Source organism: Apteryx mantelli, chromosome 4, assembly GCF_036417845.1.
Source record: "Apteryx mantelli isolate bAptMan1 chromosome 4, bAptMan1.hap1, whole genome shotgun sequence".
In the NCBI taxonomy this organism is placed as follows: Eukaryota; Metazoa; Chordata; class Aves; order Apterygiformes; family Apterygidae; genus Apteryx; species Apteryx mantelli.
The window spans coordinates 10,385,417-10,457,209 of NC_089981.1; the positions used below are offsets into that span (position 1 = coordinate 10,385,417).

General features: G+C 46.2%; 2 protein-coding genes across 2 annotated transcripts; one reads left to right on the plus strand and one right to left on the minus strand.

The window, feature by feature from the left end:
• Positions 1 to 19,150: 19,150 nt before the first annotated feature.
• On the minus strand, positions 19,151 to 20,074 carry LOC136991914 (olfactory receptor 4S2-like; the record flags this gene model as incomplete). The annotated part of the gene is made up of 1 exon (XM_067295409.1): positions 19,151 to 20,074. A coding segment is annotated over exon 1 (924 nt), but the record flags the coding sequence as incomplete, so codon positions are not given.
• An 11,320-nt stretch (positions 20,075 to 31,394) lies between these two features.
• LOC136991915 (olfactory receptor 4S2-like) lies at positions 31,395 to 32,288 on the plus strand (the record flags this gene model as incomplete). The annotated part of the gene is made up of 1 exon (XM_067295410.1): positions 31,395 to 32,288. A coding segment is annotated over exon 1 (894 nt), but the record flags the coding sequence as incomplete, so codon positions are not given.
• Between the last annotated feature and the right edge of the window lie 39,505 nt (positions 32,289 to 71,793).

Below are 71,793 nucleotides of genomic sequence, written 5' to 3' on the forward strand. Positions count from 1 at the left end.
GAAAAGGATCAGTAAGAACAACGTGAGGTCAGTTTCTCCCTCGTCTTACCAGGTCATGATCCTTTCTACCCCTCTTCCTTCTACTGAGCAACGACGTAGACTTCTCAACAGAATAAATGACAGGGATGAAATGAGCACACCTTTATGGCTGTGCAGTACCCAGTCCAAAAGAAATAGCTGGGCTCCATCCAAGCCAGAGCATGGCTGGAAGCATACCACAGCAATCGCAGGGCCATATTTAGGCAGTCAGAAAGGAGTGACCAAGAGAGAAATGGTCAGGGGATTCTATATGCCTGAATACAGCAGGTGGCAAATTCCTGAGCTAAAAACAAGGTGTGCATCTACAAAAGGACCGATTCACAATTCAGACAGCTCGGCTATGTATCTTGCTTGATAAGGTCCTTTCCATCACCACCAAACTGCATTTAACAAACTATCTCATCTGTCTGATCTCATCTCATCGCCTTAAGTCATGTAGGCATCTGTACCTAAGCTAGGCATATTACACCTGACCAGTCTACTTGTAGATGTGATGAATCATGTGCTGCCGGTACCCGTTTCTTACTGCTGACTCCAAGAGGATTACTAGAATGACTAATTCAGTAGAGGATTGCCACCAGTTATGGCTTATCTCTTCAAGTGCCTTTGCAGGGGTAGACCTGAGCTACATGACATAATGCAATCAGCTGCAAAATAAAATGAATCTCGTGTGTACTCTTAACATCTCAAAAAGGGTGAGAAATTGCACCATCTCCTTACTGCATGCATTCTTCCCTAAAATCTCAGGTGGTTATGGGAAACAAAAGAATAATATTGAAGCAATCTAATCTGCGGCTGTAGAACTAGCTCTGTGTATGATTCTAGCCAAAGATAACTAGAGACAGTTGATAACTTCAGTGGAAGTTCCTTTCTGTATTTTCACTTTTGTGCAAGAAGAAAGGAAAAGGAAGAGGAAAGCAAAGCAAAGCAAACAAAGCGAAGCAAAGCGAGAAGCCAGAGAAGCTGCAAAACTTACCTCGCCTGTGTTTAGAGATCTAATTTTTTGTGTAAGGGCTGTACAACTTTATCTCCTCAACTTCTGTCTTCCCTGGTATGAATGTGTTAGAGCACAGCACCTTTAAAGAACATAGAATGGCTTCTGGAAAGCTTCCAAAACTTGCTTAGGAGGTGGCTGTTAGTGTATAATCCAATCTCATCTAATTTATTACTTGCTTTTGTGTGTCACAAGTGTATCTTGATGTTTCCTGCCTGTGTGAGAAGTGGTTTAATAGGCTGTGTGGATGATGTGACCTGGGTGTGCTGAATGATGCTTTCATATCCCAGGGCTGAGAAGAAAACCATTTAAGCACCAACCTTTAACCCTCTCGCAGGAAATCTTCCACCTGAAGGGCTCTTGGGGCTGCAGGAAGGAGGGGTGGAGGCTTAGTGAAGGGAAGGCGTGAAAGAAAGGGGCAAAGGAGGAAAATGAGTTCTGTCTCAACTGAAAAGTTTAAGTAAATATATTTTAAAGAAACAGTTGTCAGTCAATGCTTTTATAATGATATCACAAAGGCATTTCAGGGTTTCTCCATAAGAAATAACAGTCAAAGGAGTAGCTGAGTATTCAACTGGACAAGCATATGCATGGAACTATCCAGTTAACGCTTCTCAGAGTTCTTCCTTACTCCAAGCTGATGGTTGTATGGATTTCCCATGTGTAAAGGGCCATTAGGTCCACTGCTCTGGCTTCCTAGCATTGTGAATGCTAAAACAGTCCATTTGTAATCTAGATATTTTCTCTCCTTTTTTAACTTCTGTGTATTCCAAAAAACATGTAAAAGAGAAATCCTCATTAAAGGAAAAAAAGAAAGAAACCTCAAGCTGTAAGAAGAGTCACCATCCTCCAGGGATGGTAAAGAATTCCTATCGCAGGAGTCTTTTAAGGAAAGGTTGGGTTCATTTCTCTCAGGAGTGGTTACGATTAAGTTTTTATAGGGACAGAAGACGTCCTGGGTGACCTCTTGATGACCCTCCAAGTCCTATCTCACCAGAAATTTCATCACTGGAAATCGAGTGAATAAAGCCTCTTTGCAAGAATTTGCATGTTTTAACAGAGGTCAGTGAATTACCAAGTCAGTCAAAAAAATCCTTCATATATGAATTGGGAAACTGGGGGAGGAAGTCACCTATTTAATGCCAATGGAAGTCAGCAAATTTAACCCTGACTTAGTCACTCTAGGCTCTTCTGCGGAAAAAAATGAATGTCTCTGGAGGCAGATGCATCTGATCTACCTCAGAACTGATTTTAGGATGCGATTAGGTGTGAAATAGACGTCTAGCTTTTAAACAAAATAACTTAGGGCGGACAACTCTCAACTGTCATGATGGGCCCCATCTTTCTTAACCTGAGCAGTTGCAGTCAAAGGTGAACCTATGAAATGAAACAAACGAAGCAAATAGACATGCTGATTTATATCAGCATATCATCTCAACCAAGGCCCAAGTCAAATTTATCATGGCTCTGAACTCTACTGTGTATTTGTAGCTTATGCCTCACGGATGTCAGGAAAGACATTGTCTCAGCTACTGTCCTTTCCTTTGTTTTGCTGAAATTTCTGGAAATGTGGAATGGCCTGATAGCAACATAGTTAATGTCTCCATCTCCTCTGCACAGAATGCCAGCGATCTCCACAGTGAAAACAGAAATCCTACAGTTAATGAGAATAAATACTGGTAAAGAAATGCCTTGGTGAAAATAGTCCCCTAACTTAAATGTCCTTTTACTGTCGCCTGGAGTCTTGGGCAGCTTAATGAGGGTTAACAGTAGTCACTACAGGAAACAAGAGTATTGGGTAAGAAGGTAAACAAAGTCTTACAGTCTTTGGGAAAGGAAGAGGAGCAACAGATAACAGAAGCCAGAGATCAGGCCAATAGCATCTGGCCTGCTAACCTAGTATGAGTCAGCCTGCCACTTTCTGTACCCAGTGGCACACATGGCAGCAACTTGGCTAGCATCACATTCATGTCCTTTTGTTTCCCTAGCCAAACGGACTACCAGAGGTGACTTAATGCACAAGTCCAAATGAAGAATTGCTGCTACCTCCTGCTGCAAAATAATTCCCCATAAGGGGTGTGCTTAGTGCCAGCAAAGGAGAAAGGTGTTTTCTCCATTTTCTTTCCACTTACCTTGGCACCTGGCTCTGGACACCACTATGGCAGCAGGTCATGCTCAGGGGAGCTGTGATTTGGACAAGGAGGGACTGTGCATGGTGAGATGAATGAGGTTTTGCAGCTGGATAGTGAATACTGGCAAGGGGGTTGTTGATAGAGCCATGGTGAATGTGTGTTGTGAATTTGATGATGGGCAGGATGGGGACAAGGCAGGGTGTGGAGGGAAGTTGTGAAACTTGAAATGGATGCTACATAGCTAGGAGCTGTCTTCATGGAGTTTGTGAAATCAGAAGTGCCTGAGGTGTGGTGAGGGACTGTGCTGAAAGATCGTATGAAGTGGCAGGTAATACTGTGGGTGCTAAGCTGTGTTGAAAGACCTTGTGACATCAGAAGCGGGCATCGTGTTTTGAAGGGTAACACTAGGAGAGGTTGCAAAATTGTGGCTGCTGAGGTGTCATAAGGCTGGCTAGAGAGTTCAAGGAGACCCTACTGTAGAACAGGTAATGTGAAGTAGTAGGGGACAATGTATGGTGACAGCTTGTGTTGGGAGAGGTTTTGAGGTCAGAAGAGGACACTCGGTAGTGATGAGTGTGCTAAGGGAGGTTCTGCAGTGACAGTGGACCCTTGGGGAATGAGAAGTTGTGTTGAGGGAGGTTGTGAAATCAGCAGCAGGCATTAGGGAAGAGGACTGACCATTTCTCAATCTGTGTGACCCTGAGCAGCAGTAGGCCATCTTCTGCAAGGTCTGTGAAACTAGAGCTGCTCATGGATGCAGCTGGGAAGCAAAGCATCAGTGCAAGAGTCAAGCTATAACTTTGGACAGACAGTTCTTGTGTTCTTTATATCGTGAGACTGTCTGAAGAAGGGAGAAGTAGTGAAAAAGCATTACCATAGCATGCCAAACATTGATAAATTCCCATTTTTGATGGTCCCTGGCTCATCTCTCTGGGACAGCAGCACCAACCCGGTCATTTACTTCCTCTTCAGGAGCAACCGTCACCACCGGCTCCATGGCTCTGGGAAAGTCACCTTCCAACAAGCGTTTGCAGAGAAAGCAACGTGCGGAGAAGGAAGCCAAGTGCCCAGAGACACTGCTGCAGAGACTGCTGTATAAATCCCTGCTGGCGAGGAGGTGTGGGAGGGTGGGGCAGCCTGCAGAGGGGACTGAGGGGAGGTGGGCAGCAGTGCTCAGCCCCCAGCGGAGCCAGGGCATCTCCACTGCGGTGGGAGCAGCTCAGCTGGTGACGTGCCCCTTCCGAGCAGGGCTGTGCTGGGGACCAGGGAGCTGGGTGAGAGCGATCCTTGTCTGCACACCCTGCCAGGGCCTCTTCTCATTACGTGGTCCCCCCTTGTGGAAGGGGACATGGTGCACAGAGCATGGCTATGCAGAGCATGCAGAGTGCGGGGAGGAAGAGTGACCCAGGATGTTGGGCATGTCTTTGGGACCCTGAACCTTACAGGGAGTCTCTTCCCTCACTTTGACTTGAGGCCAAGCCTGCAGGACTGCAGTGCATTCTGGCAGCTCCTGGGAGGCCATTCTCAGCAGGGATGAGTTTCATCCTGGCTATTTTGGGCTTGTATAGAAACATCCTTCAGGCCTGAACACCTAGGGGACCGTTCAGCTGGTGCCACGGCTGCTCTGGTCAACACACAGGGGTCCTGGAGTGATGTGTGGTGCTTCTGTGTGTGTAGAGAAGAGCACCAATTCCTCACCTACACCCTGAGCCTCTCCATCGCTGTCCCCAGAGGACATCTCAACTCATCTCTCCCAGCTTTCGCCCAAGATGGCCATCTCCAGATGAGTTAGTTGCCCTAGGCTGCCTGTACAGGCAGTGGAGAGAAAGGTGCTTGTAAGGAGCTTTTCCCTTCCCTATGTGGCTGCAGCACACAGCTCCTGCTGAGCCATCAGCCACCCTCCTGTCCCTGTGCCAAATCTCTCCCCCACCACCCTCTCGCCCCACACTGGGGATGCCTCGCTCCCCTTACGCAGTGCCATGCAAGGCCTCTCACCCTAGTGCTTCTGAGAAAGCTTTCAGCTCCCAGCCACAGCACCTTATCTCACTGTCTTCCCAGTAGCTGCTGTGAGGGTCACCTCTCTTCCTGGCACTGGCACTTGCCTGTTGCTGCAGGGCTGAAAGGGCATTTCTCTGCCTCTCCATCCAGCTCTCCAGACTTTCTATTTGTTTTTTGGTTTTTTTGGCTCCTGCCCTCAATCCTTCCCTCCTTTGTGTCTCCATTACTCTCTTTCTGGGTTGGCTGGTGCGTGGATCGAATTAACACTAAAACAGTTTGTGAGCAAGTGAAGGGCTGGATTTAAAAGGAATGTATCTAAATCTGATTTTTTGAAATTAAGTTGAAAGCAGAGAAAGAAGGGAAAATGTCTGCACCAGAACATTCAAAGAACTAACAGGGGTCAAAACTTTTCTTTTTTGTTCATTTTAATTCTATGGGGTAACAGTATTCCTGAAGCCATTCACAGAATCACAGAATGGTTGAGGTTGGAAGGGACCTCTGGAGATCATCTAGTCCAACCCCCTGCCCAAGCAGGGTCACCTAGAGCAGTTGCCCAAGATCGCGTCCAGGCGGATTTTTGAATATCTCCAGAGAAGCAGACTCCACAGCCTCTCTGGGCAACCTGTTCCAGTGCTCTGTCACCCTCATAGGGAAGAAGTTTTTCCTCATGTTCAGATGGAACTGTCTGTGTTTCAGTTTGTGCCCGTTGCCTCGTGTCATGTCACTGGGCACCACTGAAAAGAGTCTGGCTCCATCCTCTTGACACCCTCCCTTCAGATACTTGTACACGTTAATAAGATCTCCTCTCAGCCTTCTCTTCTCCAAGCTAAACAGGCCCAGCTCTCTCAGCCTTTCCTCATAAGAGAGATGCTCCAGTCCCCTAATCATCTTTGTAGCCCTTCGCTGCACTTGCTCCAGTAGTGCCACATCCCTCTTGTACTGGGGAGCCCAGAACTGGACGCAGTACTCCAGATGTGGCCTCAGCAGGGCTGAGTAGAGGGGGAGAATCACCTCCCTCCACCTGCTGGCAACACTCTTCCTGATGCACCCCAGCATACCATTGGCCTTCTTGGCCACAAGGGCACATTGCTGCCTCATGCTTAACTTGGTGTCCACCAGCACTCCCAGGTCCTTCTCCGCAGAGCTGCTTTCCAGCAGGTCAGCCCCCAACCTGTCCTGGTGCATGGGGTTATTCCTCCCTAGGTGCAGGACCCTGCACTTGCCTTTGTTGAACTTCATGAGGTTCCTCTCCACCCACCTCTCCAGCCTCTCCAGGTCTCTCTGAATGGCAGCACAGCCCTCTGGTGTATCCACCACTCCTCCCAGTTTTGTATCCTCAGCAAACTTGCTGAGGGTGCACTCTGTCCCTTCATCCAGGTCACTGATGAAGAAGTTGAACAAGACTGGACCCAGTCCTGACCCCTGGGGGACACCGCTAGCTACAGGCCTCCAACTGGACTCCGCACCGCTGATCACAACTCTCTGAGCTCTGCCATTCAGCCAGTTCTCAATCCACCTCACTGTCCACTCATCTAACCCACACTTCCTGAGCCTGTCTATGAGGATGCTATGGGAGACAGTGTCGAAAGCCTTCCTCAAGTCAAGGGAGACAACATCCACTGCTCTCCCCTCATCTACCCAGCCAGTCATTCCATCAGAGAAGGCTATCAGATTGGTTAAGCATGATTTCCCCTTGGCGAAGCCATGCTGACTACTCCTGATCACCTTCTTGTCCTCCACATGCTTGGAGATGGCCTCCAGGATGAGCTGCTCCATCACCTCTCCAGGGATGCAGGTGAGGCTGACTGGCCTGTAGTTGCCTGAGTCCTCCTTCTTGCCCTTTTTGAAAACCGGGGTGACACTGGCTTTCTTCCGGTCTTCAGGCACCTCTCCTGTTCTCCATGACCTTTCAAAGAGGATGGAGAGTGGCTTAGCAATACCATCCGCCAGCTCCCTCAGCCCTCGTGGGCGCATCCCATCGGGGCCCATGGATTTGTGGGTGTCGTTTGCTTAAATGATCTCCAACCCGATCCTCCTCCACCAAGGGAAAGTCTTCCTTTCTCTAGACTTTCTCTCTTGCCTCCAGGGTCTGGGGTTCCTGAGGGCTGGTCTGAGCAGTAAAGACCAAAGCAAAGGCGGCATTCAGTAACTCTGCCTTCTCTGCATCCTTCCTCACCAGGGCACCCTCCCCGTTCAGCAAAGGGCCCGCATTTTCCCTAGTCTTCCTCTTGCTACTGATGTCTTTGAAGAAGCCCTTCTTGTTGTCCTTGACATCTCTCGCCAGATTTAATTCCAAACGGGCCTTAGCCTTCCTCGTCGCATCCCTGCATACTCTGACAATGTTCCTGTATTCCTCCCAAGTGGCCTGTCCCCCTTTCCACTTTCTGTAGACTTCCTCCTTCTGGTTGAGTTTTGCCAGGAGCTCCTTGCTCATCCATGCAGGTCTCCTGCCCCCTTTGCTTGACTTCCTACTCATAGGGATGCACTGATCTTGAGCCTGGAGGAAGTGATGTTTGAATATTAACCAGCTCTCTTGAACACCCCTTCCTTCTAGGGCCCTAACCCATGGCATTCCTCCAAGTAGGTCCCTGAAGAGGCCACAGTTTGCTCTCCTCAAGTCCAGGGTTGCGATCCTACTCAGTGCCCTGCTGCCTCCTTGCAGGATCCTCAACTCCACCATCTCATGGTCACTGCAGCCAAGGCTGCCCCCGACCTTCACATCTTCCACCAGTCCTTCTTTGTTTGTTAGTACAAGGTCCAGCAGCACACCTCTCCTTGTTGGCTCCTCCACCACCTGTGTCAAGAAGTTGTCACCAATGCTCTGCAGGAACCTCCGGGACTGTTTGTGCCTAGCTGTGCTGTCTTTCCAGCATATCTCAGGGTAGTTGAAGTCCCCCATGAGAACCAGGGCCTGGGATCGTGAGGCTACTTCCAGCTGTCTGTAGAAGGCCTCATAAGTTTGTAGCTTTTGAAATAAGAGTTTATTTCTGGGAACAATATGGCATAAAATATCTCGCACCTTCATGCAAGGAAGGTAGGCCTATTTCTTCATTTTAGAGATCAAAAAGATCATTTTCAATCTGCAGATAGAATCATAGAATCATTTAGGTTGGGAAGGATTTCTGGAGGTCACCAAGTCCAATCTCCTCCTCAGAGCAGGTTCAGTCAGATCAGATTGCTCCGGCCCAATCCAGCTGAATTTTAAACGTCAGCACAGATGGAGATTGTACAAATTTGCACCTAATCCAGTGTTTGATCACTCACGTTGGGGCAGGAGAGGGAAATTTCCTCCTTCAGTTTCCCAAGTAGTCCATGGAAGAGAGCAACCTGTTGATAGCAAGCTCATTGAAGCCCTTTTCTGAGAATTAACTGGGCTAGTTGCTGTGCTTTAGGGCAGAAAACGTTGGGTAGGTTGGAGATAAACAACAGCCAGCTATGCAAAGATGACTCAGTGTGTAAAGGCAGTCTGGTCTTCTGTGCACCTAAGCAGGGTAAGCATTTTGCCCACTTAAACTGTGTACCTAAACATTATAGGCTGGTTTTAATCCTGCTGTCTGCTTCTTGAAATGGGCAAGTACTTCTGAAGATTTGGTTCAAGCGGGGAATAAACTGGCTTGGTATCTACAGTATCTACTCTTGCCTTTCTGGATGAAACAGGTCAGTAAGAGAATAGTTTTGTACCTATGCAATACCTTGAAGCCTATGCTAGAAACAGACCTCAGCAAGAACTGAAACCTCCATTCAGTCACCCACATGATAAGAACTCCGCTTTGAGAGCGTCAGCCAGGTTACTGCTAACCTCCAAGAGATTAACAATAATTTTTCATGTGAGGTGAAGCTGGTAGAACCTTTACAGGGATGAGCGATTCCCTTTTTGTTCAGGATTCCTTCCCTTTTAGCATGAGATTTTTCCCCCTCTAAATGGAAAGTATTTCATTTGGTGACTCTTCCCAATTTATTCCTGAGCAGAAGATGGCCACTTTTCCTTGACAACAGGGATGCAAGCAAATGGGAAATCCTTTCTCAGCCAAACCTGGAGGATCTTGTGGTATCTGCTCCTCTTTGGGAAGATGCAAAGCTGGGTTTTCCTGCTGCTGTTGCCATTTAGTGCTTGCCAGCATTTCTTTCAAGAGAGGAAACTCTTACTTTCTTCTGCCAGGATGTGGATTTGTTATTTGTATGTTTACAAGTTGCAGTCCCAAAGGTCAGGGTGGTGGAGGTCCATGTAATGAAGGCAGGTCTTAGCAAGTTGGCACAGCTGCAGCCTAACCATTATATTCCTATTTCAGCAAGGCTGAACAGGGGCTGCTTTGCCCTGTTAATGGACTTTGTGTCCCATACTGAGCTGTAACTACACTGCTACCAATGCCCAGGAGAGTTAGCTAGTAGGCAAAAAATGTATTGGTGATTGCAATACAGGAAGAATGATGTCTGAACTAGTGTCAAGACCATGTATCTTCAGGAACAAGCGGGCCATTGCCCTTGGAGTGGGCCATTTGGATGATACTGTACACCCAACCGTGGCCACGAGTGAGAAGAGAAGAGTGCTCCATAGATGTCCTCAAGAAAAGCAGACTTTTTTCCTTAAAAAAGGAGAAAGAGGGCACACGAAAACCATTGTAGTGCCAGACTAGGAGTGGTGTTTCACAGTGCTGCTGCTGCCTTTTGAATAAATTATTTTATCTTTCTGCGCTTTCTTATCTCACCTGAAAAATAGGAACAGTACTCCCTTGTATCACAAGTCATTTCAATGCGTAATTAAAGAAGTCTAGTCAGAAGCTATGATGAAAATGCTCCATACTTCCTTGTGGCTACTGAGACAATCAATTGTGTGTTGCCAGTTTCCCATTACTTCTAGGTGTTGAACCAGTTTCCTGTCGGGAGATAACATGAGTGTGCTAGCAACATGCCTGAGAGGAATCACTGTGTGGCCATTGAGTTTATCCTCTCTGGACTAACAGAAAGCCAAGAGGTGAAGGTAACCCGCTTTTTTTAAGCACATTAATAGGGAATCTTGGAATGATCATGTAGATGAAGGTTGATCCCCCGGCTTCACACACTGTGTACCTTTCCCTCAGTAACTTGGCTTCTGTGGATTTCTGTTACTCCTCAGCTATCTCCCCGAGGTTGCTGGTGAACTCTTCAGCAGTGAGGAGAGCCACTTCAGTCAGTGCCTGTGTGGCACAGCTATTCACTTGTCTCCTCATGGCTAGTGCTGTGTGTCTCCTGCTGGCAGTAAAGGCATATGACTGCATGTGGCTCTCTGTAACCCTCTCCTTTATGCAACTGTCATCTCCTCAAAAGCCTGTACACAGATGGTAATCATCTCCTCTTTCACTGGCTTTGTCCAGGCACTTGCGCAAACTATCTCCACCTTCACATTCTCTTTCTGTGACTTTGGTGTTATCGGTCATTATTTCTGTGACATCCCCCTAGGATCCAGCTTTCATGCTCTGACACCTATAGCAAAGAGATGGTACTTCACATTTTTGGTGTTTTTCGTGGCATCTTCACATCTCTGGCAATTCTCATCTGCTCTATCTACCTCATCTCCACCACCCTGAGGATCCACTCCTCCAAGGGCAGATGCAAAGCCTTCTCCACCTGTGCTTCCCATCTGAGAGCTCTCTTCTTGTTTTATGGCAGCACCGTTTTTATGTGCGGTAGCCCGATATGCAGCTACTCATTGGACTGAGATAAATGGGCCTCTCTGTTCTCTACAGTGGTGACTCCAGTGCTGAATCTTACCAGCTACAGCCTAAGGAATAAGGAGGTGAAGGATGCTCTGAGGAGAGTTTTAGGTCATATTAGAGAAACTTCAGCAGACTTGTTAGAAAGAGAACTTTGTTTGGGGAAAATTTATCAAAACCTTGGTACAAAGAGTAGGACTTCCAAGGAAGATTTGATCAGCTTCCAAGGGTGAGATTCAGAAAGGTACTTAATTGTTAGAAGGGGTTTTAGGTGGACTTTTAACTGGTTGTATCTGCAACTTCTATCTTGAAAGACTGTGTTCCTCTGCTGCTGAAAGCTGGAGGAATCCTGACTCTTAACTTGCAAGTTCCAAGCACAAACAGGACTCCTGCCTGAGGAGTGCGTGGCACAGAATTGCAGTTCTCTGTTCTTTTAGGAACGTTTGCTCATGTAGGAAAACCACCAGTACGTCAAGATGAGAAAAAGCTTTCAAAGATATTCAAGAGGAGAAAAGCAATGTGATTTGAATTTATGGCCACTTCTGCTACGTCTTCAGTATTTGAAAGGAGTAGCCTCTTCCAGTGCAACACACAGAACCTGAAGTTCTGCAAAGGAAATCTTGGAGAAGAGACACCCGTGTTTTTGCCCCCCAAACACTAGGGAAAGTAACTGTCCCTCTCCTGTTAAATCTCCCTCTTCTGCCACTCACTACTACCTCCTTTTTCCCCTTCTGCCTGGAAACATGAAAAAACTACAGAAATGCAAAAAGATTGACTTCTAATTTTGCTACCATTGTGAAGTAACAAGAACTTATTCCTGCTTTTCATCTCCACATATCAGCAATCCACTTGAGGCAACTGAGTGAACTGGCAGTTATTTTAAGGACATTGGACATAATTTGAAAGTTAATCAAGCTGCAGTGTTCTTTCACTTAAAAGAATGACGGAATAAGATGATGACTTGCCAACAACATGTCTGCCATCAATGTGATTTTGAGAATAAACGACCAATCATTTCTGGGAGATGAGAAAGTTGGGAAAGGCTTTGGAATCCTTTTATCAATTCAACTAAGCTAGCTCTAAGGATAGGTGTTCTAGCGCTAAACGATGTTTCATCCCTTCTGGCTGAGTTTACAAATGCTGTCCCTCAGTTGGCAGAAGGAGTTGAAATCTTTATTGAGCTGAAAGTGACAGAATTAATCTCAGACCGGTGAGAGGTTCCTGCCTCTGCATAAGGTTTACAGTCAAAGGGGGATGGAAAGAGGTCTTGCGGCTTCCCTTTGCATTTCACTGCAAGCCTGTTAGGGCTGTTATTTCCCCTGACTTCCTCTCCTTAAAGCTGTGCATAACTGTAGCAAAGATTGTGTCCCTGTGATCATCTATGGCACCCTAAAGAAGGATTTTACAAGTCTCAGGAAAATGTAGCCCTTTGGTCCTGCTAGTTGTCATCTTTCTGTTGCTGCAGAGCCTGAAGCTCAAGGTTTGTCTCTCGTTTCTCATTATTAAGTATCATCAGATATGTGAAGATCACAGTTTTTACACATATCAATGCTGCGCTGTCCTTATCTTGAACAGAGATGTGAGATTTTTAAACCAGATTTCTGAGGTGTTCAAAATTGTCTCTTTCAGTGGACTCCCAGCTCACAGGAAGGAAATAGCTTGGAAAGAAATCACAGGCATCATTTTATTTTCCTGTGTATGTTTACAGGTCTCTGGGAAGAGCAATGTACACTACTACTCTTCCAGAGAAAGACAGGTAGGTTGTCATCAGAGAGCTTCCCTGCACAGCAATGAGTCATGTCTGCACACCTCTCTCTGCGCTGATGTTTAAGATAGTCAAAGCCATCCAGAGCTAAGCATCAGCAGAACCGGCAGCATGTTTCAATCAAGAATCACAATCTCAAACCTAAATATGCTTTCTGACAAATATCATCAAAAAGAACAGATTTTCATAAGCCCTGCATTCACCTATGCCTTAGTCTCCACCTCGAGAAACCCAGACAAAATTAGGGAATTTAAAATGTTAAAGAGCTGCTGTCTCTTCAAATCTACAGTTTGCTTTTCTAAGAAAGCCTTCTGATCCACCATCCAGAATCCTGTTCCTCTTCTTCCCTTCCCCAAATCTCAGTTCCAGGAGGAGATTTGGGAAAATCCCTGCCTTGAATCACTTGTCATGACAGCAATGCTAAAGTAAGTCTATTTGCGGTAGAACAGCATTGCCCAGAGTCAGGAGGTCCTAGGGGCATTTGGGGGTTTCCCTGCTGCAAACAGTTGAGGAAAACTCAATGAATCAAGAACAGTACTGTTAAGAATTTTAGGGAAATTTTCAGTGTTCAGCTAGGAATTAGGTTATATTGTGTGGAGTATGGAGAGATATTGGATCCCCGTATTTCCACTGAGATACCTATCCCTTAGATTTTTTTATAGTGTAAAGCACCAGACGACTGACCAGCCTAGACCTGAGACTTACACAGCTCTAAGGTGTCTAAAGGTAAAAGCCACAATACCACCCCAAAGGCTCGGGTTTGACTGGTGACAATATGCTCACATCCTTTTGACCGACAATTTCCAAAGAAAGGTGAGAGCTACATGAAACTTTGAATTTAGTTTCAGTTCTCTTCTGAACAGCCATGCTAAAAATAGAACAGCATTCCTGAAAAGTCCCTCCTGAACACTTCTCTTTGCCTCCCCATGGTTTCTTGAGCTACAGTCATCTTACAAACACTCACCCTGTTGTTTCATGTCTCACTCCTCTTTGCTTTTCTGCTCCACAGCTTTCTCAAGGCTTTTTTCATGTCTTCATTTTGGAGGGTGTAAATCAAGGGATTGAGCATAGGCGTGATGATGGTGTAAAACACAGAGATTATCTTGTCTGCTGAGAAGATGGTGGAAGGGCGCATACAGATGAAAATGCATGGCCCAAGGAACAGAAGTGCAAGAGTGATATGGGAGGTGCAGGTAGAGAGTGCTTTGAGACACCCTTTGGAAGAGTGTGTCCTCAAAGAGACCAAAATAATGACATAGGACACAACAAGAACAAGCAAAGAGCCCGAGGAAATCAGACCACTATTGGCAACCACGATGCAACCAGCCACGTAGGTGTCAGTGCAGGCCAGCTTCAGCAAAGGTGTACATCACAGAAGCAGTGGTCGATCTCATTGGGCCCACAAAACAATAGCTGAGCGGTCAGCAGGGTCTGCACCAGGGAGTGCACACAGCCTCCCACCCATGAAGCTGCCACCAGCCGGCCACACACATGCTTGTTCATAATGCTTGCGTAATGAAGCGGCTTGCATATAGCAGTGTAACGATCATACGCCATTGCTATGAGGATGAACATCTCTGTGCAGGCAAAGAGATGGACCCCAAAGAGCTGTGCTATGCAGCCCACAAAAGAGATGGTCTTCTTTTCAGCAAGAAGGTCATAAATGAGTTTGGGAACTGTGACAGTAGAGTAACTGATATCTACAAAGGACAAGCAGCTCAGGAAGAAGTACATGGGAGAGCCCAGCTGTTGACTGTTCTGTATAGTGATGATGCTAAGCAGGTTTCCAAGAATAACAGTGGCATAGAAGACTAAGAAGAATGTGAAGCATACTTTTGCTAATGCATCATCTTGTGTGAGTCCCTGGAAGATAAACTCCATCACATTGTTCTTGTTCTTCATATACGTCACATAGACAGGACCTGAAGCACAGAATAAAGCCACCTGTGATGGCATTAGAAACACAGTGCTATCAGTACACATCCATGTCGATCACTGGTATGTTCAATATCAATGTATTCCCTTTTATGCCTTTTGGGGAAAGTTTCCTTTCAAAGTCAATGCTTCTCTCAAGGAGTGACAGTTGATATCTAACTCAGAATGCATTACTGAAGTGTGTATTAGCGAGTTCCATTTATTTGTTTGAGGGAGTTGGTGGAAATATCCTCCAGATTCATATTTCTGATCTTTGCCCCTTTTAAAAAGGAAGACTAGCTGCTAGGCTCCCTAAACATCCACTTTTGAAGTGTTGATTTGGAAATGAAGAAGTGACTGAGAAGGATAGTGCATGTTTTGATTTGAGTCTCAACACGTTAGTCATCGCCTAAGGAATTCTGCTCAAGCAGTGAACGTACCTTCTTTTTCAACCCTCTGAAGGAATTCAACAGAACTAGTCCTTCCTATTGCTCTCTGACTCTGGTAGAATGTCCATGCATTTTTGTGCAACCATCAGTATTCACCTCATGACACAAGGCAGCTAGCTAATTAACACCACTTCAACTATCAGCGTAGATCCTTCTGGGGGACGTAAAGTGGACACCTACCTCATGTCTGTTTAGCAGAGATGTGCCTTTAGGCACAAACTGTCTCTAAGGCACCCTAAGTGAAATCAGACCATGTTCAAGGGATGCCAGGAAACCTGAAGCAGGAGAGTCATTGTCCTATATGTGCTGTACTGGGCTACATCTTGTGTCGATTGGTTCCAGTTATTGCTCATGAGTTTCTGGGTTGAGACCTCAGTCTCCAAAAGAGCAGGCTTGTATTTCCTCAGACCACCTTTCCTACAGTACGTGGGTGAATACTGGAGATAATCTGCATTAACGATGTGTCAGTAAGGTTTTTGTACACCTCAGCCAAGTTCTGGACTAGGCATGGAAACCCCCATAAACACACCTGTGATGCCCCTGGGGTAAGAAATACACCGCTGCTGAATCTCCTTTACTCACCAACACCCTTGTATTCACCTTTGCTGCACTCTAGTGCAGTACGCAAGTATCACTAGTGTTCAGTTTCTACACTGAAAAGATAGACGGCAAGAGCTGCATAACAGTGTCTACAATACTGGCAAGTCCTTTGGGCTCTTAATCCTGTTCCACAATCACAGGTCAACCAGTTCTTTCTCACGAGATCTCTGCCTCTTCCACCCTCCAACTTCAGAAGCAGAGGAAATATTCTTTTGTGTCTCCATCCCTATCTCCATGCCACTCCGTGGGCAGAGGGAAAGCAGTATGGGGAAGCCCAAAGCGTGTGTGTTAAGAGCATTGTTGCCACAATGTGTACAGCTAGAGGGGACAAGTTAAGACTGAGTACATAGGCAGTGCTGCAGCTACCTGTGGACTCCTTGACTCTGTAACACCAGAATCTTCCTTTTGACAGATATTTCTGGAAATGGCATATAACTGAAAAAATAAGCAAAGACGACACCAATTAAAAGAAAGGGTAAAAAAAAAATTGAGTTCTTTCTACTTCATAAAATGCACCTCACAAAAGTCACTCGACAGCGATGCCTCTTTTCAAAGGCAGGATTTCATAGTCATGCTTGAACAAAACAAAGAAGCAAAATCAGAAAACTTACACAGTTTGTATTTGCTAGTCTCCAACAGTTTGCCTGCTATTCTCCTCTGATGACCCCTCGGACCACTTTAGGCAGGTTCATCAAAACCTCTCAGCTCCAAGCTGCTTCTTATGTGTCACGAGAGCAGTCCACATCTCTGCCAGGGCTGGAAACTACAGGGGATGAAACGGACAGCCTGAATGTCTAGCTCCATTTCTCATTCTGCAAAAACAACTTCCAAGAGCATCTGCAAGAACAACTCTCTCTCTCTCTCTCTCTCCAGATGGGGAAGTTGTGGCAGAAATATTTCAAGTAAATTGCACAGCAGAAGCACAAGCTTACCAGAAGCAATGAGATTGCAGAGGCATGTGAAGTTTTCTTTGTCAGAAAGAATCAGTGGACGGGGAGCTAAAATATATGTTTTGGACAGCTATTAGAGTAATCTCTACAGGGTGACTCTGGAGCGTGATCACCTAGACCATGTCACATTGTGGGGGGGTTTGCTTGCTATCTTGCTTGCTTTCCAGAGCTGTCTAGATAAATGGACTTCATTTAGTACTAGCTATGTGCTTCTTTTGGAAACATTTCTATTTAAAATCAATGTCATGGCTGACCATTTGCAAGAGTTTGTGTTCACATTGCCCTTGCAATCAAACATTTTTTGAGTAAAGATGACTCTTACATGTGTCAGATATTTTTTCCCTTCGAAGACAATATTTCACATATGCTTTCTTCTTTCTTATTAACTTGCTCTTACCATTGCATGTTTGCAGCAGAAATAAATATCAGAACTGTGCTATATGACTGTTGGCACTTAGACATCTGGTCTGTACACGTTTGAAACAAGAAGTAAACGAGGAAATCATTTCAAGACTTTAAAAATGTTTGTGGTCAGGCCTCACTACTTGCCAGGTATTTTTACTCAGACAATGCAAAATACAGAAGCAGCTGGTTAGTCCTCATATTAAGTCATTATAAGGATCTGGGCCAATGTGTAGAGGAATCAAATGTTGTTGTTGTTGTTGATGCCTTCCATAAACTATGGTCCCACTGTTGCCTGCTAGCATGCAGCAGCCGGAAGAGAAATCAGAAAAATCATGGTGTTATTCCCCAAAACATTAAAAAAAACCCAAACTAACAGTTTTAAAATTATAAGCCTTAGCTTGAACTGACCATGTGCCCTAACCCCTCAGCAGTTTCAGTATGAAGGGGGTCAGTGGGCCCCATCTGTCTTTCTACCTGCCCCACCCCGGGTGAGACAGACCAACCTCTGAAGGCGCCTGTCTCTCTCTGTTGACAATGGTGCTGAGCTAGACAACTGTCCTTCATTGCATGAAGAATTTAGACTGCTACAAATAGATGGGGCTGGTGCCACCTTTAGTTGTGTCCACAGAGTGTGACTGCTGGGTGAGGGACATGCTGGCCCAGGCCTGAGGGACACTATCCCTCTAAGCCTTGAGAATCAGGATTTATCCCAGTTCCGTCCTGCTGGCTGCCATCCACATAACCCACCACGGTGAGGAGAAGACACTGAGACGTCCGCAGTGTACTGGTGCATGCCTGTGAAACGGGAACCCACTCTGCCACCCCCTGCATAGAGCAGAGGACATTCGGGGAACCAGAGCATTTGCGACATTGTCCCACGGTTTGGTCTGTAGATGTGCCGCTCTCCTGTGCAGGGAACACCTTCTTATCTTGAATCACACTTAAGCCATGTTACGGTGCAACACAAGTGCAAGCAAGTGTTTATAGGGAACGTGAAGTGAAGGAAGAAAAAAGAAAGTGCTTTAGTTACTTTCAGAGTGCATTACACAGATGTCTTTCTCCCTCATACAGCTGATTTGCTCTTTTCCTCCTGGCAAGGTAGGAGTCAGGGTCCCGTGGCTCCTCGTGGCTCCTTCGTCCTTGTGGAGAACCTTAGCTGCTAGAACTAACCTCCCTGTGGCAGCTGTGACTGGCTCTGAGATGATTTAATCTTCCATCTTCACATTTCTTCTCTTCCCTCCTGCAGGAGTAGCTGCTCCAGCTATTCCCTTGGAATACATGTTTCTTCCTTTGCCTGGGCCTGTAGATGTGCCCTGTTGTGCTAGGAGTTATCCTGCGTACAGGAATTATTCCCAAACAACTCTTTTTTTTTCACTGACACATAAAATTGTGCCCCCCAATGCTTTCTTTGGTGGCGACAATTTCCTACGGTGAGCAATTTATCTTTCACTTGGATCTTTGATTCTCTATTAGTCTAAACATTAAAATGCAAAAGCTGAGGCAGAGATGAAGGGCAGAGGGGATGGCTAGGAAGGAGGGCATTAGTGACAGGTGAACTACTGCAGAAAGGCAGAGAGTTGCTGCACTGGAATGGGAAGGGGAGAAGCTTCTCCTCATATCACCTGCATCAGCAAATGACCCAGCCAGCATCTAATATCAGCAGTTTAATTGCTAACCCATGGATTCAGCATATGACAATGCAGTACTCCTAAGAAGGCATTTACTCCAAAGTAAAGGGGAAGGAAGCCTTTGGTACAATTGCTTCCAGCAGCAGGTGACCAACAGCCTTGCAGACACCTTGGGCCATTGTTTCCTATCTGAGTAGATTACAGAGTAGATGGAGTTTGTCTGACGGAAAGTTTACACCTGGGAGAGCTCGGACTAATGGGATGCTCTGCCTGGAACACATTTTAATATTTTTGATAGCATTCATTTATTTATTTGCTGGTGTCTCAGCAGTGCTTGGAAGCCCCAGTCCTGGGCCTGTGCCATTCAAAAAGAGAACATAAAGGGAAGCCCTGCTAGTCACAGAGTTTACAATGCCATTCCAATCAAAACATGAACTTTCAGTGTCTTCCTAATTACTGCAATAGCTAAAACCAAGCTTTTCTTCAAAAGGGAGTTTTCAGTCAATTTTCCAAAATGGAATTATAGTGAGAGAGACTTGATTTTCTCAGCTCCTGAGAAAATGTTACCACAGTTCTACACCTCACCCTTTTCACGCCAAACTTTTCTATTCCACAGTTTTCTCATGGCACTTTTTACCTCCTCATTTCTCAGCGTGTAGATGAGTGGGTTCAGCATGGACGTGATGACAGTGTAAAACACAGCTACGCTCTTGTCCTCCGAGAGATTGCTGGATGGGCGTACGTAGGTGAATATGCATGGCCCAAAGAAGAGAATCACCACAGTAATGTGGGACCCACAGGTGGAGAGGGCTTTGTTCCTCCCTTCGGACGTTCGCCTTTTCAAGGATAACAAAATGATAATGTAGGACGTGACCAGGATGACGAAAGAGACCAAAGTAATCATTCCGCTACTGGCAACGACAATGATGCCCACAACATAGGTGTCTGTACAGGCCAGTTGTAGTAGGGGATTGACTTCACAGAAGTAGTGGTCAATTTTGTTGGGGCCGCAAAAAGGGAGGCTAACGGTTATGAGGGTCTGCACCAGGGAGTGCACAAAGCCCCCCACCCATGAACCCATCACCATCCAGCCACACACACGCCTGGTCATGAGGGTGGTGTAGTGCAGGGGTCTGCATATGGCAAAGTAGCGATCATAGGCCATCATCGTGAGGATGAAGATCTCAGCGCCGCCGAAGAAATGTAACCCGAATAGCTGTGCCATGCAGCCCACAAAGGAAATGGTTTTCTTTTCAACAAGGAAGTCAGCAATCATTTTGGGAGCTGTGACAGAAGAGAGGCAAAGATCTGCAATGGACAGGTGGCAGAGAAAGAAATACATGGGGGAGTTCAGACGTTGACTGCTAACTACAGTGACAACGATGAGCAGATTTCCTGCCACAACAACAATATAGAAGAACAAAAACACCACAAAACACATTTTCTGCACCCCTTGGTTCTTTGAAAGGCCCAGAAGAATGAATTCCTTCACATTGCTTACATTCTCCATGTTGATCAGTCGGGTGGCAATATGCAATATACAGCTTATACACCTGGGAAAATAAAGACAGACACATGATTCATCAGCATTTTTTCATTATTAATAATGAATTCTATATCAGAAGTGGATACAAACCAAGAAAGATATAGCATTAGTATTAAGCTTATGAAGTGTTTAGTTTCTGTCATGTATTTTTTTTTAACGGCTATTTAATTCTCCAAAGTACAAAACTTCTACCATGGCTTTGGTGGCACAGAGATAGGTGCACTCTGTGATATTTTCCTTAATCCTGGTCCTCCAGGATTTTGAAGGACTGGCTCCACGGCTGATAGACTTCCATGGACTAAGGACAAGGCCAGAGTGTTCACCTTGGGCACTACAAGGCAGATAATGCAGCATGTTTGCCCTCAGGGGAGACAAAGTCCCTCACAGCAATCTTTGTAAAATGGGTGTCTTTTAGAATACCTGGAAATATTGCTCAGAATGATGATTTGCTTTATAAGTACACATGATCTTTGAATTCTTGTTTAGAAGGGAAATGTACCCACATGCAGAGAAAAGAACTCTCTTGTGTTTATACATTTGGAAACGTAAATATGAAATGTCACAGGCTGAAAAATGAGTTCTGGGAAGGTTATCTATCATGGAGGGGAAAAAAATTGCACATATGACTTAGTGTAGTATTTCACATTGTTCTAACTCTCAGCATTGTTTCTATCAGAGGAAGGAAGAATGAAAGACTCTTGTGAGATCTTCTGTCCCAGCACTGTACTGATTTTACCTAGTATGATTTTTGATACACTCTGCGTGATGCTTTCAAGGGTTAACTTAGCTTAATGAAGCTAATCTAACTAAACTCCTTCAACAGCCAGTATAAGTCTGATTCATAGGCTGATTCAGAATGACTAAATTAGGGTCCTTTGCAGAACCCTTTTTTCCTCCATTCACTATGAGGAGCTTAAGCAAATTAGCACCACCAGGTTAGAATGACCTTTGGAGAATAATCCCTTTTGGTCCCTGAAAGCAGCTCAGAGCTTTTTGTAATGCCATCCACCTTTTTCAGGTTATGGCTGAGCTCCTTGTCCCTAGGCATTTCTACATCCATACAGTTTCTCATTCGAGACAAGGTCACATTCCAGCATAAACATGGGACTTCTTTGGTTCACCCTGTATTCCAGCTACAACCCATCGAGCATTACGTGTCACTAATAAATGAGTAGCCTACATCTTTAGAAAGAGTGTAACATCTCTAGCTTGCCATTATGCACCCAGACCACCAGAGTTCCTTTGGCAAAGAAGTCTGGGAACCACCAGTTGAAACTCTTCACAGAGAGTTTAAGGTCAGCCAAAAGCAGGCACTCTTTTAATAAAAATATCCACTGTGTGGGCTTCCTTCTAGGATCAAAACATTCCCCGTCAGCTGGTGTTAAAATGCACCATTTTAAGTCCTGCAGAATTACATCACAACCAGGTCTTCTCATTTGTGTTGGTGATCTGTGAGCAAATCTGCGGAATGATTCTGTTAAGCCAAGTTATCTACCAACTACTTCAATCTGCAGCATAATCAGAAATTCTCGTGCAGGCACAAAGTGATGAAGCATCCACAGGAAACACTGAAACTGAGAAAAGCCAAGATTATTTTCAAACCCACAAAGTGAAGCCGAGAGAGGAAGTGGGCAAAGTTAGGGACTTTTCCTATGCTTACAGTTGTACTTACACTAGATGAAAGTTTTTCAAGCAGAACGGTAAAATTTACATGGATGGTTCCCCTTCAGATATTTCTACAAGGAAAAGGATCAGTAAGAACAACGTGAGGTCAGTTTCTCCCTCGTCTTACCAGGTCATGATCCGTTCTACCCCTCTTCCTTCTACTGAGCAACGACGTAGACTTCTCAACAGAATAAATGACAGGGATGAAATGAGCACACCTTTATGGCTGTGCAGTACCCAGTCCAAAAGAAATAGCTGGGCTCCATCCAAGCCAGAGCATGGCTGGAAGCATACCACAGCAATCGCAGGGCCATATTTAGGCAGTCAGAAAGGAGTGACCAAGAGAGAAATGGTCAGGGGAAACTATATGCCTGAATACCAGCAGATGGCAAACTCCTGAGCTAAAAACACGGTGTGCATCTACAAAAGGACCGATTCACAATTCAGACAGCTTGACTATGTATCTTGCTTGATAAGGTCCTTTCCATCACCACCAAACTGCATTTAACAAACTACCCATCTCTCTGATCTCATCTCATCGACTTAAGTCATGTAGGCACCTGTACCTAAGCTAGGCAGATTACACCTGACCAGTCTACTTGTAGATGTGATGAATCATGAGCTGCAGGTACCCGTTTCTTACTGTTGACTCCAAGAGGATTACTAGAATGACTAATTCAGTAGAGGATTGCCACCAGTTATGGCTTATCTCTTCAAGTGCCTTTGCAGGGGTAGACCTGAGCTATATGACATAATGCAATCAGCTGCAAAATAAAATGAATCTCGTGTGTACTCTTAACATCTCAAAAAGGGTGAGAAATTGCACCATCTCCTTACTGCATGCATTCTTCCCTAAAATCTCAGGTGGTTATGGGAAACAAAAGAATAATATTGAAGCAATCTAATCTGCGGCTGTAGAACTAGCTCTGTGTATGATTCTAGCCAAAGATAACTAGAGACAGTTGATAACTTCAGTGGAAGTTCCTTTCTGTATTTTCACATTTGTTCAAGAAGAAAGGAAAAGGAAGAGGAAAGCAAAGCAAAGCAAACAAAGCGAAGCAAAGCGAGAAGCCAGAGAAGCTGCAAAACTTACCTCGCCTGTGTTTAGAGATCTAATATTTTGTGTAAGGGCTGTACAACTTTATCTCCTCAACTTCTGTCTTCCCTGGTATGAATGTGTTAGAGCACAGCACCTTTAAAGAACATAGAATGGCTTCTGGAAAGCTTCCAAAACTTGCTTAGGAGGTGGCTGTTAGTGTATAATCCAACCCCATCTAATTTATTACTTGCTTTCATGTGTCACAAGTGTATCTTGATGTTTCCTGCCTGTGTGAGAAGTGGTTTAATAGGCTGTGTGGATGATGTGACCTGGGTGTGCTGAATGATGTGTTCATACCCCAGCAGCTGCACAAAGGGCTGAGAAGAAAACCGTTTAAGTACCAACCTTTAACCCTCTCGCAGGAAATCTTCCACCTGAAGGGCTCTTGGGGCTGCAGGAGGGAGGGGTGGAGGCTTAGTGAAGGGAAGGCGTGAAAGAAAGGGGCAAAGGAGGAAAATGAGTTCTGTCTCAACTGAAAAGTTTAAGTAAATATATTTTAAAGAAACAGTTGTCAGTCAATGCTTTTATAATGATATCACAAAGGCATTTCAGGGTTTCTCCATAAGAAATAACAGTCAAAGGAGTAGCTGAGTATTCAGCTGGACAAGCATATGCATGGAACTATCCAGTTAACGCTTCTCAGAGTTCTTCCTTACTCCAAGCTGATGGTTGTATGGATTTCCCATGTGTAAAGGGCCATTAGGTCCACTGCTCTGGCTTCCTAGCATTGTGAATGCTAAAACAGTCCATTTGTAATCTAGATATTTTCTCTCCTTTTTTAACTTCTGTGTATTCCAAAAAACATGTAAAAGAGAAATCCTCATTAAAGAAAAAAAGAAAGAAACCTCAAGCTGTAGGAAGAGTCACCATCCTCCAGGGATGGTAAAGAATTCCTATCGCAGGAGTCTTTTAAGGACAGGTTGGGCTCATTTCTCTCAGGAGTGGTTACGATTAAGTTTTGATAGGGACAGAAGATGTCCTGGGTGACCTCTTGATGACCCTCCAAGTCCTATCTCACCAGAAATTTCATCACTGGAAATCCAGTGAATAAAGCCTCTTTGCAAGATTTTGCATGTTCTAACAGAGGTCAGTGAATTACCAAGTCAGTCAAAAAATCCTTCATTTACGAATTGGGAAACTGAGGGAGGAAGTCACCTATTTAATGCCAATGGAAGTCAGCGAATTTAACCCTGACTTAGTCACTCTAGGCTCTTCTGCGGAAAAAAATGAATGTCTCTGGAGGCAGATGCATCTGATCTACCTCAGAACTGATTTTAGGATGCGATTAGGTGTGAAATAGACGTCTAGCTTTTAAACAAAATAACTTAGGGCGGACAACTCTCAACTGTCATGATGGGCCCCATCTTTCTTAACCTGAGCAGTTGCAGTCAAAGGTGAACCTATGAAATGAAACAAACGAAGCAAATAGACATGCTGATTTATATCAGCATATCATCTCAACCAAGGCCCAAGTCAAATTTATCATGGCTCTGAACTCTACTGTGTATTTGTAGCTTATGCCTCACGGATGTCAGGAAAGACATTGTCTCAGCTACTGTCCTTTCCTTTGTTTTGCTGAAATTTCTGGAAATGTGGAATGGCCTGATAGCAACATAGTTAATGTCTCCATCTCCTCTGCACAGAATGCCAGCGATCTCCACAGTGAAAACAGAAATCCTACAGTTAATGAGAATAAATACTGGTAAAGAAATGCCTTGGTGAAAATAGTCCCCTAACTTAAATGTCCTTTTACTGCTGCCTGGAGCCTTGGGCAGCTTAATGAGGGTTAACAGTAGTCACTACAGGAAACAAGAGTATTGGGTAAGAAGGTAAACAAAGTCTTACAGTCTTTGGGAAAGGAAGAGGAGCAACAGATGACAGAAGCCAGAGATCAGGCCAATAGCATCTGGCCTGCTAACCTAGTATGAGTCAGCCTGCCACTTTCTGCACCCAGTGGCACACATGGCAGCAACTTGGCTAGCATCACATTCATGTCCTTTTGTTTCCCTAGCCAAATGGACTACCAGAGGTGACTTAATGCACAAGTCCAAATGAAGAATTGCTGCTACCTCCTGCTGCAAAATAATTCCCCATAAGGGGTGTGCTTAGTGCCAGCAAAGGAGAAAGGTGTTTTCTCCATTTTCTTTCCACTTACCTCGGCACCTGGCTCTGGACACCACTATGGCAGCAGGTCATGCTCAGGGGAGCTGTGATTTGGACAAGGAGGGACTGTGCATGGTGAGATGAATGAGGTTTTGCAGCTGGATAGTGAATACTGGCAAGGGGGTTGTTGATAGAGCCATGGTGAATGTGTGTTGTGAATTTGATGATGGGCAGGATGGGGACAAGGCAGGGTGTGGAGGGAAGTTGTGAAACTTGAAATGGATGCTACATAGCTAGGAGCTGTCTTCATGGAGTTTGTGAAATCAGAAGTGCCTGAGGTGTGGTGAGGGACTGTGCTGAAAGATCGTATGAAGTGGCAGGTAATACTGTGGGTGCTAAGCTGTGTTGAAAGACCTTGTGACATCAGAAGCGGGCATCGTGTTTTGAAGGGTAACACTAGGAGAGGTTGCAAAAATTGTGGCTGCTGAGGTGTCATAAGGCTGGCTAGAGAGTTCAAGGAGACCCTACTGTAGAACAGGTAATGTGAAGTAGTAGGGGACAATGTATGGTGACAGCTTGTGTTGGGAGAGGTTTTGAGGTCAGAAGAGGACACTCGGTAGTGATGAGTGTGCTAAGGGAGGTTCTGCAGTGACAGTGGACCCTTGGGGAATGAGAAGTTGTGTTGAGGGAGGTTGTGAAATCAGCAGCAGGCATTAGGGAAGAGGACTGACCATTTCTCAATCTGTGTGACCCTGAGCAGCAGTAGGCCATCTTCTGCAAGGTCTGTGAAACTAGAGCTGCTCATGGATGCAGCTGGGAAGCAAAGCATCAGTGCAAGAGTCAAGCTATAACTTTGGACAGACAGTTCTTGTGTTCTTTATATCGTGAGACTGTCTGAAGAAGGGAGAAGTAGTGAAAAAGCATTACCATAGCATGCCAAACATTGATAAATTCCCATTTTTGATGGTCCCTGGCTCATCTCTCTGGGACAGCAGCACCAACCCGGTCATTTACTTCCTCTTCAGGAGCAACCGTCACCACCGGCTCCATGGCTCTGGGAAAGTCACCTTCCAACAAGCGTTTGCAGAGAAAGCAACGTGCGGAGAAGGAAGCCAAGTGCCCAGAGACACTGCTGCAGAGACTGCTGTATAAATCCCTGCTGGCGAGGAGGTGTGGGAGGGTGGGGCAGCCTGCAGAGGGGACTGAGGGGAGGTGGGCAGCAGTGCTCAGCCCCCAGCGGAGCCAGGGCATCTCCACTGCGGTGGGAGCAGCTCAGCTGGTGACGTGCCCCTTCCGAGCAGGGCTGTGCTGGGGACCAGGGAGCTGGGTGAGAGCGATCCTTGTCTGCACACCCTGCCAGGGCCTCTTCTCATTACGTGGTCCCCCCTTGTGGAAGGGGACATGGTGCACAGAGCATGGCTATGCAGAGCATGCAGAGCGCGGGGAGGAAGAGTGACCCAGGATGCTGGGCATGTCTTTGGGACCCTGAACCTTACAGGGAGTCTCTTCCCTCACTTTGACTTGAGGCCAAGCCTGCAGGACTGCAGTGCATTCTGGCAGCTCCTGGGAGGCCATTCTCAGCAGGGATGAGTTTCATCCTGGCTATTTTGGGCTTGTATAGAAACATCCTTCAGGCCTGAACACCTAGGGGACCGTTCAGCTGGTGCCACGGCTGCTCTGGTCAACACACAGGGGTCCTGGAGTGATGCGTGGTGCTTCTGTGTGTGTAGAGAAGAGCACCAATTCCTCACCTACACCCTGAGCCTCTCCATCGCTGTCCCCAGAGGACATCTCAACTCATCTCTCCCAGCTTTCGCCCAAGATGGCCATCTCCAGATGAGTTAGTTGCCCTAGGCTGCCTGTACAGGCAGTGGAGAGAAAGGTGCTTGTAAGGAGCTTTTCCCTTCCCTATGTGGCTGCAGCACACAGCTCCTGCTGAGCCATCAGCCACCCTCCTGTCCCTGTGCCAAATCTCTCCCCCACCACCCTCTCGCCCCACACTGGGGATGCCTCGCTCCCCTTACGCAGTGCCATGCAAGGCCTCTCACCCTAGTGCTTCTGAGAAAGCTTTCAGCTCCCAGCCACAGCACCTTATCTCACTGTCTTCCCAGTAGCTGCTGGGAGGGTCACCTCTCTTCCAGGCACTGGCACTTGCCTGTTGCTGCAGGGCTGAAAGGGCATTTCTCTGCCTCTCCATCCAGCTCTCCAGACTTTCTATTTTTTTTTTTTTATTTTTGGCTCCTGCCCTCAATCCTTCCCTCCTTTGTGTCTCCATTACTCTCTTTCTGGGTTGGCTGGTGCGTGGATCGAATTAACACTAAAACAGTTTGTGAGCAAGTGAAGGGCTGGATTTAAAAGGAATGGATCTAAATCTGATTTTTTGAAATTAAGTTGAGGGCAGAGAAAGAAGGGAAAATGTCTGCACCAGAACATTCAAAGAACTAACAGGGGTCAAAACTTTTCTTTTTTGTTTGTTTTAATTCTACGGGGTAACAGTATGCCTGAAGCCATTTCATGTCAGTTAACAAGGTTTGGAGAAGCCCTTTAATGGTTGATTACAATATTGCTTTAGCAGAGATTTCACTAGAAACCATGAGACCTCTCTGCTGTCCTCCTTCGTTGGTTTCATTTCATAAGTTCACCTTTGACTGCAGCTGCTCAGGTTAAGAAAGATGGGGCCCATCGTGACAGTGAGATTTGTCCGCCCTAAGTTATTTTGTTTAAAAGCTAGATGTCTATTTCACACCTAATCGCATCCTAAAATCAGTTCTGAGGTAGATCAGATGCATCTGCCTCCAGAGACATTCATTTTTTTCCGCAGAAGAGCCTAGAGCGACTAAGTCAGGGTTAAATTTGCTGACTTCCACTGGCATTAAATAGGTGACTTCCTCCCTCAGTTTCCCAATTTGTAAATGAAGGATTTTTTTGACTGACTTTGTAATTCACTGACCTCTGTTAGAACATGCAAATTCTTGCAAAGAGGCTTTATTCACTCGATTTCCAGTGATGAAATTTCTGGTGAGATAGGACTTGGAGGGTCATCAAGAGGTCACCCAGGACATCTTCTGTCCCTATAAAAGCTTAATTTTACCACTCCTGAGAGAAATGAGCCCAACCTGTCCTTAAAAGACTCCTGAGACAGGAATTCTTTACCATCCCTGGAGGATGGTGACTCTTCCTACAGCTTGAAGTTTCTTTCTGTTTTTCTTTAATGAAGGTATCTCTTTGACATGTTTTTTGGAATACACAGAAGTTAAAAAAGGAGAGAAAATATCTAGATTACAAATGGACAGTTTTAGCATTCACAGTGCTAGGAAGCCAGAGCAGTGGACCTAATGGCCCTTTACACAGGGGAAATCCATACAACTATCAGCTTGGAGTAAGGAAGAACTCCGAGAAGTGTTAACTGCATAGGTCCATGCATATGCTTGTCCAGCTGAATACTCAGCTACTCCTTTGACTGTTATTTCTTATGGAGAAACCCTGAAATGCCTTTGTGATATCATTATAAAAGCATTGACTGACAACTGTTTCTTTAAAATATATTTACTTAAACTTTTCAGTCAAGACAGAACTCATTCTCCTCCTTTGCCCCTTTCTTTCACGCCTTCCCTTCACGAAGCCTCCACCCCTCCCTTCTCCAGCCCCAAGAGCCCTTCAGGTGGAAGATTTCCTGCGAGAGGGTTAAAGGTTGGTACTTAAACGGTTTTCTTCTCAGCCCTTTTTGCAGCTGCTGGGATATGAAAGCATCATTCAGCACACCCAGGTCGCATCATCCACACAGCCTATTAAACCACTTCTCACACAGGCAGGAAACATCAAGATACACTTGTGACACATGAAAGCAAGTAATAAATTAGATGGGGTTGGATTATACACTAACAGCCACCTCCTAAGCAAGTTTTGGAAGCTTTCCAGAAGCCATTCTATGTTCTTTAAAGGTGCTGTGCTCTAACACATTCATACCAGGGAAGACAGAAGTTGAGGAGATAAAGTTGTACAGCCCTTACACAAAATATTAGATCTCTAAACACAGGCGAGGTAAGTTTTGCAGCTTCTCTGCCTTCTCGCTTTGCTTCGCTTTGCTTTGCTTTGCTTTGCTTTCCTCTTCCCTTTCCTTTCTTCTTGAACAAATGTGAAAATACAGAAAAGAACTTCCACTGAAGTTATCAACTGTCTCTAGTTATCTTTGGCTAGAATCATACACAGAGCTAGTTCTACAGCGGCAGATTAGATTGCTTCGATATTATTCTTTTGTTTCCCATAACCACCTGAGATTTTAGGGAAGAATGCATGCAGTAAGGAGATGGTGCAATTTCTCACCCTTTTTGAGATGTTAAGAGTACACATGAGATTCATTTTATTTTGCAGCTGATTGCATTATGTCATATAGCTCAGGTCTACCCCTGCAAAGGCACTTGAAGAGATAAGCCATAACTGGTGGCAGTCCTCTACTGTATTAGTCATTCTAGTAATCCTCTTGGAGTCAACAGTAAGAAACGGGTACCGGCAGCACATGATTCATCACATCTACAAGTAGACTGGTCAGGTGTAATATGCCTAGCTTAGGTACAGGTGCCTACATGACTTAAGTCGATGAGATGAGATCACACAGATGGGTAGTTTGTTAAATGCAGTTTGGTGGTGATGGAAAGGACCTTATCAAGCAAGATACATAGTCAAGCTGTCTGAATTGTGAATCGGTCCTTTTGTAGATGCACACCTTGTTTTTAGCTCAGGAATTTGCCATCTGCTGGTATTCAGGCATATAGTTTCCCCTGACCATTTCTCTCTTGGTCACTCCTTTCTGACTGCCTAAATATGGCCCTGCGATTGCTGTGGTATGCTTCCAGTCATGCTCTGGCTTGGATGGAGCCAGATAGGATAGATAACTTGGCTTAACTGAATCATTCCACAGATTTGCTCACAGATCACCAAGACAAATGAGAAGAACTGGTTGTGGTGTAATTCTGCAGGACTTAAAATGGTGCATTTTAACACCAGCTGATGGGGAATGTTTTGATCCTAGAAGGAAGCCCATACAGTGGATATTTTTATTAAAAGAGTGCCTGCTTTGGCTGACCTTAAACTCTCTGTGAAGAGTTTAATCTGGTGGTTCCCAGACTTCTTTGACCAAAGGAACTCTGGTGGTCTGGGTGCATAAAGGCAAGCTAGAGACGTTACACTCTTTCTAAAGATGTAGGCTACTCATTTATTAGTGACACGTAATGCTCGATGGGTTGTAGCTGGAATACAGGGTGAACCAAAGAAGTCCCATGTTTATGCTGGAATGTGACCTTGTCTCGAATGAGAAACTGTATGGATGTAGAAATGCCTAGGGACAAGGAGCTCAGCCATAACCTAAAACAGGTGGATGGCATTAAAAAAAAATCTCTGAGCTACTTTCAGGGACCAAAAGGGATTATTCTCTGAGGGTCATTCTAACCTGGTGGTGCTAATTTGCTTAAGCTCCTCACAGTGAATGGAGGAAAAAAGGGTTCTGCAAAGGACCCTAATTTAGTCATTCTGAATCAGCCTATGAATCAGACTTATACTGGCTGTTGAAGGAGTTTAGTTAGATTAGCTTCATTAAGCTAAGTTAACCCTTGAAAGCATCACGCAGAGCATATCAAAAATCACACTAGGTAAAATCAGTACAGTGCTGGGACAGAAGATCTCACAAGAGTCTTTCATTCTTCCTTCCTCTGATAGAAACAATGCTGAGATTTAGAACAATGTGAAATACTACACTAAGTCATATGTGCAATTTTTTTCCCCTCCATGATAGATAACCTTCCCAGAACTCATTTTTCAGCCTGTGACATTTCATATTTACGTTTCCAAATGTATGAACACAAGAGAGTTCTTTTCTCTGCATGTGGGTACATTTCCCTTCTAAACAAGAATTCAAAGATCATGTGTACTTATAAAGCAAATCATCATTCTGAGCAATATTTCCAGGTATTCTTAAAGACACCCATTTTACAAAGATTGCTGTGAGGGACTTTGTCTCCCCTGAGGGCAAACATGCTGCATTATCTGCCTTGTAGTGCCCAAGGTGAACACTCTGGCCTTGTCCTTAGTGCATGGAAGGCTATCAGCCATGGAGCCAGTCCTTCAAAATCCTGGAGGACCAGGATTAAGGAAAATATCACAGAGTGCACCTATCTCTGTGCCACCAAAGCCATGGTAGAAGTTTTGTACTTTGGAGAATTAAATAGCCGTTAAAAAAAAATACATGACAGAAACTAAACACTTCAAAAGCTTAATACTAATGCTATATCTTTCTTGGTTTGTATCCACTTCTGATATAGAACTCATCATTAATAATGATAAAATGCTGATGAATCATGTGTCTGTCTTTATTTTCCCAGGGGTATAAGCTGTATATTGCATATTGGCACCCGACTGACCAACATGGAGAATGTAAGCAGTGTGAAGGAATTCATTCTTCTGGGCCTTTCAAAGAACCAAGGGGTGCAGAAAATGTGTTTTGTGGTGTTTTTGTTCTTCTATATTGTTACTGTGGCAGGAAATCTGCTCATCGTTGTCACTGTAGTTAGCAGTCAAAGTCTGAACTCCCCCATGTATTTCTTTCTCTGCCACCTGTCCATTGCAGATATTTGCTACTCTTCTGCCACAGCTCCCAAAATGATTGCTGACTTCCTTGTTGAGAAGAAAACCATTTCCTTTGGGGGTTGCATGGCACAGCTGTTCGGGTTACATATCTCCGGCGGTGCTGAGGTCTTCATCCTCACAGCGATGGCCTATGATCGCTACTTTGCCATATGCAGACCCCTGCACTACACCACCCTCATGACCAGGCGTGTGTGTGGCTGGATGGTGATGGGTTCATGGGTGGGGGCCTTTGTGCACTCCCTGGTGCAGACCCTCGTAACCGTTAGCCTCCCTTTTTGTGGTCCCAACAAAATTGACCACTACTGTTGTGAGGTCCATCCCCTACTACAACTGGCCTGTACCGACACCTATGTTGTGGGCATCATTGTCGTTGCCAATAGTGGAATGATTTGTTTGGTCTCTTTCACAATCCTGGTCACGTCCTACATTGTCATTTTGTTATCCTTGAAAAGGCAAACGTCCGAAGGGCGGTACAAAGCCCTCTCCACCTGTGGGTCCCACATTACTGTGGTGATTCTCTTCTTTGGGCCATGCACATTCACCTACATACGCCCATCCAGCAGTCTCTCGGAGGAGAAGAGGATAGCTGTGTTTTACACTGTCATCACGCCCATGCTGAACCCACTCATCTACACACTGAGAAATGAGGAGATGAAAAGTGCCATGAGAAAACTGTGGAATAGAAAAGTCTGGAGTGAAAAGGGTGAGGTGTAGAACTGTGGTAACATTTTCTCAGGAGCTGAGAAAATCAAGTCTCTCTCACTATAATTCCATTTTGGAAAATTGACTGAAAACTCCCTTTTGAAGAAAAGCTTGGTTTTAGCTGTTGCAGTAATTAGGAAGACCCTGAAAGTTCATGTTTTGATTGGAATGGCATTGTAAACTCTGTGACTAGCAGGGCTTCCCTTTATGTTCTCTTTTTGAATAGCACAGGCCCAGGACTGGGGCTTCCAAGCACTGCTGAGACACCAGCAAATAAATAAATGAATGCTATCAAAAATATTAAAATGTGTTGCAGGCAGAGCATCCCATTAGTCCGAGCTCTCCCGGGTGTAAACTTTCCGTCAGACAAACTCCATCTACTCTGTAATCTACTCAGCTAGGAGACGATGGCCCAAGATGTCTGCAAGGCTGTTGGTCACCTGCTGCTGGAAGCAATTGTACCAAAGGCTTCCTTCCCCTTTACTTTGGAGTAAATGCCTTCTTAGGAGTACTGCATTGTCATATGCTGAATCCATGGGTTAGCAATTAAACTGCTGATATTAGATGCTGGCTGGGTCATTTGCTGATGCAGGTGATATGAGGAGAAGCTTCTCCCCTTCCCATTCCAGTGCAGCAACTCTCTGCCTTTCTGCAGTAGTTCACCTGTCACTAATGCCCTCCTTCCTAGCCATCCCCTCTGCCCTTCATCTCTGCCTCAGCTTTTGCATTTTAATGTTTAGACTAATAGAGAATCAAAGATCCAAGTGAAAGATAAATTGCTCACCGTAGGAAATTGTCGCCACCAAAGAAAGCATTGGGGGGCACAATTTTATGTGTCAGTGAAAAAAAAAGAGTTGTTTGGGAATAATTCCTGTACGCAGGATAACTCCTAGCACAACAGGGCACATCTACAGGCCCAGGCAAAGGAAGAAACATGTATTCCAAGGGAATAGCTGGAGCAGCTACTCCTGCAGGAGGGAAGAGAAGAAATGTGAAGATGGAAGATTAAATCATCTCAGAGCCAGTCACAGCTGCCACAGGGAGGTTAGTTCTAGCAGCTAAGGTTCTCCACAAGGACGAAGGAGCCACGAGGAGCCACGGGACCCTGACTCCTACCTTGCCAGGAGGAAAAGAGCAAATCAGCTGTATGAGGGAGAAAGACATCTGTGTAATGCACTCTGAAAGTAACTAAAGCACTTTCTTTTTTCTTCCTTCACTTCACGTTCCCTATAAATACTGGCTTGCACTTGTGTTGCACCGTAACATGGCTTAAGTGTGATTCAAGATAAGAAGGTGTTCCCTGCACAGGAGAGCGGCACATCTACAGACCAAACCGTGGGACAATGTCGCAAATGCTCTGGTTCCCCGAATGTCCTCTGCTCTATGCAGGGGGTGGCAGAGTGGGTTCCCGTTTCACAGGCATGCACCAGTACACTGCGGACGTCTCAGTGTCTTCTCCTCACCGTGGTGGGTTATGTGGATGGCAGCCAGCAGGACGGAACTGGGATAAATCCTGATTCTCAAGGCTTACAGGGATAGTGTCCCTCAGGCCTGGGCCAGCATGTCCCTCACCCAGCATTCACACTCTGTGGACACAGCTAAAGGTGGCACCAGCCCCACCTATTTGTAGCAGTCTAAATTCTTCATGCAATGAAGGACAGTTGTCTAGCTCAGCACCATTGTCAACAGAGAGAGACAGGCGCCTTCAGAGGTTGGTCTGTCTCACCCGGGGTGGGGCAGGTAGAAAGACAGATGGGGCCCACTGACCCCCTTCATACTGAAACTGCTGAGGGGTTAGGGCACATGGTCAGTTCAAGCTAAGGCTTATAATTTTAAAACTGTTAGTTTGGGTTTTTTTAATGTTTTGGGGAATAACACCATGATTTTTCTGATTTCTCTTCCAGCTGGCGGGTGCTAGCAGGCAACAGTGGGACCATAGTTTATGGAAGGCATCAACAACAACAACAACATTTGATTCCTCTACACATTGGCCCAGATCCTTATAATGACTTAATATGAGGACTAACCAGCTGCTTCTGTATTTTGCATTGTCTGAGTAAAAATACCTGGCAAGTAGTGAGGCCTGACCACAAACATTTTTAAAGTCTTGAAATAATTTCCTCGTTTACTTCTTGTTTCAAATGTGTACAGACCAGATGTCTAAGTGCCAACAGTCATATAGCACAGTTCTGATATTTATTTCTGCTGCAAACATGCAATGGTAAGAGCAAGTTAATAAGAAAGAAGAAAGCATATGTGAAATATTGTCTTCGAAGGGAAAAAATATCTGACACATGTAAGAGTCATCTTTACTCAAAAAATGTTTGATTGCAAGGGTAATGTGAACACAAACTCTTGCAAATGGTCAGCCATGACATTGATTTTAAATAGAAATGTTTCCAAAAGAAGCACATAGATAATACTAAATGAAGTCCATTTATCTAGACAGCTCTGGAAAGCAAGCAAGATAGCAAGCAAACCCCCCCACAATGTGACATGGTCTAGGTGATCACACTCCAGAGTCACCCTGTAGAGATTACTCTAATAGCTGTCCAAAACATATATTTTAGCTCCCCGTCCACTGATTCTTTCTGACAAAGAAAACTTCACATGCCTCTGCGATCTCATTGCTTCTGGTAAGCTTGTGCTTCTGCTGTGCAATTTACTTGAAATATTTCTGCCACAACTTCCCCATCTGGAGAGAGAAAGAGAGTTGTTCTTGCAGATGCTCTTGGAAGATGTTTTTGCAGAATGAGAAATGGAGCTAGACATTCAGGCTGTCCATTTCATCCCCTGTAGTTTTCAGCCCTGGCAGAGATGTGGACTGCTCTTGTGACACATAAGAAGCAGCTTGGAGCTGAGAGGTTTTGATGAACCTGCCTAAAGTGGTCCTAGAAGGTCATCAGAGAATAGCAGGCAAACTGTTGGAGACTAGCAAATATAAACTGTGCAAGTTTTCTGATCTTGCTTCTTTGTTTTGTTCAAGCATGACTATGAAATCCTGCCTTTGAAAAGAGGCATTACTGTTGAGTGACTTTTGTGAGGTGCATTTTATGAATTAGAAAGAACTCAATTTTTTTTTTACCCTTTCTTTTAATTGGTGTCATCTTTGCTTATTTTTTCAGTTATATGCCATTTCCAGAAATATCTGTCAAAAGGAAGTTTCTGGTGTTACAGAGTCAAGGAGTCAATAGGTAGCTGCAGCACTTCCTATGTACTCAATCTTAAGTTTGGGATTAAGATCCCAGAGGACTTGCCAGTATTGTGGACATTGTTATGCAGTTCTTGCTGTCTATCTTTTCAATGTAGAAACTGAACACTAGTGATACTTGTGTACTGTACAGAGTGCAGCAAAGGTGAATACAAGATGTAGCCCAGTACAGCACATATAGGACAATGACTCTCCTGCTTCAGGTTTCCTGGCATCCCTTGAACATGGTCTGATTTCACTTAGGGCGCCTTAAAGACAGTTTGTGCCTAAAGGCACATCTCTGCTAAACAGACATGAGGTAGGTGTCCACTTTACCTCCTCCAGAAGGATCTACGCTGATAGTTGAAGTGGTGTTAATTAGCCAGCTGCCTTGTGTCATGATGTGAATATTGATGGCTGCACAGAAATGCATGGACATTCTACCAGAGTCAGAGAGCACTAGTAAGGACTAGTTCTGTTGAATTCCTTCAGAGGGTTGAAAAAGAAGGTACGTTCACTGCCTGAGCAGAATTCCTTAGGGGATGACTAATGTGTTGAGACTCAAATCAAAACATGCACTACCCTTCTCAGTCAGTTTTTCGTTTCCAAATCAACACTTCAAAAGTGGATGTTTAGGGAACCTAGTGACTAGTCTTCCTTTTTAAAAGGGGCAAAGATCAGAAATATGAATCTGGAGGATATTTCCACCAACTCCCTCAAACAAATAAACGGAGGTCGCTGTTACACACTTCAGTAATACATTCTGAGTCAGATATCAACTGTCACTCCTTGAGAGAAGCATTGACTTTGAAAGGAAACTTTCCCCAAAAGGCATAAAAGGGAATACATTGATATTGAACATACCAGTGATCAATATGGATGTGTACTGATAACACTGTGTTTCTAATGCCATCACAGGTGGCTTTATTCTGTGCTTCAGGTCCTGTCTACGTGACGTATATGAAGAACAAAAACAATGTGACGGAGTTTGTCCTCCAGGGACTCACACAAGATGATGCATTAGCAAAAGTATGCTTCACATTCTTCTTAGTCTTCTATGCCACTGTTATTCTTGGAAAGCTGCTTAGCATCATCACTATACAGAACAGTCAACAGCTGGACTCTCCCATGTACTTCTTCCTGAGCTGCTTGTCCTTTGTAGATATCAGTTACTCTACTGTCACAGTTCCCAAACTCATTTATGACCTTCTTGCTGAAAAGAAGACCATCTCTTTTGTGGGCTGCATAGCACAGCTCTTTGGGGTCCATCTCAGCCACGGGGAGGCAAAGAGAAGTGTTCAGGAGGGACTTTTCAGGAATGTTGTTCTATTTTTAGCATGGCTGTTCAGAGTAGAACTGAAACTAAATTCAAGGTTTCATGTAGCTCTCATCTTTCTTTGGAAACTGTCAGTCAAAAGGATGTGAGGATATTGTCACCAGTCAAACCCGAGCCTTTGGGGTGGTATTGTGGCTTTTACCTTTAGACACCTTAGAGCTGTCTCAGCCTCAGGTCTAGGCTTCTCCTGGCATTAAGAGGAATAAGAGGAGTGAGATGATGTCCTTGACAGGTCGATCCTGAGACTTACTTTAGCATTGCTGTCATGACAAGTCATCCAAGGCAGGGATTTTCCCAAATCTCCTCCTGGAACTGAGATTTGGGGAAGGGAAGAAGAGGAACAGGATTCTGGATGTTGGATCAGAAGGCTTTCTTAGAAAAGCAAACTGTAGATTGGAAGAGACAGCAGCTCTTTAACATTTTAAATTCCCTAATTTTGTCTGGGTTTCTCGAGGTGGAGACTAAGGCATAGGTGAATGCAGGACTTAGATGAATGTGGGGCTTATGAAAATCTGTTCTTTTTGATGCTATTTGTCAGAAAGCATATTTAGGTTTGAGATTGTGATTCTTGATTGAAACATGCTGCCGGTTCTGCTGATGCTTAGCTCTTGATGGCTTTGACTATCTTAAACATCAGCGCAGAGAGAGGTGTGCAGACATGACTCATTGCTGTGCAGGGAAGCTCTTTGATGACAACCTACCTGTCTTTCTCTGGAAGAGTAGTAGTGTACATTGCTCTTCCCAGAGACCTGTAAACATACACAGTAAAGTAAAATGATGCCTGTGGTTTCTTCTCAAGCTATTTCCTTCCTGTGAGCTGGGAGTCCACTGAAAGAGACAATTTTGGACAACTCAGAAATCTGGTTTAAAAAGCTCACATCTCTGTCCAAGATAAGGACAGCGCAGCATTGATATGTGTAAAAACTGTGAACTTCACATATCTGATGATACTTAATAATCAGAAACAAGAGATAAACCTTGAGCTTCAGGCTCTGCAGCAACAGAAAGATGACAACTAGCAGCACCAAAAGGCTACATTTTCACATTCTTTTTCCTGCATTTTGGGACCGTCAGGCCAGTGGGATAATAGTGCATATAGTCCAAATGCTTTTACTACCCCGTGCATATTCTAATTTTGGCGTTACTGAGATAAATGTCTTCTGAGATAGTGATGGCCTTTAATCATCACTACTTGATCAAAATTCAGACTATAACATACTGAAGATCAGTTTTCTCCCCAGCCGTGTGTCTTTGGGCAGAAATAATGATGTTTCGCAGTCATATCAGCTCTCTGTAAAATATGCTGGCAGCAGTTTGAAAGAAAGAGACTTGTAAAATCCTTCTTTAGGGTGCCATAGATGATCACAGGGACACAATCTTTGCTATAGTTATGCACAGCTTTAAGGAGAGGAAGTCAGGGGAAATAACAGCCCTAACAGGCTTGCAGTGAAATGCAAAGGGAAGCCGCAAGACCTCTTTCCATCCCCCTTTGACTGTAAACCTTATGCAGAGGCAGGAACCTCTCACCGGTCTGAGATTAATTCTGTCACTTTCAGCTCAATAAAGATTTCAACTCCTTCTGCCAACTGAGGGACAGCATTTGTAAACTCAGCCAGAAGCGATGAAACATCTATTAGCGCTAGAACACCTATCCTTAGAGCTAGCTTAGTTGAATTGATAAAAGGATTCCAAAGCCTTTCCCAACTTTCTCATCTCCCAGAAATGATTGGTCGTTTATTCTCAAAATCACATTGATGACAGACATGTTGTTGGTAAGTCACCATCTTATTTCGGCATTCTTTTAAGTGAAAGAACACTGCAGCTTGATTAACTTTCAAATTATGTCCAATGTCCTTAAAATAACTACCAGTTCACTCAGTTGCCTCAAGTGGATTGCTGATATGTGGAGATGAAAAGCAGGAATAAGTTCTTGTTACTTCACAATGGTAGCAAAATTAGAAGTCAATCTTTTCTGCATTTCTGTAGTTTTTTCATGTTTCCAGGCAGAAGGGGAAAAAGGAGGTAGTAGTGAGTGGCAGAAGAGGGAGATTTAACAGAAGAGGGACAGTTACTTTCCCTAGTGTTGGGGGGCAAAAACACGGGTGTGTGTTCTCCAAGATTTCCTTTCCAGAACTTCAGGTTCTGTGTGTTGCACTGGAAGAGGCTACTCCTTTCAAATAATGAAGACATAGCAGAAAAGGCCATAAATTCAAATCACATTTCTTTTCTCCTCTTGAATATCTCTGAAAGCTTTTTCTCATCTTGACGGACTGGTGGTTTTCCTACATGAGCAAACGTTCCTAATAGAACAGAGAACTGCAATTCTGTGCCACCCACTCCTCAGGCCGGAGTCCTGTTTGTGCTTGGAACTTGCAAGTTAAAAGTCAGGATTCCTCCAGCTTTCAGCAGCAGAGGAACACAGTCTTTCAAGATAGAAGTTGCAGATACAACCAGTTAAAAGTCCACCTAAAACCCCTTCTAACAATTAAGTACCTTTCTGAATCTCACCCTTGGAAGCTGATCAAATCTTCCTTGGAAGTCCTACTCTTTGTACCAAGGTTTTGATAAATTTTCCCCAAACAAAGTTCTCTTTCTAACAAGTCTGCTGAAGTTTCTCTAATATGACCTAAAACTCTCCTCAGAGCATCCTTCACCTCCTTATTCCTTAGGCTGTAGCTGGTAAGATTCAGCACTGGAGTCACCACTGTAGAGAACAGAGAGGCCCATTTATCTCAGTCCAATGAGTAGCTGCATATCGGGCTACCGCACATAAAAACGGTGCTGCCATAAAACAAGAAGAGAGCTCTCAGATGGGAAGCACAGGTGGAGAAGGCTTTGCATCTGCCCTTGGAGGAGTGGATCCTCAGAGTGGTGGAGATGAGGTAGATAGAGCAGATGAGAATTGCCAGAGATGTGAAGATGCCACGAAACACACCAAAAATGTGAAGTACCATCTCTTTGCTATAGGTGTCAGAGCATGAAAGCTGGATCCTAGGGGGATGTCACAGAAATAATGACCGATAACACCAAAGTCACAGAAAGAGAATGTGAAGGTGGAGATAGTTTGCGCAAGTGCGTGGACAAAGCCAGTGAAAGAGGAGATGATTACCATCTGTGTACAGGCTTTTGAGGACATGACAGTTGCATAAAGGAGAGGGTTACAGAGAGCCACATGCAGTCATATGCCATTACTGCCAGCAGGAGACACACAGCACTAGCCATGAGGAGACAAGTGAATAGCTGTGCCACACAGGCACTGACTGAAGTGGCTCTCCTCACTGCTGAAGAGTTCACCAGCAACCTCGGGGAGATAGCTGAGGAGTAACAGAAATCCACAGAAGCCAAGTTACTGAGGGAAAGGTACACAGTGCGTGAAGCCGGGGGATCAACCTTCATCTACATGATCCTTCCAAGATTCCCTATTAATGTGCTTAAAAAAAGCGGGTTACCTTCACCTCTTGGCTTTCTGTTAGTCCAGAGAGGATAAACTCAATGGCCACACAGTGATTCCTCTCAGGCATGTTGCTAGCACACTCATGTTATCTCCCGACAAGAAACTGGTTCAACACCTAGAAGTAATGGGAAACTGGCAACACACAATGGATTGTCTCAGTAGCCACAAGGAAGTACAGAGCATTTTCATCATAGCTTCTGACTAGACTTCTTTAATTACGCATTGAAATGACTTGTGATACAAGGGAGTACTGTTGCTATTTTTCAGGTGAGATAAGAAAGCGCAGAAAGATAAAATAATTTATTCAAAAGGCAGCAGCAGCACTGTGAAACACCACTCCTAGTCTGGCACTACAATGGTTTTCATGTGCCCTCTTTTAGTGTGCCTTTTTTAAGGAAAAAAGTCTGCTTTTCTTGAGGACATCTATGGAGCACTCTTCTCCCCTCACTCGTGGCCACGGTTGGGTGTACAGTATCATCCAAATGGCCCACTCCAAGGGCAATGGCTCGCTTGTTCCTGAAGATACATGGTCTTGACACTAGTTCAGACATCATTCTTCCTGTATTGCAATCAGCAATACATTTTTTGCCTACTAGCTAACTCCCCCGGGCATTGGTAGTAGGGTAGTTAGAGCTCAGTATGGGCCACAAAGTCCATTAATGGGACAAAGCAGCCCCCGTTCAGCCTTGCTGAAATAGGAATATAATGGTTAGGCTGCAGCTGTGCCAACTTGCTAAGACCTGCCTTCATTACATGGACCTCCACCACCCTGACCTTTGGGACTGCAACTCGTAAACATACAAATAACAAATCCACATCCTGGCAGAAGAAAGTAAGAGTTTCCTCTCTTGAAAGAAATGGCGGCAAACACTAAATGGCAACAGCAGCAGGAAAACCCAGCTTTGCATCTTCCCAAAGAGGAGCAGATACCACAAGATCCTCCAGGTTTGGCTGAGAAAGGATTTCCCATTTGCTTGCACCCCTGTTGTCAAGGAAAAGTGGCCATCTTCTGCTCAGGAATAAATTGGGAAGAGTCACCAAATGAAATACTTTCCATTTAGAGGGTGAAAAATCTCATGCTAAAAGGGAAGGAATCCTGAACAAGAAGGGAATCAGTCATCCCTGTAAAGGTTCTACCAGCTTCACCTCACATGAAAAATTATTGTTAATCTATTGGAGGTTAGCAGTAACCTGGCTGACGCTCTCAAAGCGGAGTTCTTATCATGTGGGTGACTGAATGGAGGTTTCAGTTCTTGCTGAGGTCTGTTTCTAGCATAGGCTTCAAGGTATTGCATAGGTACAAAACTATTCTCTTACTGACCTGTTTCATCCAGAAAGGCAAGAGTAGATACTGTAGCTACCAAGCCAGTTTATTCCCCCCCTTGAGCCAAATCTTCAGAAGTACTTGCCCATTTCAAGAAGCAGACAGCAGGATTAAAACCAGCCTATAATGGTTAGGTACACAGTTTAAGTGAGGAAAATGCTTACCCTGCTTAGATGCACAAAAGACCGGACTGCCTTTAGACACTGAGTTATCTTTGCATAGCTGGCTGTTGTTTATCTCCAACCTACCCAACCTTTTCTGCCCTAAAGCACAGCAACTAGCCCAGTTAATTCTCAGAAAAGGGCTTCAATGAGCTTGCTATCAACAGGTTGCTCTCTTCCATGGACTACTTGGGAAACTGAAGGAGGAAATTTCCCTCTCCTGCCCCAACGTGAGTGATCAAACACTGGATTAGGTGCAAATTTGTACAATCTCCATCTGTGCTGACGTTTAAAATTCAGCTGGATTGGGCTGGAGCAATCTGATCTGACTGAACCTGCTCTGAGGAGGAGGTTGGACTTGATGACCTCCAGAAATCCTTCCCAACCTAAATGATTCTATGATTCTATCTGCAGATTGAAAATGATCTTTTTGATCACTGAAATGAAGAAATAGGCCTACCTTCCTTGCATGAAGGTGCGAGATATTTTAGGCAGTATTGTTCCCAGAAATAAACTCTTATTTCAAAAGCTACAAACATTTCATGTACCTTCGTAAGAGTGAGTAGCTTCCTTCTTCACTTCAAAGACATCTTACTGAAACAAATCAGAAGATTTATCTAAATAGAAAAACTTTAGGGCTTCAAACTTGCAATACAGCCCCTCCCTGCTCCAGATAAATGCCCAGATAAATGTTCTTTGCTTTGATGTTTGCAGAACTATGCATTTCAGTACTGCCTTTGGAGCAACAGCTCATTCTTTTCCCTATATGTTGCAGCTGACCTGCAGCCTGGGCGTTGTGAAACATTAGTGGAGTGACACGCTGAGAAACAACTTCAATATGAAATGTGATATTCTAACACTCAGCTTGCCGCTTTGGAATTCTTTCTTCAGAAAAATGGTGTTACTGAAGTACTTGGTGTATTTATGACTCTCGATGCAGTTTAATGTCTGTAAATTAGATCTCCTGCAAGACACCAGGCCTTAATTAGGAGTCTCAGCAGGTGCACTGTAATGAAGAATCTTTCTGTGAATTAATTTCCCCTACTCTTGGTTAGGGGTCTAGTCAACATCTATTCTGGGCTCCCCCTATAGGCAAAGGAAGCAATATCACCTTCAAAGGACAATTCATCCCATCTTAAGATAAGTGTGATAAGCAGAAGGAATCATCCCCTAAGGGTGTCTTTGTTGTCATTGATTACAGGACATGCCCGTCTCATTCCCTGCCCTTACTACTTTTTACTAGTGAAACTGATGACATAAGTGTCCTAGCAAATTCAGTGAACCCTCGTCATGTCTGTCCCTATCAACTCACAAACAAAGCTTAACAAAGCTTTAGACTGCAAACTTTAATACAAATTCTTTTAATAATAACAAGACCATATTCACGTAAATAGCAGTACAGTGTAAGATATCAGAGGAATCAGTTCTGCTTATCTGACTCTGAAGAGCTGCAGCGCAACTCCGTGGAGTTTAAGCATTAGGAATGCCATCTGAGTGTGAATCCACCTCTGTTATTAATTATGATCAAACTTGATAATTCTTCCTCTCATTAAAATGCACAGTCCTGATACACAGTTAGCTGGTTTTTCCACAGAAGACTCCTGTTGTCTCTAATAACACATCTACCCTTGGACTCGTGCCCTTTGTTAGATAACCTCTTTGGCTCATGGACCATCTAGTTTCAGGCAGCCTGCTCATCTGTGGAGCAGATATTTTGCTGTGATAACCTGTTCATCTGTGGACCATACAGGCTCAGATTATGTGTCCATCCATCGGTGTAGATTTTTCTTCAAATGCAGGTAGAAAATTCTTCAAGTAGGTAATCACTGGTGATTTGCTTAGAGTTCTGGTGCCTCTGCCTTAACACTGCCTTTGCACTTTCACCCAATCCCACATATAATTTTCTTCTAAGGTCCTTGAATAATTAACTCTTTTGAAGAAAAGAAAAATAATGGTCTATTGGAAGATGTTGACATAGATATCATGCTTTAGTAAACAGTTTGCCATTAACCTCTCTCTGTTCTTGCAATATCACTGGACACTTATTGAAATTACTTTACGATAAGGTGATGAAGACAGCTGTTCTGGGAAGCTGAGGAGCCTTTGAGACATACGAACAAAGACCCTTCCCCTGATTCTGGCAGGAGTTTAAGGACATCTCTACCTGCCAGAAAAGCTAGCTTACTTGTGCTACTTCAAGGGCTTAGAGGTTGTTTGACAAACTGTTGGCCTTCAGAGCAGAGAGCTGAATTGGGTTACTCAGCTGAAGAGTGATCTGCTCTGACTGTCCCTAGCAGCGAAAGTCATCAGTGGGGCTTAGGCAGGCAGAAATGTCCCAGGTAACGCAGCCTTAGTTAGACTGTGCTTACAGTGGCTGCTCGTGTTGTGGAGTGGCGGCGACTCCTGGGACAATGAATGTGCAGTGCCATGTGTAAGATGATGAGTGAGGGAAGCTCGTCTGTCTGGGCTGCACCATGAGGTCTGCAATGTATTTGCATTGGACTGAGTCCTCTTCCAGACTGCTTTAGACTGGCAATGTAATGGCTTCCGGAGTTCTCATCTAGACTACATGAAAGCCGTGGTGTTCAGGAGATAGCTGGGTTAAAAGTGGATCAACAGGTATTGCTTGTCTGGGTTATTTATCTTTCTTTGCTGTAGTCCTCTCTCACAGTTTAGTCAGGAATATCTGCAACCTCCATGGTATTCTAGGAAGCATGAAAATGTTTGCTTGCAGAAAATTTGTACTTCTAGATGCTGCCAGAGTTGCTCTGGGAACTGACTGGTTATTGCTTAATGACACCTGTCAGTCTTAATGATAAAGCTGTGGATATGGAAGAGTGGAACATATTTCTTCCTCAGACACTACGTTTACACATTAAGGGGTCTAAGTGGTTCAGGACGTGCAGAATGGGTTGCTCTGAGTGATGACCCCCAGTGAGAGGGAGTGTAGCTTTTTATGGGACCTTTACTTGCAGTCCTTCCTAAGGATAGGGAAAAATGGTCTTACACCCATTTGTCTAATAACTCTGTGTGTTGAGGCAGTGTTATAGCAGGTTCTGTTTCCTTCTCTGTGCTACTTCCATGGCCAAAGCAGCTGAGACTGAAGTCTTTCCCTACTGAAGCCAGTGGCTTTTTGTTCTCTGAGAGCCAGCTCCCTGAGTCAGATGGAATGTGATCCAAAACCAGAACTCAGGGCAGCATTAAGCTGCATTAACGTGGACTTGAAATAATTCCATAAACCTGAGCTGGTCACTCTACACTCTTCCTGTAATTCATAGATATAAATATAGACCTTTCAAGGGAGACAGAGACAGGTGTGATCAATCTCTCTTCCAAAACTATGGAGGCAAACAGACTTTTATTTGCCTTCATGAGCTATAGAAAGAGCCTACAAGTTTGGTTTGTGCTTTGGCAGCTCATTAACAGAAGTCTAAACTTAGGTAAGATGAATCCCAGCCTCAGCATTTGTAAAAAATTCTTCTGTGTGCACATTTTTAGCCTGCGATGAATGTGAATTGGTTCAAGGATATTCACCCACAACAAAAGAGGGTAGGCTGTCCCTCAGGACCACCTGCTGTGTGGTAACTTTGTTCTTGCATGGAAGACTCGAGTCGCCCACATCACTAATACTGTAAACAGTCTAAGGTGCCTGATGAATGTGACCCACTTTTGCTGAAAGGTTAATGATCACCTTCAGACTGTGAGTCAGGAAAAAAAAGACTACAAGGATGTATGAGGTAAGGGAATGGAAACAGAACATGGAAGCGATACTGCTGAACTGGTACTAGTTAGCAACAGTCGAAAACAAAGCTGGGATGTCTTCAAGGCATCAAACTTGAAAGTAAAAACTTAGGTGAAACTAATCGCCTTCAAAAGTGTCACAATCGTTCTTTCTCACAGTAAAGCTGTAGCTCTTGCTATTACAGAAAAGTTTTTAATATTTAATATTTATTTTTAATATTTAATATTTAATATTACTACTGTTTTCAGGGTCTGAGGGCACTAACAGGCCTTAATGGGCCTGATCATCCTCGCCTGAGGCAGCTACTTGCACCTCCTGCCCATGGGCCCAGGAGCCCCATTTAAGCTCAACCCTGGGCCTTCAGTTTCTGTCTGAGCTACCGTAGAGGAGCACTGATCTCCAGCTCAGCTCAGCTCAGCGTGCAGACTCCATTGCTGTGGACCCTGCCCTGTGGACTGACTTCCCAGCTTGACCCTGCACCTATCTTGTCACTTTGGGCCTGCCCAGTAGGCACTGGACTCTCTCTGCCCCTGGTTACCCTCACCAGGCCTGATCCTGACTCTGACCCGCAGGCTGACTTCTCAGCTTGACCTCATACCTGCTTCATCACCAGGAACTCTCCTGGTCATCTGGACTCTTGGTTGAACTCGGCTACCATCTCCAGGTCTTCTCTGCCCACCTGGCTCGGGGCCAGAGGGACAGGCCCTGGCTGCAGCCTCCTGAACTTACCATTCTACACATCCTGAATAGGGAAAAGGAAGGAAAAATGGGCACTTCTATGGCATAACTCATCTCATCATGTAGCAGATGTCTAAGATACTTAAATGAAGCATTCTGTAAAAATACCTGTTACTTTTTTTTCCTCCCCCTCCCTATTGAGAAGAAACTGAGATGGAAGACAGAAACGAAGGCATGCTTAAAGGTATATCTCTAGGTGAGATGAATTCCATAAGCAGGCATATGCATGTAGAGCTACTCCAGATTTATTACAAATAAACCAACTATTCCTTCATTGCTGTATTTATAACTGTGATACTAATATTTTTTTTGTATTCAGAAAAAGATATTAAAGTCCGCTGGTTGGATTCCAACTGTTTCCAGTCAACTTGATGGCATTCTACTAGACAAATGTCTGACAGAAAACACTCTTTGATTAATTCTGCTCGTTCCTGCACCAAACCAAGCTCCATTCACTCTCATAACAAACTGACTGTCTGACTAGTAGGTACATGGACATATGAATTCATGAGCTGACTTTTGAAGGTGTGCAGGATATACAGAGTTACCTGTGAAGACAGAAATGGATGGTCAGCATCTCTGGGGAAAATAAGGTTTCACATGCATTTGTCTGCATGGGATTACAATGATATTCCAGAGTAGATGTCAACTGCACTTAAACTCCACGACTATGAAAAGAGTTAAATTCATATCCATTTTCACTTATCATGTCTTTATTAAACCAAAGGTAAGTAACTGCAATTTGTTTGCACAGAAGAATACATCACTACAGTCTGCTGCTGCTGTACCAATTCTATCAATAAATTGGACCTACAAGCCACAAAGAACACGTGTGAAAATGAGGCTATTCTAGGATTCCTAGACTGTAACCTTCTAGTTCCACATTGTCCTGAAATGATGTTTTGCTAAATTTCAGTCTACTTTTAAATAGAAACAGACTTTATCTCTGTTATTTCTGTTTTGTATAACAGAGATGGTCTCTTTCCAAAATGTTGAGAAGATTTGGATTTATTCCACTCTTGGTAATACCCAGCACTCTGAAAAAGAAGGAGATCTGAACAGGCTTTCATCTATCTGGTTAACGATGGAGCTTCTATATGTATGTACAGACATCTGGAGATCAAGGGTCTATAAGCAAATCTGGTAAATAATCCAGTCCTTATTGGGGGAAAAAAAAAAAAAAAAAGCTTGCAAGCAATTACATAGCAACTTATGCCTGGATCATACAAGAACTTCCAAAGTGAACACAGATGTTACTTCCCAGCTGAGAAAGCAAGCAACTCCACCTGTGTTGAAATCCAGTGTTGTAGCAGGCAGGATTAAGCAGTGGGTGTAAGAAAATGAATGGCCATCCTTCATAGCAAAGAAACTGGAGATGGGAAATAGATGTTTCAGCTACTAATTTCTAAGGCCAGGAAAACGCAAATTTCATACTATCCAGTGCAACTAGTAAATCCTCTCCTACACAATGTAAGAGTTAGAAAAAAGAAAAAGAGAAGTACTTTTTTTTTAATTTGATCTTAGCATGTAATATGGCTCAGATATCTTTCTCAGCTCCAATATTTCAGGATACATGAGAAAGTAACCGGGTTCTAATTACACTCAGTGACTTGGATTCCCCAGTCTGAAGGACAAGATGTGAGGTTTTTGCTGTCTGCGCTTTGGCTGTCTATGATGTAAGAGATATGATCTCAGAAGTAATCGCCTTCACCTAAGCTGTTCATCTCGTGTTCTTCATAGTTTACGAAGAACATTCATGGATCCCGGGGTATGAAGACGTCTCTTCTAAGAAAAGATGAACAGTGCCCAAGAAGTGCCCTTTTTTTTTACACCTTAAAGGAAGATTAGATTGGTGAGCTCAGATGGACTCAAATCTGCTGCAGAGGTTTAAATTTGGGTAAGATCAATCAGTGTGCTCAGCTCTAACTGGAATAAGCTGGGACAGCCTTTTGCTCAAGCCTATGACTAGATGCATAGTCAACTATCTGAAAAGAGCATGTCGGATATTTTTGTGCCACAACACTCAGATATGATGCAATGCAATGTTGGTCAGTACAATATAATTACAAGATAATACATTAAAACAAGTAGCAGCAGTAAACAATAAGTATCACCTATTTACAAAATAGAAGCTCTCCAAATGATGTGTATATATAACTGATGGTATTATCAACAAACGTTGAAAAACAGAAACTTTCTCAACAATCATCTTACTTATTTCAAATTCTCATTTTCAAACAAATAGATAGGGTCCAAAAACTTTCTCAGCTCTGTGGACACGCTATGATCGTGCTTTGCCACCAGATGGCGAAGGCACAAACCTGAGTGTACATAAATGTGTATACACTGGTGCTGATGTTTTCCGGTAAGTTGAAGATGGCTATTTTATTTGTTGGATTTTCTTTAGCCATAGTAGGGCGCTATATTTTAAAAAACTTTTCTGAAAATTGTCATAATTCTCCTGCACAAGTTAATTATGAAAAGTCATACAAGGGGACATCCATAGGTAAAGGAGGAAGTGACACAATCCAGTATCACATCTGGGGAGGCTGCACAAGTATTTGGGGAAGCAGAGTAAAGGGAAGACAACAGGATTTTCTTCTGTGAGGTGAATTGAATAACTGTGAAACTTCCACCTTGCAGGAATTAAGTTACTGTGCTCCTTCAGCAAATTATCCATTATGAACATATTAATTATGTCACCAAATACATCAAAAATTCAACATCTGCCAACAAGATAAATACAGGGAGTTACATTATCTGTTTGTGTTAGACTAACTGACTCTTAGGATTCAGTTCTTCTCACCTAAATTCAGGCATCCTACTGAAGGACCTCATGCTGGTGCCTGGGTGGTTGGAGATCTCTCGGTAGAGATAAAAGGGAGAAATTCGGGAGGGTTGTGGGTGAAAACACTCATGTCATCTACCAGGAAGCACCTAAAAGCTTTGTCTGAATCTAATCTAGTCATCTAAACCCCCTCTGGACTCAACAGAGAGAGACAGGCAGTTCCTGGAGATGATTCAACTTGTCCTAAGGAACAAGCGCTCTGTGAAGATGCTAACTTCTTTCTCTCTGATGAACACAGAGGAAGCCTGATTAGCTTTAAATAGGTCACTTGCATACAGCTAAAGCTCAGCAAGGAAGTCTTCCTGTATGTTTTCCCCAAGTGTTTCACACCTATGAGCATTTGAAAGAGTAATCATGGAGCCTGGCCTCCTGCATTGCTGTGGTATGGAAATACGGTGTGATGGCATGGCACAGAACTGCAGGCTTGGGAGGGTAAGGCTGGTGGATTTCCAGGGCAGGATTTTTTTGTTTGTTTTTTTACACATGCACGTGCAATTTCACACATGCTTTCTCCATGTCATGTTGATTAGGCTCCATGCATCCCAGATTTTGGGATGTGCATAGTTTACTGTGTACATAAAGACAGTCAGAACAGCACACGGTGCAGCTCAGTGTGACATTTCAGAGAATGTGAAATGCATCTCCTGGACAGAGCTGTGCAGTAGATCCAGACCCATCATGGATCTTGAGCACATGCCACATGTCTATACAGCAGTACAGCAGATGGGATTCATCTCCCTGCAGTTAAGCTATTTAAAAGTTAGGTGACTGAATCTAATCTAGTTGTCTAAGGCGCCTTTGTAGTAAAGGAAGGAGACAGGCCATTCAAGAAGATAATTCATCATTTATCTCTGGCAAACTCATCTTACAGGGACGGGGGACATTTTCCATTTCCACTCATTTCCTGCTGGTATTTTAAATGCTATCTTAAATTTGCCCTCACTCCCACACCTGCAGAAAGGGAAGGAAGGTCAGAAGCAGTGGGGGAGTCACTGATATTCCTGGTGGAGGCTGCTCTCCAAGGATCTCCCATCTTTGGCAAACAGTGTTTCTCTTCAATGGTGAATTCCTACTTCTCTAATCTTCCTTTTGCATGACAGAGCAATGTTGAAACACTAAAACGTCTTCTGGGTCAATTATGCTAAATTTCAATTGAGAAAAATCAAAATGCTTCACTTTGATCATTTTGAATCATTTAATTTCAATAAAGAAATTATTAGATATTTCAGAATGTATATCATAGACATTGCAATACAGTCATATAGTATGTAATAACAGAGTGTGTTTTGAATTAAATGAAGCTAGACAAGAAAGTAGGTATGAAAAAATGCTTTGGAAACTGGAAGTGCTGCTCCATCTCAAATGTAACAATGGATCAAAGTCAAACTATACCAGCTGACTAGCTGGGCAGTTGGTTTAAAAGGAAGTGCTAAAAACATGGGAATAGCAGCACTTACAGAGATGATTTATTTATTTATTTATTTATTTATTTATTTATTTTTCCTTGGGAGATGTTGTGCTGGAAGCAGGAAGGGGACCTGTGGGAAGATGGAGGCACTGTGGGATGCGTGGAGGAATACCGGGGCTATTAAGGTAGTGGTAATTCTGCATTGCGTCCATTGCATGCATCTCTAAGCACACGAGGTTTATCAACTGGAAACAACTGAGTATGTAATTACCTCACAGGAACAGCTTTTGGGAAAGAGGTCTTCAGATATGCATGGGGGTGAGGGCAGACTGAAATAGCAGCAGGTGGCTATGGCCCAGAAGTGAAGGGGCTCAGCTGGACTTCAGGGAGAAATAACAGAATGGTGGAAAGAGTGAATTTAGGAGCAGAGTTAGCCAGCTACAACGAGGGACATGTCTGCAGAGGATGCGCAAATGACGTTTTTGCAATTTCTGATCGCCTCACAGCCTGTCATTGCTTGAAACAAGGTAAACCCTGGCCTCAGCTCAGTTCTGCCATTACGAGCATTCACAGTCTGTGTCGTTACCTGTGGAGGCTAGGTTGAGTGCCAGTCTGGACTTCCAGCTGCTTGAGCTTATCTAGGTAATGCCCTAAACTGTGCTTCTCACACTCGCTTCTGTCACTTGCTCCAATTACTCATTTCTTCTCCTCCTGCTAGGCTGAGCCATGTCTCCCTTTAGTCCTCTCCTCCCTTCCTTTGCCTGCCCTCCATCCAGAGTCAGCGTCCTCATGCACAACCTAACCAGGCCACCACAGCGGGACCATTCTTTCCCCAAACAGCCCCTGGAGTCTTCCTCAGCTGAGTCCCTTGCTCCAGGAGTTCAGCCAGGCCTTGGCACTTCCTTCACAGACCCCCTCGGTGTTGGCTGTAGCCTGTCCAGCCACCAACACATCCAGGTTCCCCCACCCCCTGGACTCTACCTTCTTCAGCCATGGCCTTGCAACAGCAGCCAGCTTATCCTCAGTTGCTGAGTTCTTCAGTTTGAAAGGCATTGCACTACAATAAGGTTAGAGCTCATGATCACGGGTGGGGGCAAGTGGTATGTCTGCATGGTCTGACATTGTGTGAAAATAGTCTGGGATGCCAAAGGTCTTTGCAGGACAGGGGACTGAACTCTCTATTTCCAAGTCTGTAGGTAGCAGCCCTCACTTGGGTCTGTGAGTTGACACATATGGCAGAGGTGGGCTCGAGGTATTCTTGATCTTTGATCTCGTAGGGAACATGGCAGTGGAAAATAGGATTTGGGATCCTTAATGGAACTATGGGGTGCTTGTCGGGTAGGGTTTAGGATAAGAGTTGCACTGGTAGACTTGAAGGGCTGGCTGACAGGCTTCTTGGCAGTTGAATTTTGTTGCCAAACCCAAAAGGAGGCCACAGAGTTGTGCAGGGACAGCCCTGAAGAGCTGGAATTCACTACCCGCTGCTAAGGACACAGAAAAAAACAAGGACACAATTGCCAGTTTGGGGAGGGGGCTGTTCTTCCTTCCCTGCCCCACTCCTTCAGTGACCACCTCCATTTATGCCCCACTGAAATTTTCCAGCATTCTGCTCTGTTGGGGTCTTGGCAATTTTGCTGCCATTACTTAGAAACCCAGTTTTTCAGTTAATTTTAGAATAAAGAACATTCTGAGGGAGCCTAGCAGGGAGGATGGAGCCCACCTGCAATGTGAGCTGCAGGGAGGGATTATTCCCTTGCAACAGAACTACCTCAGAGCATCTTGTCTCTATGTCTGAAACACAAATGGCCATGAAAGAAAAAAGGATCGTTCTCAGCCCCATGTCTAAAGGCAGCAGTTAAGTCTGTAAATGGCCTGGGCTCATAACGAGCATCCTTAGTTGGACAGCTCAAGACCTGACAAAGCTCATTAATCCCACTATTAGTCAAAATCAGATTGCTTTGATCGCATTACTCCAGGAACATAGTCCTGGTGTGGAGGCCAGAGTGCATGATGCTCGCAATCTGCCACAGTCACTGCCCCTGTGGGCACCTGCTGTGGAGGTTCGAGCTGGGGCCATGGGGCAGGAGGTCTCTGTGTTGGGCTCTGTGGGGCACCGGGACAGAGCTGGGGCCTTGGGGCAGTGAGTGGCAGCTGGGGCCATGGGGCAGGAGGTCTCTGTGCTGGGCTCTGTGGGGCACCGGGACAGAGCTGGGGCCTTGGGGCAGTGAGTGGCAGCTGGGGCCATGGGGCAGGAGGTCTGGGCTGGGGCTGTGGGGCAGGGGGAAAGAGCTGGCCCCCGGGGCTCCACGGGGGCAGGGGCCGCGTCTCCCCGGGCTGAGCCGTGGTGCCCCATAGCAGCCCTGCTCCCAGCATGCCGTGGGCATGCCCCAAGGCATGCTGGGAGTGTGGCTGCCGCCAGCCCAGCCCTGGTGTGGCAGAGCCGAGGTGCTGGCACCCTGAGGGCGCTGCCTTCCTGCCAGCTTAAAGCCATGGGCTCTATGCAGCCAGTGCATCGCTGTCTGCTTTCCGGGGGTGTGCAGTCGTGTGCCTTGCAACCACCTCGATCGCCTCCTTGGCACACTCCAGGCTCCTTTGTGCGACCTTAGACCCCTTCTCCATGCATGTGCTGATGCTCTGGTCCCCTCACACCTGCTAAAGTCTCCTCCAGTCCTCTCCCTGCATCCTCAGGTTCCTTCTGTTTCCCTCCATGAGCATCTCAGCCCCCTGCTTTCCCTGCCCTCAGCACTCTCCTCCCTTCCATTTCCCCCAAGGCTTCCTCTGATCCCCTCCGTTGCTCGCCACGCTCACCCTCAGCCCCTCCATTCCCTTCCCTCTGTGCTCCCGTCCCCTCCATTCACCTCCCGGCACGCTCGCATCCCCTCCCTTTCCCCCACTCACGCTCACTTCCCCTCTACAGCTTCTCTCTTCTGCAGGCAGTGCTGCTGCCGAAGGCACCGTGCCCCTTCCACAGACCTCTGCAGCTGTACAGTTGGGGCGCGGGGGTCAGTAGGAACTCAGCTCTGCTCCCACTGTCTCGCTCACTCCATTGCTTCCTTTGAGGCTCCCTCAGATTTGCAGGGCGGAAAATAATGTGCAGGGGATGCCTTTCAGGCACTCGGTGTAAAGCCACTCTGCTGCCATGCAGCCATCTCAGCTATCTGTTCTGCTTCTGCAAGGGGTCTCTCAGCCTGCAGTGCTTACCAAGCAGGTGAGAAAGCAAAGACCTCAGGCATAGTTTCCTTCCGAAGAGGCCAGAGGGCCGGCCGCTCCTCAGACCACCCTCAGGGCAGACTGAGAAGTAACCAGAGAGGGTCACCAGAATATACTGCGTGCAGGCATTATTCCCGTGCCTCGTTCGGGTGTGTGATACTGCGTTGTCACGCTGTAGATGGGAAGCTGCTCTCAGTCTCCTCCACTGGGAACCCAAGCGGTGGGATGGCACTGCGAGTGTTGCAGGCTCCATCTGAGCATCACATTTTTCTTCTGCAAAACGAGTGACTTTAGAATGGATATGGGCTTTGGGCACTCCAGTGATAATCTCCACCTGGCACCACCCTTCTTTTGGTTTTGCCCTGTTAGGATCACATCTTCAAAACCCCCCCAATTAGAACCCACCCCAAGACCAGGATTCCCAGACGTCATCTCTAACGCAGAGAGAATTTAGTGCCGAGGGAAAGAAATGACCTTTCCGATAAGCGCTTTTTTTTTTCTTGATTTTCCCAGGCTTTGACACCGTTTGGAGGCATTCATGGTGGATTTGCCTTAATACAGTTTTCAGGGTGAGAGAGCAAACCCCTCTGCTCCTTCGCTAGGCCATGCCATCTCCATGCCTGTGGCCTAGGGAAGCAACAGCTAGGACTTGGCCCTTCCTCTCCAGAGGCTGAGAGAGTGCAGTCACAGTCTTCCTCTTCATTCATCCACTTGCTCATTTAGGCCTTCCTTCCTGAGCAGAGCCTCTCCTTGCCAGCAGTTGTAGCCCCGCAACCCTGATCTGGGGACACTGCTGGAGTGGCATGCCTGAGGTGAGTCCCAGCCTGGGGGACCCCTCCTGTGGCTCCCCGTGCCCCCTGCTGTCCTTGGGGAGTGGGCAGTGAGGTGCGGGCAGCTCCCTAAAGTGCCCCAGGCAGCTCCCCTTGCCCTTGCAGGGCCCACCTTGGCAGCACCTGGGGGGTCAAGGGGTCCCTGAAGCCCCTCTGTGACATGGCCTGGGGCATCACGCAGTGCATCGCAGCAACAGCTGCGCCCTCCCCATATGGCCCTGGCAGCCTGAGCTGAGCCCAGGTGCTTGGGGCTGCTCTCGCCACAACTCTGCCCTGCCCTGCTCTGCTCTGCTCTGGAGCAGCTGCTGTGCAGCGAGCGGGAGAAGGCGAGAGGAGGTGGTGGGACAGTGTGAGACGCTATTTGGTGACCTTCCCAACAGGTCGTTGGAGAGGAGCATTTCTTCCTGCCACAAGAGCTCTTTGGACTAACTCGGTAGGCTGGGAATTCCCTCTGTGCCCCTAGGGAAGTCCTCGGTGCTGCTGGGAATTGCTGCCTGCGGGAGCCCTCCATAATATGGCACTGTCAGGGCTGCAGAACTTGCACGTTTAGAATCTTTGCTCCCCAGCAGCGCATCCACCCCCGTGTTACTAGTCCCTTGTCAGCTGCGGTCATAGGACCTTTGGTCCTCGCTCCAATAACTCTTTCCTCCTTTGCCGCTGTCACCCCTGTGGTCCTTGGCACTGTGGAGCCAACCTGGTTTGACAGGAGTGTTTTGGAGGTGGGCAGTCATGGCTACTGGAGTCTTTGAGCACTGGGAAGGTGCATGAGAGGAGCACTTGTAAAAGTGCTTCATGTCTGAAGAATTTGCAGACGGCTCCTGTGTATTTCCCTGTTGCTGCTGTCTTCGGTTTTGGATCATCTTTCCAACCAGACCTTCCAACTTCTGCCCCTCATGTCTGTGGGCTCAGTAATTTACGTATTCTCTTGTGAACCAAACGCTTGCTTCACTCACAGGAGATTTACCTTGTCCTCTTCAGCAATTTTCTTTGCCTGAGAAACTTCTGCAAAAGTAAAGAGCTTTACTTCCGTGCTTACAAAAGTTCATTTGTGGTTCATATGCTCTTTGAGTTCAGGTTCTGAGGAAGAATGGACCTCAGGCAGACTGAGCGAGTCCTTGCAGAAGTCAAAATGACTTTACCTTACTCCTTTTCGGTAAGTAATGGATTTCACACAGCACAGTGATGCCAGTGCACTTTTCGCTCAGCTGAGAAGAACTTCCTCCAAAGTGTACCACAGTCTAAAAGAACCTGTATCTTTGCTCCCTATAGGCACGCTATAGCGTGAGAGAAAGGAAGCCTGTTGTATGCTATCAAGCTCCACTGGAAAGTAGGTTATAGGCACAGCTTCTCGGAAGGGCTAATCTCTCGTGTAGAAGGGGGATAGAAGATGTTAAACGAAAATGTAGCTACGCACAGCGCAATCAGAAACTATGTCTAGGTTCTGTAATTGATGGTGTCGGTGGTCTCTCTCACCACATTTCAGCCTTAAAGGAGATGGTGCTGTTCCCACTGCTTTACCCAGAATTCTTTCAGAGATTCCAAATCCGACCCCCCAGGTAACGGGCAGTGCATTCGAACTACAGAGCTAACTGCTGCAATATGCTTTTCAACATGAAAAGTATTCTCCTTTTGTTTTCCTTCTTTTTTTTTTTTTTTTTTGGAGGGGCAATATCTCAAGACGTAATGGTTAGCTTTATATATTCTTGGCCAACAAAGCTTGACTCACTGGATGTTGAAATATGACTTGAAATCCTTCCCTTTCCATATCTTTAAAAGTGTGCAAATCTTCAGATGCTTTGCTGCTTTGTTCACAGGGATTCCCTTTTCTGGCTGATGTTTTAAGTAGGGTGTGGAAACACAGAAGACCTTTTTTGGCCTCCCAGCTGAAGGCTTCCTCCCCAGTGCTTCCAACAAATTCTGGCAGGCACAGTCCAAGAGACTCCAACTGTGGCAGGGAGAAAGACAGGCTTTGCTCTCAAATCTGTCTAAGACGGGAAGTGTTTTGGTTAGGAGGGAAGGCCGCTTTGCTTTCACAACGGGGGCTGTCATGGGCACTTTTCCATGTTTTTGTTGTAGCTACGTTAATCTCTTTTTTTCATGTTGCAGAGGCTGTCTGTTCTACGGCCCACCAGGCACTGGAAAGACACTGGTGGCTCGAGCGCTCGCAAATGAATGTAGGCAGGGAGACAAGAGAATAGCATTCTTCATGAGAAAAGGTGCCGACTGCCTCAGCCAATGGGTGGGAGAATCCGAGCGACAGCTGCGCTCATTATTTCGGCAGGTAAGGAGGAAATGCGCAGTAGGTTGGGTCAGAGTTGGACCTCTACTTTTCCGGGGTGGACGTCTTCCAGGAGGACTTGGCCTCTTGGGCAGTTTGGCAGTGTCTCCTGTTGAGAAGGGAACATCAGGGTTTCCTTTTCCCGTGCCGTGCTGCTTTGCCTGAGGGGCTGGAAATCTTGCAGATGTTGGGTCCAGCACAGTGCCAGTGCCTTTGCAGCCATAATGTTTATCCTGCATGTGCTCGCTGCGTGGTGCTCTGCTTCACATACGTCAGTATGCCTGTATCTGTACTTCCCTTCCAGGCCTATGAGATGCGGCCTTCGATTATTTTCTTTGATGAGATCGACGGTCTCGCTCCTGTGCGCTCCAGTCGCCAAGACCAGATTCACAGGTACTTCCTTTCGCTTCCACTTCCATGTCATCTGCTTCATCTCTAGGAAAAGAAGACCCACCTGCTTCCCTTTATAGGACACACCCCCACACACCCACACTCTGAACTCCTCGAGTACAATGACACAGAGCTTCATAGCAGTTTAAAGGCAGCAGTTGAAATCAGGTCACTAAGCTTGGTGTCCGGACAAGGTCTCTCTCGAGACCTTGCCTCGCTTTTTCTGTCTTACCATGAGTCCTTTCGCTAACAACAGCTCATCCAGAAAAGCTTCTCCTTTCTGAGCGACGTGACTTTGGAGAAAGTCATGCCAAAGGTAACAACAGCTACTAACCCAGGGAATCCAAACAACATTTTTTTGGTAGTTCTATTGTCACAACGCTCCTGACGCTTATGGATGGCTTAGACAGCAGAGGAGAGATCGTGGTCATTGGAGCCACCAACAGGCCAGACTCCCTGGATCCTGCTTTACGAAGGCCTGGACGCTTTGACAGGGAGTTCCTTTTAACCTTGCCAAACAAAGAGGTAAGGCTGTTTCATCAACCTTCCTGCTACTGGCACAAAGCCTTGCTCGACAAGAAAACTGGCTTACCCCACAGCATCTCCGAGAGCGAGCAAGGAAACAAGTGGCATACGTGCTGCACACCTCCCGGTTCCCCACACAGAACTGGCAGGAAGGCTGCAAACAGGAGTTTCACTCCGCCTGGAGCACATGGACATTCTTCCTTGCCCAAGGGCTTGCTCTTTGCTTAGTTAGTGAGTCCACCTAGGCTCTTGCCTTCTGAGGTTGCCGCCTTGTTCTCAGTTCTCCAGTTGGGAAAGCCTTGGGGGAAAACTTGGGATTGAGTGTGGCCGGGCTGGGAATCCTCGGAGCCACCCATAAGCATTTAGGGAGCTGACATTGTTACTGGTATTAGCAGGGAGCTCGGGCTCTTTTTCTTTTTCTTTTTCTCTTTTTTTTTTCTGGCTACCCCAGATTCTTTTGTCTTTAGTTCGCATTTTGCGGGGAAAAGGACAAAAAGGTTATTGGATTGAAGGCTAGGAAAAATGCACAACACGCTATACTGGACAGAAACAGGAAACACTTCACTGAAGCTCTGGCAAAGAGCAGCGATGAACATAGGCACAGCTTGACATTTGCTCGTTCAAGGACAGCAGCTGGAGTCAGAATCCTTGCTCCTACTACTCTACTTACTCTTCCTATCTACTTGAAAAGTACTGAGCTTTGAAAAGCAGGCAGTGTGTTACTAGAATGTAAACATTTCTTAATTTTAGCAGAGGAAGACAAGCAATTATGGGAATGTGACGGGGGGAGGGGGACTGCGCATTGCTTATTTTCTTTTTGAGAAAGAGGCTTAAGACAAACCACAGTGTGGCCACCACGTTTGTAGGCTCAAAAAAAGATTTTCAAGATCCACACCAGAGACTGGAGCCCTAAGGCCCTGGACGCACTGCTTGAGGAGCTTGCTGAAAAATGCGTCAGTAAGATGAAAAAACGCACCGAGTTCCTGCCTGTGCCTGGCTCCTGACAGCGTCTGAGCTTGTGCCAGGCAGTACCCAAGCTGCTTCTGTCTCCTTGCCTTCCCTTGCCTCTGAGAACATGGAAGGCTCTGGGGGGCGTCTTCCTCAGGAGCTAAGGTTGGCTCAGAGGCCTACTTCCGAAGCACAGGCTGTAGGGTGCTGGGCCTCCCATAATGCAAGCTCCCCATCAGGGCACTGCTCTGCAGTGCAGGAACTCTTTTGCCATTGCCCATGAAACTCTTCCCCTTTGGGCCACATGCAAAGACTTTGAGAGTGTCCCTCAGCAAAGCCTGTGCTTGACTGCTTTCTGCTGCCTGAGACTGACATCCCTTTGGATTCTGCTCTTGTTGCTCAGGATACTGTGGGGCCGATATTCAAGCCCTCCGCGCTGAAGCTGCCCTCTGTGCTTTGCATCGACACTATCTGCAGATCTACACAAGCAGTCACAAGCTGCACATCGATGTTGCTGCCATTGAAATCACAGCAACAGATTTCCTTGTGGCTATGCAGAAGACTGCACCAGCTTCACAGAGGGCTGTGGCTTCCCCTGGACAACCACTGCCACCCCTTTCCAAGCCACTGCTTCAGAACACGCTACAGAGACTCCTAAAAGGCGTGCAGAGGGTATTTCGCCACCCAGCACTTGCACTCCAGCAGGACCAACAGCCAGGTAGGGCTTCACTGCCTTCACCGCCGTAAAACTCTCCCAAAGCAAACACTGCTTGCTAGTTTGTGCAAGCAACAGAAACAAACCTTTCAGTCAGGATGAGGTGAAACTGAAGGGTAGAGAGGGCAGAGCCGGGAACTCCTCCCACTTCACAGTACAGAACTCTATGTTCTCCACTCAAGCATCCAGTTTCCGAAGGCTGTCAGCATCATCTGTCCCGTTTGCAAGGACAAAAGGAGCTTTCACCGCTAGCAAAACATAGCTTGCGCAAATCCAGACACTTAGGAGAGCTCTGTAGAGACTGAAGGCTTTGGAAAATGGCATTCAGCGTATGCCCCTCAGACGAAGAAATACAAGGCCCCGGGTTTCAGCTCACATTTAGAAGCTGTCTTAGCACAAGAGAAGGTTGCAGACTCTTCGGGAAAGTTAACAAGCTTCTTTTGCCTTCTCATGGTACCACTCATTTCTTAGAAAATGACTGCATGGACTGTGATGAGGAGTCACCTTCTGGTCCTGAAGATGAGCCGTTTCCTCCAAGGCCTGGCCAGCAAAAGCAAACCTTCCTTAACTGTAACAGGTAACTGCCCGTGTCCTTTCATTGAAATTCTTCCGATTGCTGGGGCTTTCCAAGCTGTTGTGGCCGTTGCAAGTGGGAGGGGCGTTAGATGAGGGAGGGCAGAAGAGTTAGTCCAGGGTGCTTTGGTATCAAAAACTGCAAGCAGGAAGCACGGAGATATAACTAGGTGCTACAGTTGTAGGAAAGCAAGTAGCTCCAGCCGATCATCCGGAAGGAGCCAGCCTCCTTTTCCTCCACCAAAGACATCCACAGACAATCAGGGCATGCTGATTTCATGCATGCTGTTCTTCTAGGATTCAAGGCCAAAGAAACGTGTTGTCTCTCCTCTTAGCTAAAGAAATGCAATGTGGGTTTGTGGAGTCACCTAGCTTCCCAGATTGGGAATGCAGGAGTGACTCAAGAAAATTGAGGAATGGCCAGCTAAAAGAGCATAATAAAAACCCTGCAAAAAAGGGCTTCATTTGTGATCTTTAAGCCACTATGCTTACATTCATATTTTGATATTGCAATGTGAAAGTAATTCAATCCCACAGTGGAGAAGTTAGCTTATGGGGTCCCAGCTGCATCAGTAATTTTTCTCACTCTCTCTTACTGTGCTGCTCAGGAAGGCTTCTGACCCACAGAACTTGGTCCAGTCTCTAGGCTCCTTGGCCTGAGCCAGAAAAGGTCCTGCAGTACTGGGAGGGCAAAAAAAGATTTAAAAAAAGGTGCTATTCACAGATGTATTCCATGATAACAGAGCAAAAACCACGAGAAAGTTGTATCTGTAGTCTAGGAGAGAGCTCACAAGGGAAGATGAAACCATCTGAATGAAGGAATCTAATAAATATCCTCCAGTTCCATGGACTCACAGGAATGTTTTGCACTTTGTTAGATACAGCTAAGGCCTTTCAGAGCCCACGGCATTTCTTTTCCCACAAGGTTCTTCTGCTCCTTCCTGACCACCTTCTCCATTTCCAGTGGATCCCTTGCACCTAAACTTGACCAAGGCAGAGGCCTCAAAGCTGCTCAGTCAAGACATACTGAACATAAGTGCCTCACGGCCGGGGGGAAGAGATCCAGACCAGTGTGTGCTGGACAAAGAACGACACCTTGAACATCTGTGTCTTGACTGATCACTTCCTTTGCAAACTTCATGTTTTGCAGTTACGCTCCTAGCAATGCTTGTTGCCAGCCAGCACGTCACAGGCCCAGGTTCTTAATCGCTGGAGAGCCCGGGTACGGGCAAAGTTCCCACTTGGCGGAGGGGGGAAGAAAAGGGTTTCTCTTCTCTCGTCATACCGCAGGGAAGAGGCAAGAACACACTTGCTGGATTCGAGCGGTGTAGCAGTGGCCCCACGCTGATGTGGACCCTGCTGAAGGGCTGGGCCTGTTTTTTCAAGCACACTACCACTCGCACCGGGCGTGAGGCTCTGGGCGAATTACCTGACATCTAAGCAGTTTGGAAATCAGGCAGAGATTCAGGCCTGCCTCTCGCTGTGGAGAGGCTGAAGGAACTGGGTCCAAGCAGCAGTGTTACCTTATTCTTGGTGGCTTGTTTGGACGCTTTGTCTTTGTGCACTCCCGTTTTGCAGGCAATTTTGATTGATCCATTGTTGTTCAGCAGCAGCCTCTGCTACCCGCTTCAACAGTCTTCTCCAAACTTCCTTTTGACTAGTTGATCCGAGAAGCCCAGAGGACAGCACCGAGCATCCTTTCTATTCCACATATCCATGCCTGGTGGGAGGCTGCTGGACTCACCTTGACAGCTACGCTCACAACATTACTAGAGGGCATTCCAGCATATTCTCCAGTGCTGTTGCTTGCTACATTGGATGCTTGCCATGCAGATCTCCCGCCAGAGGTATTTCTCTCACTGCCTTCCCGGCTTCTTTCAGTCTCATGTTAATTTATCACTCCATTAAGCACCCAAATACTGTGCTCTCCTAAGCCATTCAACACCGGCATTACTAGGGCACCCTGCTGGCATCTCTTCCCTCTGCAGTTGCCACAAGGCTTCAACCTGAAGGGCAGCAAGGCAACTAAATCCAAAACAGGCAACCTAGGAGATGCTCAGTGTCCTCCCTTGGAGCACTGGAACCTCGGGTCGCTTCACAGAGCTTTAATCCTAGAGGTGTTCCTTAAACAAGATGCCCTAAATTGCCCTGCCGACCCACTGCAATCTCGCCTTTAAGGCCAAGAAGCAAACTTGTTCTAGTCTCTCCCTTATTCAAAGCATTCCTCAGCTTCACTGGAAAAGGAATTCATCTTTGTGGAGCAGAACACAAATTTGGGGGGGGGGGGGGCTTACGGCTGCGCTGTCTTTTCTCCTCCCACCTCAGGTACGAGCTTTATTTTCTGAGCTTTACGGAGAAGTTTTCAATGTCCAGTCACCTAGCGAGGAGGAAGGGAGAAAGTTTTTCGAGGACTTGCTTGTCCAGCAAGCTGCTAAGCCTGCTGCACCACAAAAGAAAGCAGGTGAGCCTATTCTACAAACACAGCGTTGCTATCTCTAGCTTAGCAGCCATTCGGCATTTGCTTTGGTAATAGATTTCCTGGCACGAAGGTTTACTCTGCTTGTGTCTGAGTATCATCACTTGGCTAACCTTTTCTGGTTGACTGAAGCTTGTCAGGCACGGGAAGTCCTCCTGCCTGTGGCATCACCACCTGAGCCTCGACTGCTGACAGAGGAGGAAGAGAGGCAGCTCGAGGAGCAAGGGGACGAGACATGGCCAGCGGTGCCTGCAGAGTCCAGTACACCCCTCTCTACTGGCAAGTCCTTTCTTCCTTTTTTCTTTTTTTCTTTTTTCCTTTTTTGGATAAGGTGCCAATGACATTGATATCTTCCCTCTTGTCATGGCATACCTGCTTTTGCTGATGCCGGTGGCTTTATGCCAAAGGCATTCCATTTCCAAATTAGGTGCAGCACGTGAGGTCAGTCCCCAGGACAGTCACTCAACATGCTTATGAAATAAAGCCCAGCCACAGAGCTTGGCTCACACTGTAAAACACTGGCCTCGATGGCCCCGCAAGGGCTAACTCCTCAAATGTAACATGTTGTTTAGAGCAGTTGCTGAACACTCCACAAGTTCGTATGGTAATAGGAAACAGTGAGGATCTTTCCTTTGCTTTTGCTTCCTTTTTCTCTTCCTCTCCCTCTTGCCTTCCTGCCCGCCACCCCCGCACCAAGTCATTGCCGTCTGTCTGTGAGGCTTAGGCAACCTCTGCTTTTGGAAGACAGGGGAAGGAGAGCTTGTCTCCAAAGACTTTTCTGCTTCTCACCTCTTTTACTTCCTGTGATGAGAGACGAAGCCACCTGAGCTTATGACCTTGCTTTGTGCTCATGCCTTCGGTCTACAGTCTGCTCTGTGCACAAAATCTTCAAGGGCATTCTTTTATGCATGATATAGTCTATTAGTTCTTGCGCTTTTTAATTCTAATAACTATTGGACCCCCTTCGCTTGCTGCCCTCTCTCCCTCAACACATGCATGTAGTGAGCCAGCACAATGGTACTTCAGTCCCTCTCACCATTTCCCTTGTGCACCAAGTAAGACGACGGTGCTAGATTTTGCAGACAGAACTGCTTAGCTAATGCTTTGGCTTGCTTTTTCTCCTATCTCTGTGCAGCTGCCTGCAGACAAAAGCGAAGGAGGAACGCATCGGCCTCAGAGAGCCTAGCAGAGAAGAGGAGGAAATGCTCACCCCCTGCTGAGAAGGAAACCAGCATCTCTCTCAGGGTAGGTTGGAGCTCACTGATCCACCTTTGCTTCCCGCTCTGCTGACGACCCTTGAGCTATCCATTCTGCCAGCAGAGCTGCAGGCATGGGCAACATTCAGCTAACGGTGAGACAGAAGCACCTGAGGAGGCTCCCACTGCCAGCTGGCAGCCCTCTTTCTGGAGGCTCTGTGGCCTCTCTTCAAAAGATGCATTTCGCAGGGCCCTGCATTGCAGCCACAGAAGCTCATCCAAGGCAAGAGGGCCTTTGCTGTGGTAGCCACTCTCCTTTACTACAAAACGGGCCATGGCAGTTCCCGCTGTTCTCAGAGAAGTTCACTTGCAGTTAGGATCGTGGAGGTGATTGATAGCCTGAGGAGCAACACAATGTTACTACTCTGCCATTCTTTTTCATTATTTGCTGTTTAGTCCTCAGTGCACAATTCAGTGAAGAGAGCCTGTAGTTATCATATAAAGACATCTGTTTGTATATATATCCAAATATAGCGAGGCTATACCAATAAAGCTCATATCAATCCTTTTAAGCTTTCTTACTGGCTGTTTGTTGCTGTTGGTGTTCCATACCTATTGTGTATACATACATGATCTGTTGACATCGAGGTGTTTGGCCTTCCTTTCGCATGTGCATTGCCTGAAAGTCTCGTGCCTGGCATTTTTAGGAGACCAATGGTCGTCAGTGCCTTTGACCTACACACATCTGGACGTCTTCCAAGTAATCTCAGTGCCTCTCTCAAAAGAAAGCAACGGAAAACTCGACCATCTTTGCCCAAACGGTGACAGGCGGTTTTTCTGGCGTCGCCTGGGCTACTGCCTATGCCGTTGTCTATTAGGCAAGGTTGCAAGGCAGCGCAGAGGTCGCTCTTCTTCGGACCTGCTCGTGCCCCCAGGGCTTCTCAGAGAAGGAAAACAAACCTGCAGCAAGCGTCGGGGAGGAAAACTCTTCCCCAGGCAGCGGCACTTTGCTGTGCTCGGGGCGCCCCGCGCCCGGGCACGTCTCAGCCCGCAGCGCTGCCTGCTGCCCGCCGCCCCCCCCCCCCCCCAGCAGCTCTCCTCCGCCCGCTCGGCGGCAAGCGGCGCTCGCGCTCTCTCGGCCCCTCGCCTCGGCCCCGGCCCCCTTCTCGGCCCGCCAGCGCCCCCGGCAGCCACTCCGCCGCCGGGCACGGCTCTCCCGGCACAGCTCTCCGCCCGGGCGGCCGAGCCGCGCCGAGCCGCGCCGAGCCGCGCCAGCCCCCGGCTCCCCCGGCGCCCACCCCCGCCCGCAGCGCCCGCCCGGCCCCCACCCGCCACGACCCGCCGCCACCCCCAGCTCCGCCCGCAGCCGCGCTCCGCGCCGGGAGCCGCCCTCGCGGCGGGAAGCGCCCCCGAGCCCCGCCGAGGCTGCGAGCCTGCCCGGGGCTGCAGCGCCCACGGCGCCGGCTGCCCCCGCACCCTCGCCCCCGCCGCGCCTGTCGCGCTCTCGGCTCCGCGCAGCGGCCCCGCGCCCCGACGCCTCGCCGCCCGGCGCCCGCGCTCTGCCCCGCCGCTGCCCCGGCCCGCCTCGCCCGGCCGCAGCCTGTGCTAGCGCGCCCCGCAGCCGCGGCGCTCCAGCCCAGGGCGCTGCTCTTCCCCAGCGCTCTCCTGCTCGCCCCGCCGAGGCTCAGCGCCTTCGCCACAGATGCGAGCAGCGTGTTCATTGCACTGCTTTAAAGGCTTGCGTCTGGCATTGTAACACAAGAAATCGGCTTGGGGCAATGGTAACTCCCTTGCCAGGCTTGCTTGCCTGGATCGGCAGCGGTAATGGGCCTTCTTCCCAACGGAGAGCTGCCAGAGGCTGGTCACAGCCTGCCCTTCTGAGCGCAGATCCAAAAGCTGCCCTGACAGATGGCCGTTGGCAGACGTCCATCGCAGAGCAAGCGGTCATGGGAGCATCGTCTTTCTTTTCCTGCTTCTGCCCGCTGCAAACAGAAATCAAGCAAACAGCAGGCAAGAAAATCAGGAGGAGAGAGCACTCCTGCCCTTCCCCTTTGTGCAGTGCAGTGCTGTGCGATGCAGCAGGAAGAACCGAGAGCGAACAGCTGAAGGCACCACACACACTTTACCCCAGACTTTGGAGAAACTCCAAGGCAGCTAAGCGCTTACGAAGGAAACAACCACCCGAGCTTTAAAACTGTGAGCATCCCTCAAGGGACACGACCTTTGCTGATGTGGTTTTACATTTGACTCACTGTGTCCCCTCAGAGAGGGCTGCTGCCCAGGTGCTCCTGCTCCTCCACCTCTTCTACCCTTTCACTTGAAAAGCCCTCCCTCCTGCTCTCTCTCCTTGCTGCTAGCACTGGTGTCGAATGGTAGTGCTCTGAGTGGGGCTGCTGCTTGCCTAGGTGCTTGCCCAGCACTCCCTGGCAGGGCAGCACTACCCAATGCAGTGCACTTGCCCCGGACGACGGGAGCATCAGTGCAGCCCTCTGTGGCTTCAAGAGGTTCAGAAACCTCTTAGCCTGGGATTTGCACCTGCATCTTAGGGAGGAGAGTGTGCTGGGAACTGACAAGTATCGACTCTCTGGTGTGGCTGTGTGTTTCCTTCCCCTTCGGAACGAGCAGAAGAAGAGGGCGGTGAGCATAATCAGGGTGAAGAGCCTGCCTGTTTGGAGGTGCTGGGAGCTGCACTTGCCTTTGAGGAAGAGGGTGAGGCTGAATACCAGCATGAGGGGTGTGCAGAAGAGGAAGTCCAGGACTCCAATGGTGATGAGGAGTATGTGGCAGTTGCTAGAGGGGCGAACAGTGCAAGAAACGTACCCCAGCATGTTCAGCTGCAGCGAGAGGCTCCAGAGCAGGCCAGAGATGATGCCAGACAAGTGCTTTGGGTGATGGCTTCGGCACCAGATGGGACAGAGGACAGACAGGCACCTCTCAATGCTGATGGCTGTCAGGAGATACAAGCCAGTCCTGTACATGAAAAGATCCAGGAAGAGGAATATCCCAAACTGCACTCCCACATTGAACTCCATCAGGCACTGAACTGTTTTGATGGCGATGCAGAGCAGGTAGCCAAAGTCAGCGGCAGCCAGCTTCAGGATGTAGACAGTGAAGCGGTTCCTCTGGATGCGGAAGCCGAGGTACCACAGGACCATGCCATTTCCCACCATGCCAGAGGCAGAGCTGATGAGGCAGAAGCTCTCCATGAACTTGAGGAGAGCATATGACGGCCCTGCCTTTTGCACAGTCCCACTGTAATTAGTCCCTTCAGCCAGGCTTGAACTGCTTTGAAAGGAGAGCATTATGAACTGATCAGTCACTATGAAATAACCAAAATGGAGAAAGTTTCTTCTTCTCTCTGTTTCTGCAAGAGACAGAGGGGAATTTAGTGACTGATACACTGCTTTTATACTTACAGCCTTGTGGCCTGGGACAGCTATCGCTCACGGAGTATGCATGGCTGATGTCTGGGAAGGTAACAGCAAGGTGCTACATACTGAGGAGAAGGCAAAATCATGCAGAAATTTGGAGAGGTTGAAGCAGGAAGACAGGGTGAGGCAGTTCAACAGAGTAAAAAAAAGAAGCAGAAGAAAACATTGCTGCTTGTAGAGAGGGAGGAGCAGGAGATGGGGAGGGGGTAACTCTACGCAGTGATCGTGTGTGTGTGTGTGGATGTCTGTGAGAGAGGGCATGAAGATGGAACAGCAGAGACAGAGAACATCCCAAAGCATTAATGATGGCAAGGAAATGCTGAACCTATCCCAGAAATGCTTACCTTCCTGCCCCAGTGCATCGGAATTGACTGCTCAGAGAAGCTGGGACCTGGCATCAGCTCTAGTGTCTTTCTCTTGGTTTCTGATTCATCCCATGGATCTTCTGGGAAACAGTTTCTGTGAAAAAGACAAGGAAGTTCTTTCAGCCTGCAGATTCAGTTTCTGTCTCCTGTGGCGTAATGAAGCAGGTGTTGTCAGGAAGGAGTGTTTTCACTGTACTGAGGAGGCTGGGATGAAGTCAGCGGCAGATGAGAATGGGGCTCTCTCATGTTGTGAGGCAGTTTCCTATTTCTGCTCTACTTCTCTGGTTGCTTTTACAGTAGGTGGGGAGAAAATTACCTGCCAGGGATTCCATTCCCAGGGATGCTGTGGGATTTTGCATGCATCTGTGAAAGGCTCTTGGTGCGTTCGTACTCTGGCCAAATGCTGTTATAAAGGAGATGTACAAATGAGCAGTCGGTAGAGATTGCGGGAAGTTTTCAGAGTAACTGTATTCTGTTTTGTTTTTTCTTTCTTGGAATATGAGAGTCAGCTGGAATGGGATTATTCCAGAGGAGGATGTCCCTTCTTCCAATGTTTCCTTCAAAAATCCCTTCCTGTGCAATGTCTCGCCCCAAATCCTGCCAAGACCCCCAAAAGAGAAAGGGCTTGCCTGCTGTGCGTGGGGTGGGAAAGGGAGATCAGACATTGAGGCCTTCACAGCCTGGGTGCTAGGCATCAATAATCCTCTTTGGGCATTATCAGCCTTTGCCTGCCTCCCCTGAATGCTTCTGGGCCTCCCTTTGACAACATGTGTAAAAAGGTGCCTATTTCTTTCTCCTGCAGATAGGAGGAGTCTCCCCAAACTGCACAGGGCTCTAACAGCATTTGATGACTCGTTGTTCACCTCTGGCCCCAGAGAATTAAAGTATTTTAGCAGCTTGACCTGAAACGGACTTTAGAAAAAGAGTAAACACAGCGATTTATTCGCAGTAATGCAACAGAAACCCTGCAGGCAAGAAGTGTGCTTGTTGTGTGCCACTTACTTACAAAATGAAGAGGAAGAAAAGAGTTTTAACAGTGTGATTGTGCAAGCTTCAAAATGGGTAGGTGTTGGCTCCAGAGGGACAAATCTCACTCAGACTTTGGGTATCACGTGGTGAAGAAGCAAAGGTCTCTCTCTCTGCCTCTCCAGTCAGGAATTGTCTTTGATTAGACAAATTAGACCTATTTTGTGATATTGTGACTTTTGTTTGCTACTTTTGTTTGATGTTTGAGGTAGGCTGAGGTGAGGGAGAGAAGAGGGTTGGCTGCAGTAGGAGCTCTTGGAGTTGAGAAGGGGGTAGCTGTGGGAAAGGAAGGGTGGAGATAACGACTGAGGGCAGAGGCTTGGGAAAGGGAAGCAAATCAAGTCTTTTTAGTTTTTCTCTGACCCTTCTGCATGTGGTGAAAATTGGACTGCTCTGAAACACACATATGCACCTACAGATTCCTTCGTCCAGACCTCAACCACATTGCAGAAATACCAACAGTACCCTGAGTGCCTTATGTTGCAATCAATGAGAAAATAAAGACTATTTCAAACTCTGGTGTCTAGGAGCTCTTGTGATGAGTGGAGTCAGGTTTGCTGCCCTCAGGGCGGCAGGTGTCCCTTGCAGGCACCTCATGCCACTAGTACATGGACTATGTTGAGGAACACACTCAGCACTAACATCCTTGGCTGCCTGTCTCCTTTCAACCGTCCCCAGGGAAGCAGAAATGTGTTTTTTTTACAGGGTGCTGGTGGCCCCCGAGGAACGCATTCTTCTTAGCCATGACCACTGACCTTCTAGAGTGCTCTGTGTCCTGGCATCTTCCCAGAGAGATACTGAGCAAGTCAGAGGACAAACATAGCTCACATGCTGAGGGCATGCTCCATGGTAGGCTGGGCTGGCTATCTTAATGTTAGTTCAGGGCAGAAAATTCTGCACATGATCCCTATTCCTTGCAGTCCTCCTATCACCGACTTCTTTTGGACCACAAGAAATATATTGCAAACATGTGGCAGATGGCACCTCTGAGAATGCTTGTCTCTTACTGTCAGTGATTGAGAGGGTCTACGATGGTGGTTTATATCCTCTGGAGGTGCCTCTCTCTCCATTGGGCATTCAGGGAATGTCAGGTGATTAGCTTTCTATCTAAGGCATTTCGATCAGATTTCATAATGTTAAATAGCATCAGCCTGGGCCATTGATATGTACTGTCATGTACTGTCATACTGGTTGTAATGGACGCCCTGTGGAGATATGCCGAATCATCAAAAACTTTGCATTCCATATAATGCAAGTGAAGTAACCATCCTATGACTTCCATAGACCGTGCAAAAGCAAGCTGTAAAAGTCACTCACATTTCTCGTATATCTATTATAAGGCTTTGGTAAGATTGGTCTCTTGTCTCCAAAGCATATTCAAAACCTGAGTCTACTTCCTTAATGAAACTAATTAATGAAAGCCTGCATCAAATAGCAGCAGCATAGATCTAGTTTCACAGACCTTGCAGAAGATACTCTACTGCTGCTCAGGGTCACACAGATTGAGAAGTTGTCAGTCCTCTTCCATAATGCCTGTTGCTGATTTCACAACCTCCCTCAACACAACTTCTCATTCCCCAAGGGTCCACTGTCACTGCAGAACCTCCCTTAGCACACTCATCACTACCGAGTGTCCTCTTCTGACCGCAAAACCTCTCCCAAGATGTCAAGTGATAAGTTGTCACCATACATTGTTCCCTACTGCTTCGCACTACCTGTTCTACTGTAGGATCTCCTTGAACTCTGTAGCCAGCCTTATGACACCTCAGCAGCCACAGTTTTCCAACCTCTCCTAGTGTTACCCTTCAAAACACGATGCCCACTTCTGATGTCACAAGGTCTTTCAACACAGCTTAGCACCCACAGTATTACCTGCCACTTCATACGATCTTTCAGCACAGTCCCTCACCACACCTCAGGCATTTCTGATTTCACAAACTCCATGAAGACAGCCCCTGGCCATGTAGCATCCATTTCAAGTTTCACAACTTCCCTCCACACCGTGCCTTGTCCCCATCTTGCCCATCATCAAATTCACAACACACATTCACCATGGCTCTATCAACAAACCCCTTGCCAGTATTCACTATCCAGCTGCAAAACCTCGTTCATCTCACCATGCACAGTCCCTCCTTGTCCAAATCACAGCTCCCCTGAGCATGACCTGCTGCCATAGTGGTGTCCAGAGCCAGGTGCCGAGGTAAGTGGAATGAAAATGGAGAAAAGACCTTTCTCCTTTCCTGGCACTAAGCACAGCCCTATGGGGAATTATTTTGCAGCAGGAGGTAGCAGCAATTCTTCATTTGGACTTGTGCATTAAGTCACCTCTGGTAGTCCATTTGGCTAGGGAAACAAAAGGACATGAATGTGATGCTAGCCAAGTTGCTGCCATGTGTGCCACTGGGTACAGAAAGTGGCAGGCTGACTCATACTAGGTTAGCAGGCCAGACGCTATTGGCCTGATCTCTGGCTTCTGTCATCTGTTGCTCCTCTTCCTTTCCCAAAGACTGTAAGACTTTGTTTACCTTCTTACCCAATACTCTTGTTTCCTGCAGTGACTACTGTTAACCCTCAATAACCTGCCCAAGACTCCAGGCGACAGTAAAAGGACATTTAAGTTAGGGGACTATTTTCACCAAGGCATTTCTTTACCAGTATTTATTCTCATTAACTGTAGGATTTCTGTTTTCACTGTGGAGATCGCTGGCATTCTGTGCAGAGGAGATGGAGACATTAACTATGTTGCTCTCAGGCCATTCCACATTTCCAGAAATTTCAGCAAAACAAAGTAAAGGACAGTAGCTGAGACAATGTCTTTCCTGACATCCATGAGGCATAAGCTACAAATACACAGTAGAGTTCAGAGCCATGATGAATTTGACTTGGGCCTTGGTTGAGATGATATGCTGATATAAATCAGCATGTCTATTTGCTTCGTTTGTTTCATTTCATAGGTTCACCTTTGACTGCAGCTGCTCAGGTTAAGAAAGATGGGGCCCATCATGACAAATGAGAGTTGTCCACCCTAGGTTGTTTTGTTTAAAAGCTAGATGTCTATTTCAGACCTAATCGCATCCTAAAATCAGTTCTGAGGTAGATCAGATGCATCTGCCTCCAGAGACATTCATTTTTTTCCGCAGAAGAGCCTAGAGTGACTAAGTCAGGGTTAAATTCGCTGACTTCCACTGGCATTAAATAGGTGACTTCCTCCCTCAGTTTCCCAGTTCGTAAATGAAGGATTTTTTGACTGACTTGGTAATTCACTGACCTCTGTTAAAACATGCAAATTCTTGCAAAGAGGCTTTATTCAC